General features: G+C 42.4%; 2 protein-coding genes and 1 pseudogene across 3 annotated transcripts; 2 read left to right on the top strand and 1 right to left on the bottom strand.

The window, feature by feature from the left end:
* Positions 1 to 20,429: 20,429 nt before the first annotated feature.
* Mrpl15 (mitochondrial ribosomal protein L15) lies at positions 20,430 to 29,218 on the bottom strand. Its single transcript, XM_041657792.1, has 5 exons — positions 29,044 to 29,218; positions 27,601 to 27,755; positions 26,857 to 27,022; positions 22,348 to 22,471; positions 20,430 to 21,801 (listed from the first exon to the last, which is right to left on the bottom strand). Exons 1-5 carry the CDS (start codon positions 29,146 to 29,148, stop codon positions 21,464 to 21,466), a joined length of 888 nt encoding a protein of 295 aa, XP_041513726.1. The 5' UTR covers positions 29,149 to 29,218; the 3' UTR covers positions 20,430 to 21,463.
* Positions 29,219 to 34,867: 5,649 nt separating this feature from the next.
* LOC121451291 lies at positions 34,868 to 35,746 on the top strand (annotated as a pseudogene).
* Positions 35,747 to 36,853: 1,107 nt separating this feature from the next.
* Positions 36,854 to 64,604, top strand: LOC121451912 (acyl-protein thioesterase 1). 2 transcript variants are annotated; one of them, XM_041657722.1, is made up of 9 exons: positions 36,854 to 37,072; positions 37,575 to 37,606; positions 52,359 to 52,424; positions 53,688 to 53,735; positions 54,358 to 54,428; positions 56,884 to 56,957; positions 60,315 to 60,416; positions 61,637 to 61,771; positions 62,954 to 64,604. In XM_041657722.1, the coding sequence occupies exons 1-9, from the start codon at positions 37,004 to 37,006 to the stop codon at positions 63,005 to 63,007; spliced, it is 651 nt and encodes a 216-aa protein (XP_041513656.1). In that variant the 5' UTR covers positions 36,854 to 37,003; the 3' UTR covers positions 63,008 to 64,604. The 2 variants fall into 2 exon arrangements, with proteins under 2 accessions (XP_041513656.1, XP_041513655.1); XM_041657721.1 differs by having other exon boundaries at positions 36,857 to 37,072; positions 61,595 to 61,771.
* Positions 64,605 to 71,653: the final 7,049 nt, after the last annotated feature.

The following is a 71,653-nucleotide window of genomic DNA, read 5'->3' as shown; positions in this document are numbered from 1 at the left end:
GGAAATGTCTGCTGGATACCATGGGCCTGAAGGCTGAAGATGGATGCCCCAACGGTACAGAGGAACTTTGGGTGACTGTCCAGGCAGCGAGATGTCTTTGTCATTTCTAGAGTTTGAAGTTTCTTAGTTCTTGTTTACTTAGGTAATATTATATCTTTCTGGAGTCTTTGATGGAGTTAAGAATAGTTAGTTATAGTTATAGTTTTCCTTAGTCATGATAAAGATTATTGTAACTTTTACTTGATAACTGTTATGTTATATGTAATTTTGCTATGCTAAAGTTAAAGCTTTTTTTTTTTTTGTTTAAACCGAAAAAGGGGAAATGATGGAGGAAGGTCATTGGCTAATAAAGGCACTGCCCTGGCCCATTTTATTGGTTAGAGGATAGGTGGGAGGAGTAAACAGAACAAAATGCTGGGAGGAAGAGGAAGTGAGCTCAGAGACTCCACAGCTCTGCTCTCCGGAGCAGACGCCTGAGAGAGACGCCATGCCCCGCTCCCAGGATGAAGCTCTGACCCAGGATGGACATAGGCTAGAATCTTCCTGGTAAGCGCACCTTGGGGTGCCATACACAGATGATTAGAAATGGGCTAAATTAATATGTGAGAATTAGCCTAGAAGAGAATGGGCCAAGCAGTAATTAAAAGAATACAGTGTCCGTGTAATTATTTCGGGGCATAAGCTAGCCGGGCAGGCAGCCGGGGTGTTGGGGACGCAGCTCCGCCGCCGCCCTTATTACTTCAGCCAGCTATGTGATGCTATGTGGGGGTGGGGGTGCATACCTTGAACCCTAGAACTTGGGAAGAGAAAGCAGGAGATGATAGGTTTGAGGCCAGCCTGGATCCCATATCTGGACCTGTCCTCAACACACACATGGAAAAGCTCAATTAATGCATGCCTTTGGGTTTGAGATATAACAGCTTCTTATGTTAGAGATGCACAATCCAATCAGCATAGTGGCGCACGCCTTTAGGCCCAGCACTCGGGAGGCAGGGGCAGGAGGAGCTCTGTGAGTTCGAGACCAGCCTGGGCTGCATATCCAGGACAGTCAGGAATACACGGAGAAACCCTGTCTCAAAACAAAAACGGAACCATGCAGTCATCGAGAAGCAGGAGGAGACCTTTTCACTGGGCATGAGTGGGCCACAGATGCAGATCCACGGCTGACATGTGCTCCGCAGAACTTGATCAAATAATCTTCAACAAAGGGACAGATCATTCACAGCAGAGGGCAGTTTTTCCCTAGGATCACTAACAAGGAAGGAAGCATATTTCCACCACTTAATGAAAGGGAAGAAAGAGGAGTGTCCAATGGAAGAAATAAAATATTGTTCACAAATAACAAGGTTTTTAATATCAGAAAACCTAAAGATAACACATAGGAAACTGTGGTCCCTGTGAATCAAGCATAGTTGCTGGATACAAAATCAACACACAAAAGTCAATTCTGGTCTTGTGTGCTAGGAATGAACAATCTGAAATTAAAATTAAGATTTCATTATAGAATGTTATGAAGAATAAGAGCTGTAGGAATAGAACTATCCAAGAGGTAGTACTTGTTTTTTTTTTAAACTAAAAAAAGTGACTGGAAAAAAATTTAAAGCTATAAATAAACAGAAATACATTTTCATTTTGTCTTAATAGCATTAAGAGAGCAAAGTCATAAAAAGCGATGTATAGATTCAGTTAAGTTTTTATTCAAAATATTAGCAGTGTGCTTTTGCAGAAACAGAAAAACCCAGTGTAAAATTTATGGGGAATTTCAAGGGTTCACAGGTGGGAGCAGTTTTGTTCAAGATGGGATCAGGTATGCAGAAACAGTGGTGGTGACCCAAGATAAGATGATCTGAGCACAGTCGGTCTTTAAACAGGGGACCTCAGCTCAAGGAGCTGAGCTTTTAGCTCTTACTCAACACTCAAGCACTGGGGAAAAGACAAGGCTATCACCATGTACACTGACAGTCAACATGCTTTTGCCACAGCCCTTGCCCATGGGGCTCTAGAAAGGTAGAGGACTGACTGCTATCCTCAGCAGGAAAAGAAATCAAAAAATAGAAAAGACATTAGCTCCATTGGAAGCTATCGGTGGTTATCTGTTGCAAAGGATACCAAAAAGGGGATTCCTCAGAAGCCAGAGGCAACAGAGTGGCTGACTTAATCACCAGGGAAGCAGTCTTACAACCAATGGGGCTTCTCCAAGTCTTGGTAGCCCAGCCAGAGTCCAGCTTACTGGACCAGTAAGAAAACAGCCCAGGCGAGAATGACTGAGCAAAGCAAGAACTAGCCACACAGATAAACAGGGATGGTGGATGCTGCCAATGGCAGATCATCCTTCCTACAAGTCTGGAAGGTGACGACAGATCTCCACCAAGATGCCAACCTACATTCAAACATACACATGCACACATACACACTCATAGACAGACAGACAGACATGGTCACACATCATCAGTCCTTAGAAAAACACAATATACTTCCTGTCCTTGGAGATTTTCCTCTTTTGGACAGCGCAGGTGAAGAGAATTGTAGGCATGGCTGCAGGTCTGGCTGTATTCACCAGTGGGGTGTTCTCATTGAAGAATTCAATAGTGTTGTAGCACATACTGCCTCATCCCTTTCTGTTACTTAGGAGCCCCCCACTGCACAGTAGACATACTACTCTCTTCGTTTATCATCTGTTGGGCATATGACCACTTCTACTTCTTGGCTATTAAGACTAATATTTCTGGAGCTGGAGAGATAGACTCAGTATTGAGTATTTCTTGTTCTTGCAAAGGACTGGGGTTCAGTTCCCAGGGTTTAGTTCCCAGCATCCACATGGTGGCTCCCCACACCTTGTTCTGACTTCTAAGAGGACCAGGACTGCGCATCATACACTTGTGTATATGAGGCACACACTCATACACATAAAGTAAAAATAAATAAACCTTAGAAAGAAGACTGCTAAGGGCATCCCTGTACATGCTAGAGTGAGCGTGTCTACCACCACAAACATTTCCTGTTTCTTTGTGATGAGAATGATTAGAATCTTCTCTAGTTCTTTGAAATTCATGTGTGCTACCTCATACAGCCCCTTGAGGCATGTAAGGAAACCAGCAGTTGATGACGATCTAATTGTGACTTCAACTGGTTACATCATCAACCAATATTTCTGCGTCCTTCCCTTCTGTCTGCTCAGCCCTTTGGCTAAGGTCCAGGGTCCTTAAGTTGTCTTTGGGACAGCTGTCATTCTGGAGGGCTGGAAGTGGAGTTTTGACTCCTACTCCCTAATGGCTATCAAGGAGCATCTTCCATTGCTCATGGGCCATCCTTAGATCTTCTTCCAACATGTGTCTATCCAAGCTTTGTTGTTGTTACTGTTTTCAGTTTTCATTATTATTATTAGCTGATAAGAGTTCTTTACATGTTATGGACACCAGGCGTCTTATAAGATACATGATTTGTAAACGTACTATTCTCTCCCATTCTGTAATCTGCCTTTTACTTTCCTGATTTACACTACAAATGACTTTGATTCTTACATCTGATATTTTATTTACCTACGTCCCTCTGTGCCTGTGCTGTGGTACCATGACTGAGCTATGTTTTACTTGTACATTTTCTATGAAAATCTGAATGGGTTTTGCCCTTACACCTTGGGTTGACTTTATGCACAAGGAGGTTAGATGCCCTTCTTCTGAGTGTGGGTACCCACCTCCTCTAGCAATACAGCTTGTCAAGGCACCAATCTTTCCCACACTGAGCTGTATGCCTGTTTTTGGCAAAAAATAATCCCACTCCTCTGTGGCCATAATCTGAGAGGACAGTCAGGACCGTGAGGACCACAAGCTCAGTCCCCTCCCCTTACACAACCTCTAGGACTTATTCTTTTGTGACACACACATTTGTTAACAAACGCAAGAACGGCCTTAGCCTTGCTGAGCGACTCAAGAACTCAAACTGCTTCTGTTTGCTCCAAATATTCCATGCTGTGAAGATCGCCAGCGGCTCTTGTTGGGAACTGGGGACTGGTCTTCCTGTCTTACCCATGACCTCTCCCAATAAATGGATTTATTAATTTCCATGAATTGTTAGGGGTGGTGGGAGGTGTGTGACTGGAAAATACAGGCTGCCAAAAGAAGGCCACAGAGACAACTGAACTTCTCCTGACTCCAGAATTGCCTTGGCCCCTGTGAAGCTGAGTTACCTCTAGACCTTCCACCTTCATGCCCAGAACACCGAGGACACACCCGTGCCCTTTAAGTCACTCTTATTATGACATTTCTAAGACATCAAAAATGAAATTTTTGACTTAAGGGTGACTCAGAGCAAACTAGAGCTAGAGAAGAGGATAAATAAAAACAGAACTCAGTCGGTACCATAGTAACGGGAAGAAAAAGACCTCAGAGGAGAATTGGGGTCCATTCAGAGCATCTAGGGAAAGGGGACATAATCCAGGGTATGGGGAATTATTAAGTGGAAACACCAGAGTTTGGGAAGTGGGGTCCCGACCAAAATGAAACGACCACAGTCTTGCTGGAGACGAGCCAGAAAGGCCAGACCTTATCTGGGAACGAGGCAGGTGAGCAGACACGGGGTGGGAGGATGCGGCTGTACCAAGCTTTCTGGGTTCAATTGTGGGACACAGAATTGCCACAGAACTCCAAAAGTGGAAGCCCATTGGGGAAGCCCAGAGGAGGCTGACAGAAGGTTGGTGAGGGAGAGGGCTGGTGAGAGCTGCTGCTGCCAAGTCAAGTGAGCCCCTGAACTCACGGCCCACACAAAAGTGCTGGAGGCAGAGGCTTGTAGGTCCCTGCAGCCTAGTGGCCAGCCAATCTGGCCAACTTGATGATTGCCAAAATGGTGAAAAAAAACACCCTGTCTTGAAAAATAAGATGGGCAGTGCCTGCGGAACAATAACCGAGGTTGTCCCCTAACTGCCACACACATGGACATAAGTGTACTTGAGTGTGTGTGCACGCATGTGCACACATTCACACTCAGTGACTTAATACAAATTCTAGTCGTGTAGGCCTCCAGAAAGGACAGCTATCGGTTTTTTCAGAAAGACCAGACACAATCTACTATTACCATAGAGAGCGCAACCTCTACTTCATCCTGAGCCTGGCATTGCTCATTCCCACTCTTATGTTCCAGTCAGAGAGGTAAATACTCCTGGGATCCTGGAAAAGAGCGTGCATACACCATCCACCAGTCTCCAGCATGCCTGAAGACACATCGTAAGGACACATCACGCTGCCCCAGACAGTGTGGCAGGTACGGTCTGCTCCTCCCTAGGCAGGGATATGGGAAGTCATGCAATCCCAGGATCTTGAGTCTGGAGGAGTCTTAGATTCAGGAAAATTCTTTCTCTACAGAAAAGACATCGGGGGCCAGAGAATCCAAAGACTTGGGCGACCAGCTAAGGGGATTGATTCAGAACTATCTGTAAGTATTTGGGGAGGAGGGCTGCCAATGTCTTCAGCTGAAACCACTTGTGTGAATCACTTTTCATTCATTCACAATTCGTTGCATTAGGTGAGGGTTCTACTTCAATTGTAGACTAGTTACCCATTCCCAGCCCTGAAGAGTTAATTAGTTGGTTGGTTGTAGTTACTTGATCTGATAGTTCATGCGTACCACTGCCTTATCCAAACTCTGGAGCTGATGTGTTGATGACAGACGCTGAGCACAAGATGAGACAGTGATGGGTTTATAGAAGCTGTATCCAGGAGCTGGGGAGAAGGCTCAGCAGCGAAGACCCCGACTGCTCTTCCTGAGGACCCATTTCTCAGCTCCACACGGCAGCTCACAACCAGCTGCAACTCCATTTCCATGGCATCTGCCTCTTCTGACCTTCTTGGCACCAGGCACACACATGTTACAAAAAGGTACGCGGTTTGCAGGCAAATGGATGGAAATAGAAAACACTATCCTGAGTGAGGTGTCCCAGACCCAAAAAGATGAACATGGGATGTACTCGCTCATAATTGGTTTCTAGCCATAAATTAGGGCCACGGAGTCTACAATAGGTGAACCTAAAGAAGCTAAGTAAGAAGGTGAACCCAAGGAAAAACATATAGTTATCCTCTTGGCTAAGGGAAGTAGACCCAATTGCCGGGGAGAAAATTAGGATTTTGGGGGTGGGGTGGGATGGGGGTAAGGGGAGATGGGGAGAGAAAAGGTAGAAGGGAAGGAGGGGGGACTTGGGGAATCAGGAGAATTGGGATAAAGGAAAGGTGGATAGGGGAGCACGGAACCACAATTCTTAGATAAGGGAACCACTTTAGGGTGAGCAAGAGATTTGACCCTAGAGGGGCTCCCAAGTGCCCAACATGAGGTTCCCAGTTAGTTCCTTGGGTAGCTGAGGATTGGGAACCTGAAATGACCCTATCCGAGAGCAATACTGACGAATATCTTGCATATCATCATAGAAACTTCATCTGGTGATGGATGGAGACAGAGACAGAGACCCACACTGGAGCACTGGACTGAGCTCCCAAGGTCCCAATGAGGAGCAGAAGGAGGGAGAACATGAGCAAAGAAGTCAGGACCACGAGGCATGCACCCACCCACTGAGACAGTGGAGCTGATCTACTGGGGGCTCACCAAGGCCAGCTGGACTGTGACTGAAAAAGCATGGGATAAAGCCAGACTCTCTGAACATGGCGAACAATGAGGGCTGATGAGACGCCAAGGACAATGGCACGGGGTTTTGATCCTACTTAATGTGCTGGCTTTGTGGGAGCCTAGCCAGTTTGGATGTTCACCTTCCTAGATATGGACGGAGGGGGGAGGACCTAGGACTTGCCACAGGGCAGGGAACCTGGACTGCTCTGTGGACTGGAGAGGGAGGGGGAGAGGAGTGGGGGGAGGGGTAGAAGGGTGGGAGAAGGGGGAGAAGGGTGGGAGGAGGGGGAGGGAGATGGGAGGCTGGGAGGAGGTGGAAACTTGTTTTTTGTTTATGTTTTTTTTTCTTCTTTTCTTAATAAAAAAATTAAAAAAAAAAAAAAAAAAAAAACAAAAAGGTACGCGGGCACATGAAGCACGGGTAGTGGCTACTGCTTCGCTTTTCTGCTCCTCAGGTTGAAGCCCATGTTCTATTCCTGAGTTTTTATTAATCATGCTACAAGAATGCAAGCGGGCAACACACACTTAAATTAAAATAATTTTCATCTTTATTATTTATTAATTTATTTTTGTTTTTTGAGGGATGTGGTTTTATGTAGCAGCCCTAGCTGTCCTTGAACTCACTTTGTGGACCTAACTGGCTTTAAATTCATAGAGATGCACCTGCCTCTGCCTCTCAAGTACTGGGATTTTTTTTTTTTAAAGACAGCATTTATTTTTTTTTGTTTTTTTTTTCTGTTTGTTTGTTTGTTTTTTGTTTTTTTTTTCGAGACAGGGTTTCTCTGTGGTTTTGGAGCCTGTCCTGGAACTAGCTCTTGAAGACCAGGCTGGTCTCGAACTCACAGAGATCCGCCTGTCTCTGCCTCCCGAGTGCTGGGATTAAAGGCGTGCGCCACCACCGCCCGGCAAAAGACAGCATTTATTTTTCATTTCAACCTATGATAAACATCAATTAGTTCCAACATTATAGCAACTGTATTGCTACGAGTAATCACCTACTCTGTAGCTGTTTGTGACCATAAAGAACATATCTTGGAATATTACTATCAAACATTCTTTCGTTTACCACTTAAAATTTACTTTATTTTTATTTCTTGACACCAAATAGTTCCATAGTTTTATACCAAAGAATAAAGTTTGTAACATCAACATTCCCTACTGATCACAGGTTTGTTAGATACCCATTTTTTTTAATTTTTAATTTAAATTTTTTATGGTTTTTATTCCACAATATGTTTTTTCTCTGCTCCTCTCCCTTCCTCCCCCTCCCCTTATACTCCCTCCTGTGACCCCCCATGCTCCCAATTTACTCAGGAGATCTTGTCTTTTTCTCCTTCCTATGTAGATCCATGTATGTCTCTCTTAGGGTCCTCATTGTTGTCTAGGTTCTCTGAGGTTGTGGACTGAAGGTTGGTTTTTCTTTACTTCTTGTCTAAAAGCCGATTATGAGTGAGCACATATTATATTTATCTTTCTGAGTGTGGATAACCTCACTCAATATGGTTTTTTCTAGATCCATATATTTGCCTGCAAATTTCAAGATGTCATTATTTTTTACTGCTAAGTAGTGCTCGATTGTGTAAATGTACCACATTTTTTTTTATCTATTTCTTCAGTTGAGGGGCATCTAGGTTGTTTCCAGGTTCTGGCTGTTATTAATAATGCTGCTATAAACATAGTTGAGCACATGTCCTTGTGGTATGATTGAGCATCCTTTGAGTATATACCCAAAAGTGGTATTGCTGGGTCTTGAGGTAGATTGTTTCCTAATATTCTGAGAAATTGCCATACTGATTTTGAAAGCGGCTGTACCAGTTTGCACTCTCGCCAGCAATGCAGTAGTGTTCCCTTTTCCCCACATCCTCTCCAGCATAAACTGTCATCCGTGCTTTTGATCTTGGCCATTCTGACAGGTCTAAGATGGAATCTCTTGTTTTGATTTGCATTTCTCTGATGACTAAAGATGTTGAGCATTTCCTTAAGTGTCTTTCAGCCATTTGAAATTTCTCTGTTGAGAATTCACTGTTTAGATCTGTCCCCCAGTTTTTTTATTGGATTATTTGTTCTTTCGATGTCAAGTTTCTTGAGTTCTTTGTATAATTTGGAGACTAGTCCTCTATCCAATGTGGGGTTGGTGAAGATCTTTTTCCAATCTGTAGGCTGCTATTTTATCTTGTTGACCTTGTCCTTTAATTTACAGAAGCTTTTCAGTTTCAGAAGGTCCCATTTATTAATTGTTGTTCTCAGTGTCTGTGCTACTGAGGTTATATTTAGGAAGTGGTCTCTTGTGTCAATGCATTTAAGTGTACTTCCCACTTTCTCTTCTATGAGGTTCAGTGTGGTTGGCTTCATATTGAGGACTTTGATCCATTTGAACTTGAGTTTTGTGCATGGCGATAGATATGGATCTATTTTCATTCTTCTACATGTTGATATCCAGTTTATGCCAGCACCAATTGTTGAATATGCTTTCTTTTTTCCATTTTATATTTTTAGCTTCTTTGTCAGAAATCAGGTGTTCGTAGGTGTGTGGATTTATGTCTGGGTATTCGATTCCATTCCATTGGTCCAAGTACTGGGATTAAAGGCATGCACCATTACACCATGCTAGATAATTTTTAAATATGTATCAAAACATAATCTCCCCAAGAAAAATAAAAATCAGCAATTTTCAACGACCTTGTTAGGACACAAGGGACAGCCTATAGGGCCCACTGATGGAATGCTCTACATGAGAATTCTATTGACGTGGTCCCTTGAATCATTTTGACATTGTTCAGAGCCTTCCAGTGTGCATCACCCAGGGCCCAGGTGCTCAGCTACCCTCCTAGGGTCCCTGGACTCTCTCTTTCAGCAATGATTTCTGTCCCTGCAGCTGTGCTCCAGAGACGGCTTTTGTGGACCACCAGGAATTTCCTGCAATAGAATACCAGAAAGCTACTGGTGACTCGGAAGAGGTGACTTCACAGGGCAAAAGTTCCCTCTCTACAATAAACATTCTCAGTACCGTCATGTTGGAGACTTCCCGCAGAGATCCCACACCTACCAGCCCCTTGTCATCTTGACACCAACCAAGTGTCCAAAAAAAGAAATACAACCATTTGTAAAAGACTGTCTTCTTGTTCTAATCAGACCTGCTTTGGGTTCTGGATAGGTGAATCTTATGCAAGCCAATCAGCAAAGCCTGGTGAATCACCTGTAATCCCAGCATTCAAGAGACCGAAGCAAGACAGATTCTATGAGTTCAAGGCTATAAAAAGTGGGGAGATAGAAGAAAGAGAAAAGAAGACAAACCTTAAGATAATTTTTTAAGTTCCAGGACAGGAACCAAAGCTACACAGAAAAACCCTGTCTCAAAATACAATAAATAAATAAAATAAAATAAACAATTAAAAAAAAAGACAAAGGATTTATCTTGGTGCTGCTGGGAATCAAACCCAGAGCCTCAACATGCTGAGCAAAACTTTCAAGATGTAGTTGGGGTCCCATCCACAGGCACTGATTCCCACTTCCCAGGGCAGGATGAAGGCTGGAGTGAGCACGGAGCCCTTGAGTATCCTGAGCATGGAAGCCGACACTTCTGCAGCGTCCCTTCTAAAACCCATGCTCGAAACAGTCAACAGGGCGAGACGCCAGGAGGGAGACTGTAGCTGGTCTGCACCATGACGTTTGTGACCCTGTTTGTATAGAGCTTCAACCCAGCTGGGTCTCCATAGCAATTCCAGGGCAGCTGGGGTTACAGAGTAACCTTGCCCCCCCTACCCAACCAAGAGAATAAGCTACATTTCCCCCTGAGTTTCCTGGAGCCTTAGCAGCCTCCACGGGAGGTATTGCTTGCTTGAATCCACCTGTGATGTCTAGGAGGCGCTTTTACAACACAGCGGCATCCTGCCCAAATGGGGGTCTTCGAGTTTTGCTTTCACCTGAATCAGCAGATATTTGTGGGCGTCCTCTATGCTAACAGGAAGACAGCTGAGTCCTCCCATCCCTGGCAAGTGGCCATCTGCCCACTGGACTCATTACAAGATGCTCCTCAAGGACAAGCCAGGGATGGACAGGAGCTCCAAACAGCCCGAGAAGCCTACAGTAGGACTGAGAGCATTTAAAGCTCCTACAAAGGACTAGGCCTATCATATTGGCAGTCATTAATAGTCAGTAATTTGCTTTTCTTTAGAGAAAAATTGTTTGAGGTAGGGTCTCACTACATAGCTATGGCTGTCCTCGAACTAACTCTGTAGACCATGCTGGCCTGAAAACTCACAGACAAGCACCTATCTCTGCCTCCCTGGTTCTGGATTAAAGCCGTGCACTCTCTCTCCCAGGTTTTTTAGTTTGTGCGTAAATGTGTGTGTGCGTGTATAATCAGTGCCCACTGAGACCAGAAGCGGGTGTCATATTCCCTTGAGAAGGAGTTACAGGCGGCTCTGAGCCGCCAGGTGTGAGTGCTGAAAACTGAACCGAGGTCTTCTGGAAGAGTCGCCAGTGCTCTTAACCTCAGAGCCGTGTCTCCGCTCAGTTCTTTGGTTTCGCCTGTAATAAGCGGAGTATCTTAGAACGTTGAGATTTTGCTGTTTAGTTTTGGAGACGGTGTGGTCTATGAGTTCAATGTGCCAGCACTGTACAAAATCTGTCAAAAGCAACTTAAAACTCAGGAAGGCCAAGATGAGTGGGCAGAGATGCCGGGTGACCTTTCTTCAGCTCTACCCAAGAGCCCTACGATCTGCTCTTTTCTTGACAGTGAAATCTCCTCTTGGTGGCTAACCATGTCCAGAGACACAGAGCCGAGCCCCAGCCCTGCTCAATGAGTTACCACACACAGGCCGCATTCCTTATGGTTCAGTGAGACTGGCTAAGTAACTTTCTCCAGCTCTAACAAGTTAGTGTAGCTATTACACCGTCCTGAGGAGCCAGAAGTAGCCCCATTGGTTTTCCTTTGTGTTGTGACAGGACTTGGAACACTGTGTTCTAGTTCTCATCTTGATACCGCTACACTTTTCACACCCTGGAGAGCCAGGCAGCTGGTGGAAAAAGACTCCCCAGAATAGGAAGTCGAACAAAGAGCAGGGCATGCTCTCCCTGTTCTACCAGAGTCATCAGAAAGCACCCGAAGTGTGGTTCGGCCCGGCTCTGCCGAGTGTGGGTGTTGCAGATGGAAATCTTTATGTCACTGTCTTTGTTGAATACCTTGTTGAATAAGATTTTTTAAACCCAAACATCGTGTCTCCCTTCACCTTCTGTCCACATTTGATGAAGTCTGATATTGCTCCCATTTTTTTCTTCTCGTTTTTGAAAGCCGAACATTTGTTTAAAGCGGATCGATGAAGTCTTCAGGAAGAGTTGGTGCTGCCCAGACAGCAGGACCCTCTCGGCGCTGGTGTTGTTCCTTCCAGCAATCTGCATCTGAGTTGTCATAGGCAGGCTCTGTGCGCCTCTTTAGCCCAGTCCTGGCAGTCCTGCTTGAGCCTGGCAGGGTGACCACGCTTACCACGGGTTCACGACTTCTGAAAATGGAAAGCCTTAGAGGCAGAGCAGTGAGGCAGAGCAGTCTTGCGTGTTCGTGTCATTTCAATGCTTCCCAAACACTGGCATCCCCTCTAGCATCCTGCGTCTGCAGATGAGACCGAAACAACCCGAAGGAACTGGGAATTTCTAAAGGCGTGATCTAAAGACTGCTTTGAAATCTCTGCATGGCAAGGGCCGGGCTGCAGAGACAGCGTGACAGAGGCGCCGTTCCCGTGTGCTCCAGGAGGCAGGTGTGCAGAAGCCAAGGCATTGATGTCAGATTCCAGGGTTGCAACCTCACATAGAGCTTAGGACCTGGCTTTAAGCCAAAGGATGGAAGGGTATGGAATTGTTGAAAACACTGTCAAATAGTACGGAGAGGCTGTGCAAAACACAGTCCCGGAAGCCTCGCCGGAGAGCGGCTCCATCCTCACCAACACCTGGAGCTTTGATGCCAGGCTTAACATGGACGTGCCTCTTCCTGCTGAGCGGCCCCTCTCTGGATTTCTCATTTCTCCCCCTAAGTGTTCCATCCATCCACAATCCTCGGGAACTTGAAACAGGAACCCCAAGTTCCTCCCCGAGGACGGAGGGAGGCCCACGGGCTGGTAGAAATAAGGACATTTGGCCTGACACAGTTCAGAAAACTGCCACTAAAACCTGGCGGCGAGAGCGCTTGGCATCTTACTTCTGGGCAGGGACCAGGACAACAGTGATTAGCCCGAGGCACAGGAGGAAGGCTTGAGGAGCTTGTCACAGTACTTCCGGTTGTGACTCTTGGCTTGGCGCTCCTTGGAGCTGTTAGGCCCGACGTCTCAATTTATAGATTTCTTTGTTTATTCTAAAGGAAAGAAGCAGGAAGTTCACTTTGGCCGGTGACCTTGACTGGACGTCTTTGATGGTGATGTTTAATAGGCTGAAGGTTCAGCAGTTTATTTATATGGTTATAAAGTGACGCCATCCTTGTATTTTTCACATCTCTTTAGCGAGTGCTTCCTGAAATCAGTCACACACACACACAAGCTAAAGCAAGTGCTTCTCGGTTTGTCTTACTTATTTCTTTTGTTGCAGCTTCATCCCCATCTATAATAAAAATTGTGCGATATTATTTTCAAATGTTTACCTGGACTTGTAAAACAATCTGTTGTTTCAGGGCTTTGGTGTGGTTGGTTTTGTGTTTTTTTTTTTTAATGATTTTTATTTTAATGGAGAAATTTTTGAACCTTTTTCTCTGTATTGTATTAGGAAAAATTTGCTTACTATATGTCACATTCTTTAGATCTTTTTTTTCTCTTTCTTTAAAAAGCAAAATGTTTTGTCAACTTGAAAAGGTTAATTATAAAAACAACTACAATCGGGCCTGGTGGTGCACACCTTCTTTAATCCCAGCACTCAGGAGGTAGAAGCAGTCTGAGTTAGCCTGGTCTACAGAGTGAGTTCCAGGACAGTCGGAGCTACACAGAGAAATCCTGTCTCTAAAAATAAACAAACAAATAAAACAAAGAAACAAAGCACAAAAACACAGCAGAGGCAAAACAGCCTAAGTATATGAAATTTTAGGAACTATTGCCACCTAGTGGTCATATGCAATACTGCAGTAGGGTTAGCATGTTGCTTTGTTTTGTTTTGTTTTTGTTTTCATAGACTTTAGTTAAAGGCATGGTGTCCGTTAACAGAGCTTTTCAATCTTTAATTAAAGATTGTGTGTGGAAATCATTATAAGATCTTGTTAAAGTAAGATTATTATTCAGGAGTTTGAGTGTCTCCCAGTCTTGGCCCTCTAGTTAGGCTTTCTGCTTGGCAGGGTAGTCATGTTTACCACAGGTCCATTTGAACACGATGTGCGTTTTATTTCAATGTTTTCCAACGTCCAAGGCTGTGGAGTCCACAGTTCAGCACAGGTGCAATTCCCACGTGCCCAACAAACTGTATCAACGAGATCCCAGGGGAGGCCATTGCTGCTGTTCCACGACTACCCTGAGTTAAGAGGGTTTAATCTAATATGCATAGGGCAAAATTCAATGAGTCTAGCCTATAGAGTCAGGAAATTTTATCAATATTTAATTTTAGACATTACGGTTCTTTGACAATATGTTTCAGGGGTAGAGCTTTTCCCTAACATGTGTGAGGCTGTGAGCTGTGAATTGAGTCCCAGCACCACACATTTTAAAAAGCAATTCTACAGTTGGGTGGTGGTGCACGCATTTAATCCCAGCGACTGGGAGGCAGAAGCAAGAGCGTCTCTGTGAGTTCGAAGCCAGCCTGGTCTACAGCACTGTTCCTGGACAGCCAAGGCTACACAGTAAAATCGTGTCGAGCGGGGGGGGGGGGGGGGGGAGGTTGGAGGAAGAAAAAAGGAAGAGAAAGAAAGAAAAAGTAATTCAAATTCATTTTCTGCCTTTCTCCATGAGATTGATCTAAATGAATCAGGAATGTTGAATTAACTATTAGGAAAGCCCAGCCACCCTTCTGTGAGTGTTTAACCTCTAATCTTTCAATCACAGAGTCTAAGAACTTACTCACTTACTCTTTCGTTTCCTGCCTTATTTTTTTATCTATTTGTTTGTTTTTGAGACAGGATCTCCCTACCTAACTCTAGCTGTCCTGGAACTCACTCTGTAGACCAGGCTGACCTTGAACCCGCAGAGAGCCACTTGCCTCTGCCTTCCAAATGCTGGGATTAAGATGTGTGTAACCTACCATTCCCAGATTCCTCCCTCACTTTTGAAACAGGCCCTAAAGTCCGGATTCTGTTTTGTCTCTTAGTGGTGGAACAGATCAAATCACAAAGAATGTCCAGCCTGTTGGTCTGGGGAGGTGACTGAGCTCTCCAGGAATGATACCAGAGGCAAGTGGGTACCGAGTCCCGCCTCCAGCTGTGTCGGTTCCCAGGGAGACTCCAGCAGCCAGAGACTTGGTATCCCCTCGGCAACTGTTCATCATTCTCCCGAGTAAGTCCTTTGAACTCTTTTTAATCGATTATTGTGTCTGCATGGTGTGGGAGAAGTGCCTTGACACACACGGGGTTGGCCTCTGCTTCCACCTTTTGCATGGGTTCCAGGAATTGAACTCAGATCAATAGACTTCACTGAAAACACCTGAGCCCTCTCACTTGCCCTGTCTGGTTTGCTGGTGGATGTCAGCCAGGCTTGGTGTTTGTAATCCTAGCCCTCCAGAGGCTGAGACAGGATCGAGTTCATGTCCAGTTTAGGCTATGAAAAAAAGACCTTTTCCTTAAGCTGAGCAAGCTAAACAGTCTCCATATTTGACGGACATCCCTTCCAATAGCACGGCGGTTCACATGTCTCTCCTTGCATGCTCAGCACCAGCCCTGAGAAAGAAGCGCCTCTGCTCATGCCATTCTGCTGGCAAGCTTGCTGGAAGTCAGCAGTCCTGCTAACCTGGCTTGTGTACCAAGGACCAACACCTTCAAAACTCTCCCTCAATAAAACGACTTTGCTCCCATGTCCAACACTGGCTTGCCCACTCTCTGAGACTTCATCCTGTATGCACAGTAGACCAAGAAGGAAGAGCCTGTCAGCTGTGTGTCCTTCCTTAACTTGCTGGTGGCTACTAGAATATCCGCCCAGGAAACTTGAGAACATCAACTCCTAAATTAGAGATGACGGGATCGATAGTTTCTGGGGGATCAGGGAAAGTCAGTGTGAAACCAGGGAGATATGGCTACCTTTCCCTCCTGCTTTTGTGGTCACCATCTGTTACTAATACAGACTTGGGTTTGTTCCACGAGACCCAGGAATACCTTTGAACATAAAGGCATAGGGCCGATTACTTCGGATTCTGCATATTGTGTTTTAGTGATTTGGTTCTCCGAGCGTCTGTGCCTCTGTTGTAACTGCTTTTCTAATTTCAGTGTCTCTGGCACTGTGTCCTGTGTGTGCACTTGAGGACTATTGCATGTAGGAACTCACGAATTTAAATGTAATATCATTCATCGAACCTGGAAACTCCCTGAAGCATACTCACATTTGGCCACCAGGGGGCAGTCTTTGCCTACTTTGAAACGGTGTCATCTTGTGAGAATACGTCTTCCCGAGAAAACTGAGTTGGAAAGCGTCTCAAAAGTTACTTCTTTTTGAAGTAACTTACTCCTGCTGTCCTCTTGCCAGAGTTTGTCTAAGCAGAAGGTAAGGTAACATTTCATTCTCAATTGCTAATCCAGGCCGGTAGCCACAAGCCTACCAATCAAAGGAGAAATGTGGAACTGACCAGTCAGGCTCGGCAGGATTTGCACAGTGAGATAGGGTCCCCGCCCAAAGAGTTTAGAATGCAACCGAAGGGTCCCGCGTTGGCTCACAGGCCGCAGTGGCAGGATTAAAGGTGTGCACCACCACAGCCTGGTGTCTCGTGCCTTAGCTCTGCAGGCTCATCTTCAGGCAAGCTGTATTTGTTAAAACATTGACAAAATATCACTACCCTTCTCACCAGTGAGATTCAAGCAAGACTTAGAAAAGGCTAAACACAGGCTCTATGTACATCTTAAGAGGAAAGGAAGCAGCATCCCTAGGGTAGCAGCTGTATAAGCACCAGAAGACACTGATTCACCAGTGTGTAGATTTTCACCCCATTCAGTGGCCGCCCCTTCTGCAACTGCAGCTCCACTGACACCAGCAGCGGCTCAGCCACAAGGGCCACAACCAGCTGGGAATTCTGTTCCCTCACGCACCCACCGGCTCTCTCAAAGTCACCAAGGGAAACTTTAGATCTCTGTCCCTCTGTAGAGCTCAGGATTCAAGGTTGAGGTGAAATCCTGCCCGCTCAGAGAGGCTGAACCGTAAGCAGCTAACTTTCCTTGCTCGTGTCTGGCGAAAGCCCACCCGGCCTCTGACCTGCCGCCACTTAAGAACCCTGGCTATACCTGGTTCCTCCCTACCACTTCCTGTCAGCTAGTTGCTGACGCAGCTTCCCGACCACAGGTGAATTTTATTTAATCAAACAAGTGGAACATGATTTTGCATTGTAAACAAAAGCAGTAGGAAATGTAACACACCTTAAAATAATGTTCCACAACCCACCAACACTTGAGAAGACCTTACGAGGCAGGTCACGTGTTCCATGCTTTACAAACACTGCTTTCAAGTCTAATAATTGGTCTAATTTTATATCAGCTTGTCTTAAGAGTCATCTGACATGAAGGAATCTCAATTATGAAAATGCCTCCATAAGATCCAGCCTGTGGGGTATTTTCTTAGTGATTGATGGGGGAGGTCCCAGTATATTGTCATGGGGCCTCCCCAGGGCTGGTGGTCCTGGGTTCTATAAGAAAACAGATTGGCTGGACAGTGGTGGCACATGTCTTTAATCCCAGCACTTTGCACTTGGGAGGCAGAGACAGGCTGATCCCTGTGAGTTCGAGGCCAGCCTGGTCTACAGAATGAGGTCCATAACAGGCTCCAAAACTACAGAGAAATTCTGTGTATTTGGGGGAGGAGGGGCAGCCTGAGCAAGCCATGAGGAGCGAGCCAGTTAGCAGCTCCCCTCCATGGCCTCTACATCAACTCTCGTCTCCAGACTGCAGCCCTGTTTGAGTTCCTGTCCTGACTGCCTTCTGTGATGAACAGCGCTGTGGAAGAGTGAGAGTCCCTCCTTCCCAACACCATTTTGGGCATGGTGTTTATTATAGCAGTAGAAACCCTAAGATAATTTGGATTTTATATAAACCTAATTTGTATTTTACCTTCCATTTCTCAGACGGTGAAATGAGGCAGAGAATAAACCACATGCTAGATCCCATATCCAGCCCTGCTTTAAGCCCTAGTCACATTCCATCCAGACGGCTCTGCAGGTCCAGACATGAGAGGAGAGCTATACTGTGACACGGTCTGCCTGCAGCAAGGTCTCCAGAAGACCCTATGGGACTTACATTAACATCAGAGCCTGCTCTCTCCTCAAGGGGAAGCAAGCAGCACCGTTTTCATTTGACACTTTCCATCCTATGAGGGGCCCTCTTCTTTCCAAATAGTTGACTTAAATTTTTAAAAAAGACCAAGATCTCAGACATCATAGCAATTTTCCCCCTCTAAGTTTAGAAATGGGGTAGGGGTAGGGGGCAGATGCAGGCACACAGACCAGATGCTGCTCCCATGTCTTCTCTCAATGGCTTTTTTATTATGTGAGTCTTGCTTACGTGTATGTGTGCCTGGTGCCCAGAGAAGGCAGAAAGACATTGTATCCCCTGGAATTGGAGATAGAGGTGGTTGTCACCATGTGGGGGCTGGGAATTGCACTTGGGTCCTCGACATTGGCAAGAGCTCCTAACTGCTGTGCCCACTAAACTCTAGCCCACTGTCCCCACTTTTTACACAAGGTCGCTTATTACTGAACCTGAAACTCTCCACTTGGCTAATCTGGTTGCCAGGGAGCCTGCAGGGTCTACTCACCCTCTGATGCCCATGCACGCTGTTCATACGGCTCACATGGCTAGAGTCGAATGCACAGTACCCACCCCTAGAAATGGTTTTGGGGTATTTTCATTTGGTTTTTGTTTGTTTTGGCTTCTGGAGACAGCCTCACTTTGTAGACCAGGCTGGCCTTGAACTCAGAGATCCACCTATCCCTGCCTTTTGGGTGCTGGGATTAACGGCAGGCAAAATTACGCCTAGTCCTAAAAATCATTTTAAGGTACAAATTAACTCGAGGATTTTTGGGCTTCGCCACCAAAACGCATGTGAGAAGAGATGAAGCTACATTCCAGGACAGCTCTAAATTGAAACCTACTGCTTTTAAAGGCAGATTCTCACGGGATATCAACGCTTACAGCTACCTCTTTCTATTGGCTCTCTCCTGGGTACCCTTTAAACGGCACAGGGGCCAGAGCATTCCGGCCGAATCTTATGAAACGGAACGTGCTGCTTTGGCAGAGAAAGAGCTGTGGGGTTACAGTATCACAACCCGGATACAGCTGTTTGTGACAAAGTCCCCATCACCAAATAAACACTCTGCATCACCAGACATCTGTTTCCTGTTTTTATTCTTCCCTTTATCACCCTATCCCGATTTCCTTCCACCTGTAGGCCACAAAGACAACCAAAACGAAGAAAGCCCAAGTGAGCTGTCGGTTCTCCGATGAATGTCGAGAGGGAGGTTAGTCATTCTGCTTGCAGGGATGGGGGAAGAGTCCAAGGACCCTCGCAGGACATCTGGGATGGAAGGCAGCAGTGTTCTCCCGTGAGGTGACTAACATCCTCTCCCACTTCCTGCGAAGAACTTTTCCTGTGGACGCAATGGCTGAGGCCCTCAACTGTAAACGGCATCACCAAAGAAAAGCCGTGGACAATATGGCCGAGGCAGTAACTTACCTAGGGCCCAGCACAGCAAGCGGGATCCTTTACTCCACACACAGCTACAACACGGGAGGTCCTTACCTCTCAGGCAATTTATTTCTATGCAGATCGGCTGAGGTCAAAATTCTCCTCAGGTCAAGGAAGCATCTGTGTCACTGAGCTGCTGCAGCTGGAGGCAGCGGGAGGGTGGTGTCACCCGGCGTGTGAAGAGCTGGTGCACAGGAGGGTGGGAAAGAGACTGCGGTGTGGTTGTTACACACTCCTCGCTGCTTTACAGGCTGGCCCTGCGCTTTGGTTTAAGGAGGTGAAGCAGGGATGCAGCAGCAGAATGTGGACTTTTGGTCCTGTTGAACCTCAACAGCGGGTGTGGAGGCAGACATTCTGTAACCCCAGCACTAAAGAGGGAGAGGCAGGAGTTCCACGCTGCCCTCCACTACATGTCAAGTTTGAAGCTATGTTGAGCTACAAAACTAAAATACCTCAATACTACCTCATGTTCAAAACAAGAACTTTTGTTCTGATATGACATTTTAAGAATTTTTTTCCAGACGTAAAAATAAAATGTACTCAATTCTTAAAGTTTTGGTTGTGAACAGCTGATATCCAGCCCAAAATGAACCCACTCTTAACCCATAGGGACTCACTGCTGACAATTAAAGCACATATTCTTTGTACCTGTATTCTTCCCAGTCTCCAGTGTGTCCTATTATTTCTTTCCCCTTAAACTAGCCACATGTATCTTTTTCTAAGGTGTATTAATGTATAGTGTTCTGCCTGTATGTATGTCTGTAGGCCAGAAGAGGGCACCAGATCTCACTTTAGATGGTTGTGAGCCACCATGTGGTGGCTGGGAACTGAACTCAGGACCTCTGGAAGAGCAACCAGTGCTCTTAACCCCTGAGCCATCTCTCCAGGCCCTCAAATGTATATTTTAAGATACCTGATACGGGAAGCATAAAATAAACTAGCTTTACGGAAAAATGTTTCTAAAAGCAGACACATATTGTCAGGCAGTAGTGGCACACACATTTAATCCCAGCACTTGGAAGGCAGAGGCAGGCGGAACTCAGTTTGAGGCCAGTTTGGTTTACATACAGAGTTTTAGGCTAGCCACGGACTTAGTGAGGACCCCAAATCCAAAAGAGATTGAAGAACTAATCAATTTAGTAATAGTTATGTAAAGCACTGAACTCAATACTGTCCCTATTTTCATTTGCTTACGTGGCTTATATAATCTTTGAGTAATTTTCTAAACTTAACTGAAATGTCCTGAAGTCTGAGATAAATAAATTTTTATCAACTGGAACACACTGTCTTCAAGAATAATGCTAATGGCTTGACCACTATCTCTATTCACCAATGCTGTGAAAATTAATTCATTTGTGATCTTCCTTCCTCTGCCTCCACTGCTGATATGCACCTTTGTAGTAACTCACCAGCTGTAGCCTCATTCTGAGCATCTCCATCCCTGCTGGGGACTCACAATCCTAAGGGGTGGTAGCCAAGCTTCCCTGGGGCTACTGCCTTAGCTCCGCAGCACCTGCTCCCAGGCCTACTAATCAATCCTATACACTTGCTCTTCATTCTGACAAAACAGGTAAGAAAGACCATGAAAAGATGGACAGGAAGATGTTTTAGAGTAGTTAAAATTAGGCTGAACAATGGTGGTACACACCTTTAATCCCAGCTCTCAGGAGGCAGAGACAGGCAGGCGGATCTCTGCAAGTTCGAGGCCAGCCTCTTCTACAGAGCGAGTTCCAGGACAGTTAGGGCTACTCGGAGAAACCCTGCCTCAAAACAAACAAAAAGGGTGGTAAAGAGGTGATTTTAAGTAATTTTTTTAATGACCTTTTTCTAAGGACCGTCACCTTTTGAATTTTGAGACATACACCCATAAAGGATCAGTTCTGTGCAGCTTCTGCTGCCTGTGATTTAGTTTCGGATCTGAACACACCAACAGCTACTAACAACCCCGAGGATTTGAGACCCATAAGAGCCTCTTCTCAGCCTGTCTGGTTCTCATCACGTCTGCTTTGCTGGAAGAGAGTTCAGGAGCTGTAATACTTGAGGAGATTCTCATCTGTAGGCTTCAGAACTTTCTTATCTGCCATATTCACCACCCAACCAGGAGCAAGGCCAAAGAAAATTTGCCTTGGATCTTTCCGAGCGCTGAGCATTCTGAAGAGTTCATCTTTCGTGATATCAGGAAGAACGTAGCCATACTTCATGGCGAGTTCAAGTCTTGCTTCAGGAAACTTGGCAGGGTCGGCCAGGTACCCCCGGTTCTTCGCATCCGTGTAATACGGCACCAGGGCCTCAGGAGGGAGCATTCGCTTTGGAATGGGCTGTCCCCGCAGAAAGAACGGAACAGGCTTGCACAGAATTTCTAAAGAGAATTTTTAAAAAGAGCTATAAATACTGTTAAATAATTTTAAATTAATTTTTACATTTACTGAGATGAGAACTGAACTCCAAGAACTTCTTAGTTAGACAGGTTAAGTAGAAAAATGGAAACAACTCCATAAATTTCCGTCTTCTTCTTAGTCTCCCAGGTGCTGTGCTGCACGGGGAGAGCTGATGAGGAGATGACTTCAGGAGCTGGCTCTCTCCTTCCACCATGGAACCAAACTTAGGTCAGACTTACAGAGCAGGTGGTCTTGCTACTGAGCTATCTAAGTTAGGCTGAAAAAAAATCACATTTAATAGTATACTTTGAAAAAGAAAGGAAAAGGGTAGAGGGAGGGAGGAAGGGAAGGCTTGTAAACACTTCAGATGAGCTAACACCCCTCTGAACAGTGGAGTTCATGACCGCAGCGCTCAAGGCGGTCTAAAGAGGGCAGCTGTGAGCAGGACAGACCACTAAAAACAATACTGGCAAACAAACAGCAGACAATATGAGATAAAGAAGAAACAGACCACAGAACAGACTTACCCAGACTTCTTGGGTCATAGAAGGCTGTAGTAACGACACCGCCATTTTTTTCAATTGCAGCAATGGCTAATTCTGAAGCCAACTGCACCTCAATATTCACTTTTGCTTGAAAAGTATCAGCACCCTGTCATGAGTAATAACAGGGCCTGTTAGTAAAGAGCTTAGCGGAAGGCCAATCAGCACTGGGTGTTTTCAGCTGTGCTCCCCGCTCCAAAGTGCCTACAATTCCATCTCTAAGGACCTCTGTACCTATGCCTCACCAATTCTCAAGCCCTACAATAGGAATGACTATCTTATTTCCATTTTCTGCCTTTAGCAGGTATCGAGGGAAGTAGCTGTTCCCCAGGCTCCATTAGCAGTACAGGATTTAATCCTAGCCAGGAATATTACTGTACCAAATTCAGATGGGAACAACGAGGCATACAGGCTGCTGAGTAACTCAAGACATGAAGTTAGGATACCAACTCTGAGTCTAGTCAGAACCTTTGAGTTGGAACGTTTCTTTTCCCATGCCAAGGATGGAACTCTTAAGGTCTCTTCTTCTATCAGTCAGTTACATTCCCAGCACCATCTGTGGGGGGGGGGGGGGGGTAATGTGTGAGACCACAGCATGCAGCATGCATGTGGAGGCTGGAGAACAATTTTATGGCCCTGTTTCCACCTATACATGGACTCAGGGCTTACACACATCTCCAGATCTGAGTGGCCTCTACCCATGGAGCCATTTTACCAGCTCATCTCTCTTCTCAACCACAACTTCATGCTCCACTATACAGACTGAAAACAAACCTTCACGGAGTGAGGGCTCAGCAGTTAAGAGTACGAGCTGCTCTTCCAGAGGACCTCAGTTTGATTTCCACCCACGTGGTGCCTCAGAACCATCTATAACTAAAGTTCCAGGGGATCCAATGCCAATGTCCTCTTCTGGCCTTTCCAGGCACTAGACACATATGGGGTGTAGACAATACACATAAAACATTTTTATTTTATGTGCATTGATGTCTTGCCCGCATGTATGTCTATGTAAGGTTGTCAGGTCGCCAAGAACTGAAGTTACAGACAGTTGTGAGCAGCCATGTGGGGTCCAGGAATTGGAATTGAACCCAGTTACTCTGGAAGAGCTATCAGTACTCTTAACCACTGAGCCATCTATCTCCAACCCATAAAAGATTTTTAAATTTCTTCTTCTTCTTCTTTTTTTTTTTTTTTTTTTGAGACAGGGTTTCTCTGTAGCTTTGGAGCCTGTATTGGAACTTGCTCTGTAAACCAGGCAGGCCTGGAACTCACAGAGATCCGCCTGCCTCAGCCTCCCGAGTGCTGGGATTAAAGGTGTGCGCCACCACCGCCATTTTTTAAATTTTAATAATAAAATAAAAATAAGTCTTCCTTATCCTTAAGTAAGCAATAGGAGGTTATAGAAAATCCAAAGGTCTGGAACAGCCTGGAAAACAAAATATCTGACAATACTGACGAGATTGGCTATCTTTAGAAAAAAAAAGGGGGGGGGTTCATTTTGTATTCAGCACCAACTTTGTTATACTCTCCAAAATGGAGGGGTCATCTATTTTTCCCTATAGTGTTTAATACTAGACGATGAAGTAATGAACTTCTTAAACTTATGTTATTCAGGATATGCTAAGTTTTCTCTTAACTTTAAAACATACTGTGTTTGCCATTTTAGTATGGCTGAAACTAGTTCTCAGTCTGATTCCTTTTGTCATGATTTTGAAATTCATATATTTCAAAATATTCTATTAACTATCAACTACAGGATGTAGTTTCTCTATATAGTTGATAATGGCATGCATTTTTATAATCAACACACTGATTATAGAACCAGGGACTTGATGTATTAATTTGTGATTCGTTTTTTAAATCATTGCTCTGAGGCTGGGTAGTGGTGACTCCTAGCACTCAGGAGACAGAAGCAGGTGGATTTCTCTCTCTCTCTCTCTCTCTCTCTCTCTCTCTCTCTCTCTCTCTCTGTGTGTGTGTGTGTGTGTGTGTGTGTGTGTGTGTGTGTGTTTTTTCAAGGTCACCCTGTTCTACAAAGTGAGTTCAAGGGCAGCCATGAGGCTCAATTGTGTCTTTGGTACTGCTTTTCCAAATGAACTCACCTGTTTGTTTTTATTACGGTTTGTTATTTTGTTTTTGTTGTTGTTGTTTTCCTTTAAGACAGAGTTTTATAGTGCAGTCAAGGCTCACCTAAAATTCACTATGTAGCTCAAAGTAGCCTCAAACTTCCAGCAATCCTCCAGTCTCAACCTTTCAAGTGCTGGGAGCACAGGAGTGATCTACCACATCGGATAATGAGAGAGACTGGAAAGCTCTCATCCTTAGGGCCACATTCTCAAAGGACTTTGAAAGGTTCTTCCACGGACATCTACTTCCCTCTAGTGGACACGAAGTTACTGCTCAGCTCTTTATTTAATCGGCTTATGAATTGTCGGTCAACTGGTGTAACAGCAATATTTACTGAAGTTGAAGTGAGATTTAATTCATTCCCTTTTTCCATAAATATTAAGCAACACTCAGAGCTAAGATCATCAATACTGAAGCCATAACAAAGTGCCTACCTTTACAAGGCTTAGGTGACAGTAAGAGAAATAATGAAATGGAAGGGCAGTGGCACCAGAGATTAAGAAAAATGAGTTGGGAGGTTGGAGAGATGGCTTAGCAGCTAAGGGAACTAACTAGCTGCTGCTCCAGGGGGCCAGGATTCTATTACCAGAATCCATACGGTAGCTCCTAGTACCTGGAACTCCAGTTCTAGTGAATCCAAAGCTTCAGCTGGCAGCAGGCACACATATGGTAGGTACATGCCGGCAAAACACTCACACACATAAAAACAACAGAAAGAAGAATGCTATGGGCAGAAAAAGGCAGGGATAAAGTGTGCTTCTAAGTGGGAATAGGGCCACAGGCTACACTTCAACTACTGACAGGCTCTTGTCACCTCGCAATACACTTAAACTATGTTTTAGAAAGTGTGGGGTAGATGGACAGATGTAGTGGCACATGCCTGTCATCTCAGCACTCAAGAGACAAAGGCCAGCCTGGTCTACACAGTGAGTTCCAGGGCAGCCTGACAGAGCTACCTTGCCTCAAACAACAAAAATAATTCCAGAAAGATCTTTCTGGGGCTGGAGAGAGGGCTGAGAGATTAAGAGCACTTGCTGCTCTTCTGGGTTTGGGGTTTGGTTTCCGGCACCCACATGGTGGCTCACAACCATCTGTTAAGTCCAGTTCCAGGGTATCTAATGTCCTCTTCTTAACTCTGGAGGCACCAGAGACACTACGGTGCACATACATAAAGCAAAACACCCATATACCTAAAACAAAGAAATCTAGCCTTTTTCTGCCCAAAGCATTCTTTCTGTTGTTTTTATCCCAGCACTCAGGAGGCAGAGGCTGGCAGATTTGTGATTTCAAGGCCAGTCTGGTCTACTGAGTGAGTCCCAGTCAGAGCTACACAGCGAAACCTGTCTTGAAAAACAAAACATTTGAAAAATTCTTTTAAGGATTTTCCTAATGACTTTCTATGTTGACAGGTGAACAACTCAGAAATAAGGGAGACAGCTGTACTGATCCAAAGAAGCAGAAGACAGAAATGTGCCCTGAACGTACGTCAGCTTCCTATAACCACAGCTAGTATGAACTATGTTGTTTGCTTGTTTGTATTTATTCTATGTGTATGTGTGTTTTGTCTACATTAATATCTTTGTACCATGTGCATGCAGTTCCCAACAAGGCCAGCAAAGGGTGTTGGATCTCCTGGGACTGAAGGTACAGATGTTGTGAGCAATCATGCGGATGCTGGGACTCGAACCCAGGTCCACTAGATGAACAGTAAATGTTCTTTACCACTGGTCTATTTCTCCAGCCCCCAAGAAGGGGTAAGAGTTAAGCAGTCCCTCAGCTTTACCTTCAGTTTTTGTTCCTGGTTCTGCAGAGCGAGGAATCAAGCCAAGACCCTGTGCAAGCTGGAAAGCACATCTCCCCTACATTTAGGTTTTAAACTGTTGGAGCATTGGGAGGTCTCATGCTGCTTCGCCCCAACCCTCCCAGACATGAATTACACCTTTCTAAACCATATTCACATTCTATCTGCTACCCACCCACCAGCCTGCCATCGTATCACAATGCTGCACGGTTACCCCTTATCTTAATTAATGGTGACCCCAGCATACAAAAACAACGATGCAGACAATTCGGGTATAACAAAGAGGAGCTATGAAGTGTGAACCTGAAGTGGAGAGATCGAAGCTCTCCATTTAATAGAGTCACAGTTAATGTTACTAACAACTGTAGCAGATTATTACTAACTTCCCACTATGCCTAACTTATGAATGAATCTTTACCAGATATCTATAGGAAAAGAAGGAAACGGTTTACACAGTGTGGTGACGCCCACAGTGAAGTATCCGCGTGAGCAGAGTGGAGCACCAGGGACTAGTAGGGCAGAGTGTCTACAGAATACCCAAAGCCAACAACAACAAATGGAGTTACCTCTTCAACCAGCTGGACCCCATAATCCCTCTTAAGCGGCTGGATGGTCACGCCTCTGCCGTTGACAAGCTGGGTTAAGTCGATAGGCTGAGTTGGATCAACTCGCCCTAAATCAATGAGATACTGCAGTCTCCTGAGACTCAAAGGCTGATACTGATGCCTGAAACTGCAAACAGAAACAGAACAGTCAGATAACACCAAGTCATCTTCCTGAAACCTCTTCAAATCAACAAGCTTTGCTCTGTGTTTGCCTTCCTAATTTCTGATGGTTTAACATAAACTTATGAGGACAATACAAACGCATAAAACGCCAGTGCTTCCTTTGTTTCACTAAAAACAATTTACCTCTCTAAACATTTACTCCATCCACGCACACAAGGAAATTGTTCACAAAAGTTTAACCCAAAATGACAGATCATAGAATAGTCACTACAATATGCCATATACATATTATGTATGTCCATATATATATAGATATGATACACAAGCCCTTTAAATTGCCAGTCAGCTAAGGAGTCATGACAGCAAGCATTAGCCCCATTTTGTTGATCCAGCAGAACAACTGGGCTTGTATGCTTGCCTAAGAGCACGCATGCACGTGTGTGCACACATATATACAAAATCTAGATTAAATTATTCAGAGGAACAGTATCACAAATGTAAGTAAGTATCTACCAAACTATTTATTTATGCAATTCTTGATGGAAATTAGGGATCTGTACTTCCAAAGCAAAACATCCTTACCTATGTCCTTCATTAAATCCGTATTTTGGGATCCGGATGTAAAATGGAGTCTGCCCTCCCTCGAAACCCAGCCGGGGCCGAGTTCCTCTCTGCCTTTCTCCTTTGTGGCCTCTGCCACATTTCCTCCCTCTCCTCCGGTCTCTTGGACGTCTTTCCTATAAGGAAAAGTGAGTGACAAGACCTTCAGATACATTTCTGACAACTGTTTCCCCTCACACATATTCCTTTCTGACTCCCGATATGCAGCCAAGCAGTCCTAGTTCAGGCACCGTGTGCCCAGCACCGCTCAGGCTACTCAGTCACCTACTACACCACTCACTGAACGTAGCTAATTCTAATAACCAAAACGCAGAGCCAAGTTCTAAGGATGGGAGAAACAAGCTCTACAACGAGCTAGCTCCCTGGCTAGTCAGCTTGTGCTGGCCTGCAGTGACAGCTACTTGGAACGCTGAGGCAGGATTCAAAGTTCAAGGCCTGCCTGAGCGACACAAATTTAAGGGCAGCACTCCCAATTTACTAAGACTGTGTCTCTGAATAAATGATTTAAAAAGCAGGAAAGGGGTTGGGGGTAGTGCGCTTGATTAGGCATGCCCAGGGCCTAAATTTAGTCCTCAGTAGAAAAGCGGCAGGATTGAAAAATATCCTAGAACTAAGCAGCCAAGACTTGAGCGATATTGTTTTATGTTTAATTAATCATAAATGTGTAACTGTATGGCTAAGGAAAACTCCATTTTGTGCTAGACACCCATTTTAAATTCCTAAAAGATAAACTCTTGGCAACTTGGACTCCTCGTCTCCCTCCCCAGAATTGTAAAACTGTTGTAAAATTAACCGCTTGCTTTGGTTTCTGTAAACTCCCTACTTAGCGAGGAGGGAGGCAGTATCTCACGAAGGCGTGAGTCCCACGGAAATGCTCCCATAGAAACGCAGAAAAGCTCTTAAAGGGGGGCTTTAAACCCCACCTCCCTCTAAGTTGGGTCTCAGTTCGAAATCTGACCACGGGAACTGATAGCTGCAGCTTAAAATAAAAACTGTGGCTGAGAACTGGATAGCGTCGGGTGGTCTTTCGATGTTTTCTAACTCCGTAACAATGTCGTCCCTTTAATTTACTTTGTCACCTCCCCAAAACAACAAACTGAGTGACAATAAAAGGCGACAGACAACAGCTTTTCTAGTCGTGCCGCGGGCTGCACGCGAACTGCTGAAGTGACAGGCACTTTTTACTAAAGGACTTCTTCGGTTTAGATGCAATCTGGGGCGAATCGTTCTGGAGCTCCGAGAGTGTGCCGCTATGCACACTTAGCATCTTTGTGCATTTAAGTGCGAGCCTTGGTAATTCGGGGCGCACGCGGGAATGGTCGGAGCCCGGGAAACCCACACGCGTCCTTCACACCGGGTCGCGACGCAGTCCCACGATTCCCTGTACCACCGCCATCCGTTTACCTGTTTTCTGGAGTCGGGGTTGGGCTTCAGGTTGGCCAGGCTCACTCGCGGCAGGGACCGGAGCAGGTCCAGGCTGGCCCCGCAGCCCCGCGCCCCGACAGCCATGACCCACGCTCTTCCCAAGGGCGCCCCGGGAGGCAGCGCGGCTCGGCGTGGCTTTACGGCCCCACCCCGCCCATGTCGCGCGGCAGCGCGCCGGCGTCCGCGGAATCCGGAATCTCGCTTCCGGCTTCCGGCTTCCGGGTTTAGTGGGAAACTGGGCTGGTTTGAGTGTTTGGAGTGTCCTCAATTCTTAGGCTTCGGTACCACGTTCTGAACGAAATACGTTCGCTTACACGCTGAAAGGACTAGGGACGCTGTGTATTAGAAGGTCTTTTGAGTTGAAATTTGTCTTTGGGCTTTTTAAAGTGGCGTCTCATAGAGCGAAGAGTAATCCAATATAATGTTAGCAGTTTCTAGCTTTGGGGCTTTGGCAAAACAACTATTACAACGTCTGCCTCATCTTTCTTTCCTGACTGTTACTGAATTGCTAACTTGAGCGATATATCACAGTTAATGACGGAGGCCATACTGAGTGCCTTTGTACCAGAAACCGCGTTGAGTTAGCTTTCCGGGATTCAAGCCAATCAGATTGACTCGTTCTCACAACAAGCAGCAAAGCCAGGATTCAAAGTTAATGATCTTACATTGCCAAACATATTTGACTCCAAAACTAAGTGATTTTAAATGTTTGTCTTAATACAAGTAATATAGAAAAGAATGTGTTCCTTTTGGTATTATTTTGCCGTTTCACTATCTTGCAGAAGATTTGCTCCTGCTAGCTCTTACTAACAAGCATATTGCTAAAGTGTAATGGGCAGTTGTTTATAAATCTAATCACCTTTTTGAAGTTACTGTAAAAGGCTTGGGGGGGGGGGGTATTTGTTTTTGTTTTCATGTGTATGTGTAACTTTGAGAACTGGCAGAGGCCAGAACAGGACTTCCAGTCTTCTGGAATTGGAGTATAGGTGGTTGCCCCAAACCAAATGCAGGTCCTCTGAAAAAGTAGTAAATGCTACACAGCTAAGCCCTCTTCCCAACCTCCAAATCAACTGTAAAACAGCTACATAAACAAGTTACTTTCATGCCTTTAAACAATGAGCAAGGCCCTAGCTGAGGAAGTCTAATCTAAATATTGCTCCCAGGTTGATTGTTAAAGACCCCTGGAGTTGGGAGACTCTCACTCAAATCTCAGGATAACTCGACCCCCCAAGAACTCACAAGAGACCGTCCTTGCTGTAATCACATGAGGTTTATTGACAGAAACCAGCTCACTTGGGCTGAGATTCATACCCCACATAGGGGTAGAGGAGTTCGACCCCAAGTAGCTGGGAGAAGGGGTATTTAAGGGAAGAAACCACAATCCAAAGGGGGTAGGAAGGGCGTCATTGGAAGATTCGGAAAATATCAGTGATAATCTCAAGGGGGTAACTCCCCATTGTTATTCTTTTTTTAAAAAATGCTGCAAGATCCCCGCAGCAGTAGGCAGCAGAAATGCTGTAGGTCCCAAATGGTGGCAGCGGGCCATGTGGTGGCAGACAGCGGGCCCTGGGAGCAGCCAGTCCCAGGCAGAGACAGCTGCTGGTCCCAGAGCAGTGGTGGCGGGCAATGGCTGGTTCCATCAGGGTGAGGTTGAATGTTTATTCAGGGGGTTATGGAGGAGGAAGGGTGAAGGAGGGGGGGGGAGAGAGAGAGAGAGAGGAGAAAGAGACAGAGAAGGGGGGAAGCAGAGAAGTGGGGGAGAGGCAGAAGCGAAGCTGCCTCTCCAAGAGGAAGATGGAAAAGAGAAGAGAGCTCAGGCCAGAAGCTGAAGATCTGCCTGCCTCAGCAGATGGGGGAGGGAGTGGGCGTGGCTTGTCTCTTAAAGGGACCAAAACCATAACACCCATTTCTCAAGATTGTTCTCAAGATTATAATCTAACTTTGTGGTCAGCCAGCTCCTGGAACAGTCATGGAACCAGCTAACCTAGATTTTTGGCTCTACTCTTCCTGCTAGGGGGTCTGGATTTATCCTGGTCTTTCACAAGTAGCACAGAATATAAACCTAAGAATTAACAAAAAAAATTATACAAAATTAAACAGAGGAAACTGAAAGGTTTCTGATGATTCAGAAAGTCCAGATCAGACCAGATTAAAAACAGATAAATGCAGGTTTATTGAGCATTGCCCCAGGAAAGGTTCACCAGTCCCAAAGAACAGAGCCAAGGAAGTCACACTGGAGCTAAGGCAGGGCAGTTTTATAGACCTTAGACAAGGAGTGATAGCCAGGTGTTGGAAATGCCCCAGTAAGGTTAAAAGCCAAGCCCCTGGCAGGCACTTGGGTGGGCTGGTCCTGTCAGGAAGGCTGGTTGTATCATCAGATGCCAGAAATATGGAACTGGGCTCTTGGTGCCATTCCTCAGTTGAGAGTTTTCTCAGAATGGGCCAAATTGGAGAAAGTGGGGCAAATGGGGTTTCCCATCTTGTGCAGGGATGAGCAGGGTTTCCAGCCAAGCAGAAGTTATCATCAAAGTGAAAAGGCAGCCTATGGAGTAGGAGAAAAATCTTTGCCATTTAGACTACAAACAACTACAACTATTAAACGCAAGGAAGCCTGCCAAGCAATGAATGGGTTAATAAACTGAACAGATAATTCTTAAATGAAGGCTCACAAATGACCGATATGTATTTTTATTTTTTTAGAACAGGGCCCTACTGGGTAGCTTTGGCTTGCTTGGGACTTTATATGTAGACCAGGCTGGCTTTGACCTCGCAGAGATACCCCTTGTCACTGCTTCCAGAATTCTGGGATCAAAGTTGTATGCCACCACGCCCACCTTCTGCAGCATTTTTATAGTGTATATTTAACCTTCTAGCTTTGTCCTCATTTGCCTATTTCCGTTAGAGAATAACCTGTTACTTTAGAACAGAAGTAATTTATACTTTTCATCTAAAAAAAAAGCATTTTTAACCTACTTTAGAAAAAATACTTTATTAACTTTAACTTTACTATCTCAGCTTCCCTCTCTTACTTGATGGATACTGTGGGTTTTTTTTCACAAAATATAGAAAATACTTATTTTTAACAAAATAAAGTAGCTTCCTCTGAAAACAAAGGAAGCTGAATGTGAGACAGTGAACGCATACATTCTACCTTAACTATCCAATTATAAATCAAACATTTTAACAGTCCTGAAAACAATAAGCTTCAATAAACCAACTAGGTTTTAAGTTTTATTATAGCAGGCATTTAGAAGTAACTATTAACCGTTTACATTCAGATGCAAGTTTGACATCATATATTTCCTTTACTTCTAACTAGATTGTTTATACATATTAGTCATTTAAAAAGAATTTTCCCTATATTATTTTGTTGTTCTTTAAACATGAAAGTGTAGGAGGAGGGCCTGCTTGTTTGTCCTGGCCACCCAGAACCAAAATAACCACACAGAAGCTGTATTAAATCACTGCTTGGCCCATTAGCTCTAACTTCTTATTGGCTAATTCTTACATCTTAATTTAACCCATCTCTGTTAATCTGTGCATCACCTCGAGGTCGTGGCCTATCAGCCAAGTTCCAGCACATCTATCTCCAGCGTCAGATCCATGGCATCTCCTCATCTGCCCTTCTTTACATTTTTAAATGAACTACACAATCACAATACCCCAATCAAGAGCAGAAATATATATATATGTATATATATACACATATAACAAAACTAACCTTAAATTTTTATCAATAAACCAAGATCCATATCAATGTAAATCTCTATAGCATATCTATATCAAATACATTGTAAATGAAAAGTACATTTTGTGACAGGCCATGCCTACCAGATCAGAAGACCAGGCAGGCTGCCCTTGCACCTTCCCCACTCTCTCTGTCCCCCAGATGCAATCCCCAGAGTTGCCCTAAGCTCTGTAACAGACCATCCTCCTTGGCCTCCCCTCCCCTGAGCCTTTAATACCAGCAGGCATTCCCCATAAAAACACCATCTATGCAGACCAGCAGAACAGGCAGCACACAGCAAACACACTCTCTGAAAATACAGAGTAAAAACAGAAACCAAGGAACAAACACCCAGCCAGCAAAGACAAACCCAGAAATCAGCACCTGGACCCAAACTCAGATGCCTAGAAACCTGTCATTAAGAGTCTGCAATCAATTTCTCCTAATTTGCACCTTTTGGGGTCTAATTTTTTGAAAACCTATTTTATAGCCTAAATATTTAATAAAATCTCCTTTTTGTATTTTTTTCAGGAGCAATTTGTAATCCCCAACAAGGCAAATTTTTCTTTACTTCTTCAAATATTCTTTCTAAAGTATACACATTTGAATCAGATAGTAAAATTGCATCCAATTGTTCTTTGCTAACTGGTATGTCCATAATGGTTTCTGTTTTCTTTACAATACCCCCTGAATCATTCCCAAATACAAAAACAATAGTGTCTGTTTCTAAGTTCAGAGAGGCCCTTTAAGTCTAAAGAAAAAGCTCTAACATTTCTTTTGCTTGAACAACTTCAGTCCTTTGTATCTGGCAATATCACATCAACACTTAAAACGCACTTAGCATCTTTGAGGTCAACAGTGGTATCAACTCTGAGAATATGTTTTCTAAGACCACAAGACATCTCAACAGTGCCAGGGTTTTGAAGATGAGTGTTGGAGGCACGTAGGCACTTTGCAGCAACAAAGAAAGATCTCAACATATTTTTGAAACACCTTAGACGTGAAGAAAAGACACAGGAAGCTGCTGCCATGGAAACGGTACAGACAACACTTTTACAGTTGCTTCTTGAGTGGCCACTCTGAAGCTGCTGTTTCTAGATTCTCTATTTCTTCTTCAAGACCCTTGAGGATCTTCTCATGATTATTTTACCATCTTTGTGACTTTCATAATTATAAAATTTAAAAGTCATATAACCAAAATTTTAAATAAAATTGTTATTAAAATAAAATATATAGGTATTTTAGTGGGGATTACATGGTAGATTAAGTCTGAGAAAACTGGTAATCTAATAATATTGGATGTTCCTATTCAGTTGTCTTTTCTTTACCTAGGTAACTTGATACTTTCCTTAATATGGGTTTAATACATTAAAATTTTGCTTATGCAAAGTAAAATTCCTCTGCAGATGTCACTATGAGAAAACTTTAGAGTCTCCATTAAAAACTGTTAGAGCCATGTAACGAATTCAGAAAATCTGCAAAATATAAAGTTAATATACAAAAACTAGTTGTATTGATATATGTTAACAGAAAAATACCAGAAAGAATTTAGGAAAACAATCCTATTTTTAATCGCATGAAATAGGGCCAGCAGGATGGCTCAGTGGGAAATGCTCTTGCTGCCAAAACTAACAACCTGAGTTCAATCCCAGAACCCATATAGTGAAAGGAAAGAATTAAGTCCCACAATTTGTCTTTTGACAGTCACATGTGTGCCATGGCACAAGCATGCACACATACAACAAACACACACATGTCAAGGAATTAAAAAAAAAAGAAGTAAATCTAGCCTGAGATTAAATATCTGTAAGCTGATAACATTAATGAAAGCAGACACAAATGAATAAATGGAAAGATATCTATGCTCATGGATTAGAAAATTAATATTGTTAAAGTGCTTACATTATGTGAAAAGACCTACAGGATCAATACACTCCCTATCAAAATTCCAAAGGAATTTTCTTTATGGAATGAAGACAAACACATAGACCAAAAGTAAACCAATGTATGCAAAGTCAACTGACTTGACAAGAGCACCAAGAATATATTTAAAATTACTAAGAAGGGTGTGTAGACATGTCGGCCTCCTTGGCGGAAGGCTGTATGGTGTCCCTGAACCTGGCTCGGAGCTTCTGAACGGCCAGGCCCGTGGCTTGCTACACTCGCATCTGATGTCTTCTGTGTCAGCACAGAACCCAGCTGGCTTCAGAGCACCGGACCTTCCGAGCCCAGTGGGTTCAAGTCACCTCCGAAACCTGTCATGGTGGACTGGCGCCAAACCCTGGAGGAACAGAGAAGGTTCCTGAGTACTGAATTCATTCCTCCAAGGGGCAGAACAAACCCTCTGAAATTTCAGCTAGAAAGAAAAGATATGCTCGACAGGAGAAAGGTCCTTCACATCCCAGAGTACTACATCAGAAGCATACTGCGTGTCAACACAGCTGACCCGTATGGCAGTGGAAAAACCAGCCAGTTCCTGGGGATTTGCATCCAGTGGTCTGGAAAAGGGCTTGGGGCTCCTTTCACCCTTGGAAACACGATTGAAGGACAAGGTATGCAGATTTGTTTTGAATTGTATAATCCTCGAATTCACAAGATCCAGGTGGTGAAGTTGGAGAAGCGGCTGGACAACAGCCTGCTGTATTTACGAGACACCTTCCTGGAGCTCAGCACCTTTGATGTTAACATGAAGCAGGTCCCACACAAGTCCTGACAGGAAGTGCCTGTTAACAAGCTCAAAGTTAAAATGAAGCCAAAGCCATGATCCAAATGCTGGGAACGTCCGAACTTCAACATTAAAGGGATCAGATTTGCTCTTGCTTTAACTGAGGAGCAAATGAAAGAAGCCCAGAGTGGAGCCAGCCACGGCTTGAGTTTGATATGATGAGAGACTAGGACACTTCAAAAATCGAAGCTGCATTATGGGAAGAAATAGAAGCATCAAAGACGTCTTGATCTTGGGAATGGTGAGACAGCTCAGCAGGTTTTGTAAACATGCTTGCTGCTCTAGCCTGATGACCCCAGTTCAGTTCTGGAGCCCTGGTTGGAAGGAGAGAACTGATTTCAGAAAGCTGCCCTTTGCCTTCTACATGCACACCCTAGCATGTATGGACCCTCAATTGTACACACTATATTTCTTTAAAAACTTACTAGGAAGCTACATTTTATGTAGCATTCTAAATAAAATAAAAACAAAACACACAGCAATAATGGAAAGGGTGGGAGGAGACTTTTGGGGGTAATTGTTGTGGCATACTAGTTCAACTATGTAGAGATCTGTTGTATTTGTTTATGTTGTAGAATATTAGTGTAACTATGTAGAGATCTGTTGTATTTATGTGTGAGCAGGCAGCGGGTAGGAGGCACATGGGCAGACACATCGTACAGAATAGAACTGGATATTTATTACTTAGAGGAGAGGGGGGGAGAAGGAGAAGAGAACAGAGAGAAAAAAAGGGGGAAGTGGAGAAGTGGGGAGAGAGACAGAAGCGAAGCTGCCTCTCTGAGAGGAAGATGGAAAGGAGAGCAAGCTCAGGCCAGAAGCTCAAGATCAGCATGCTTCAGTGGATGGGGGAGGGAGTGGGGGTAGCTTGTATGAACCATCTAACAAAGTGGACTGTCTTTTAAGTGTTTGGTTCATCAATCCCTTCCCAGTCTTAAAGAATGTTTCCTAAAAAACTGGTGTTTTTGGTTTCCTCACTCAATTGTAGGCTTCTGAAGGTCAAGGCATTTTGGCCTCAGAAGTCTGTCTTTGAACCTTCTCAACTCAATCAAGTATGCACTAAACTAAATATGCAACTCGTGCAAAAACATGGCTCAGGCTTACACCGGCTGGTACCGCAGTAAATCTCCGTCCTCTAGTTAATGACGCTGACCTGTCTGGGGATAGGGGATTCGCTCACAGCGCGAGCTCTCCCGGCCTGGCCTCGAACCGGCCACCCGCGGCTAGCCGAGACCCTGTGTATAGAAACCTGGGCGGCAGCTGCATTGTGACGCGCACGCGCAGCCGAGTCAGGGCGGGAGAGGTGGGGGGGGGGGCTCGGGGCCGAGGCGGGTTCGGTCGCGCGGAGCAAGGGTGGGGGCGGCGCGTGGGCGCGCACGCGCCCGAGCGCGCGCCCGGAGGGGCGGGCAGGGATTCGGCTCGCACGCCCTTGGGCCGCCCGGGCGCCCGAACTCCCTTCCGCTTCCGACGCGCTGTCCGCCAGCCGGTGGATGTGCGGTAACAACATGTCGGCCCCGCTGCCCGTCGTCGTGCCCGCTGCCCGGAAGGCCACCGCCGCGGTGAGTGGCGGGGGCTGGGGGCCCAGGGGCGCCGCGGGGAGCCAGGCCGCCGCGCGTGGGTGCGCCCGCGCAGCCCCGCGGGCTCTCCCGGATCGGGGCTGGGAACCCCAGCCTGCCTGCCTGCCGCTCACTCCTCACCCCAGAAGCAGTGCCGAGGGCTGGTGCTGAAACAGCCGCCCGGCGTGTGTGTCTCTGCCGCTGGAGCTCAGATTAACTTTTGCTCCCGGAAACTTTCGTGATGGAAGAATTCGGCTGTGTGTGTCAGGCTTTCGTGACTTGACTTTAGGGAGACGACTATCTTGATCAGACTGTGATTTGCCTCTCAGCGCTAAAATGCCACATTATTTTAGGAATGAAAAGGAAGGCGTATAGAAATTAATTAGCTCGCGGAACAGTGTTCCGTTGTTAAGTTTTTAGGCCCTTCATTCGCTTTTGTAACTAAGCCAAAGCTACAGTGTGTTAACAGTTCAGTGTGGGCTTATTTTGTCTTTTTCTCTTTTAGGTTATTTTCCTGCACGGATTGGGAGATACTGGGTAGGTACCGTTATTAGTAACAAGAATGAGATGGGGTCATGCAGCTGTTTACAGGTCAAAGGTTGCATGCTGACTAAGACTGAAAATTGCCAGTCGCATTTCCCATAGCCCGGCGAGGAGACCCCCCAGACTCCCTCCCTCGAGTCTTTGAGCTTGTCTCTGGAACATGTTAAAATGAACTGCTCTTTGGATGGGTATTGGATGGCAGAGAGGACTGGAGTGTGCAGAGAGGCAGAGTGCAATCGAGAGCTTTCCAGGGGAATTAAAGTTTCAAAGCAGGTTGAGGAGGACTAATTGAGTCTGTTAAGAGAAGTAACAGTCACACGAAGCATATGGAGGCCCAGATCAGAGAGTGGATGATCCCTTAAAAAAGAAAATCAAAAAAGAAAAGGCAGAAGCAGCAATTCCAAAATTAATTTGGAGGCTTATCAAACAGATTTTGCTTTGTTCTTGTGGTTCTGGAGACCACACCCAGGGCGTTGTATGTGCCGCACAGAAGCTTTACCTCGGTCACTTATCATCGGTCCATGCTGCAGTAACTTTAGGTTATGATTTTCTGTTGGTCATTCTTTTTTTCTGCTGAGAGGTTTTCTCGTGTTTAATTCAGCGATGATTTGACTGGAACTTGGGTTACATGGGACTGTTGTCAAAAATTAAAGTTGAAACTAGGGAGGTGTCTAAGAGCTCAGGTTGCTCTTCCAAAGGAACTGGGTTTAATTTGAACACCCACATGGTGGCTTACAACCATTTGTAACTCCAGTTCCAAGAGAGCTGATTGCTCTTCTGGCCTCCACAGAGGCTGCACACATGTGGCGCACAGACATGCAGGCAAAACACCTGTGTGCATAAAAAAAAAAGATTAATTTTTTTTTAACTGGTTAAAAATAGCTCCAAAGATAAAATATTAATTCCAGCACTCGGGAGGCAGAGGCAGGCGGATCTCTGTGAGTTCGAGACCAGCCTGGTCTACAGAGCTAGTTCCAGGACAGGCTCCAAAGCCTGCCTCGAAAAAAAAAAAAAAAGATAAAATATTATTAAATGTTTTTTGCGAGGATTTATTAGGCCCATTGTTCCAAATACTCAGGAGGTTGAGATAGGCAGTTTGCTTGAACCCTGGAGTTTGAGATCAACCTGGGCAACATAGTGAGACCTTGTCTCTGAATGAATGAATGAATGAATGAATGAATGAGGGAGGCATTGAGCTAGACTAGTTGTCCCTTTAAGGTACTAATTGTGTCTCACCCTCATAACTTTAGAGATTAGATGTATTAGCTAGATTTTTATTTTGTTTTTTGAGACTGGATTTTTCTGTGTAACCCTGGCTATTCTGGAATTCACTCTATAGACCAGGCTGACCTCAAACTCAGAGATCCACCTGCCCCTGCCTCCTGACTGCTGGGATTAAAGGTGTGCTAACACCTCCCAGCAAGGGTTAGATTTTTAAAATTTTTAAATTACAGTGTGTGTGTGTGTGTGTGTGAACATGTATGTGGAGGCTGGACAGCACAGCCTTGAATGTTTTAAGTACGTAGGTGCACTGTGTGTGTGTGTGTGTGTGTTTCTGGTGTTCTCAGATGGCCTGTAACTGGAATTGTGGATGTGGTCAGCCTTGGTGTGGGTGCTGAAAACCTACCCCAGGTCCTCTGCAGGAACAAGAGCAGCAAGTGCTCTTAACCACTCAACTATCACTCTCACCCCTGCGTTTTCTTTTTTCTTTTTCTTTTCTTTTAAATATTTTTCTTTTTTGCATAGTTTTTTGGGTTGAACTAACGTCCTCATGCTTACAAGGAAGACAAACATTTTACTATCTCTCCAGTCCCATTCCTAGTTCTTAAAAGTGATTTATTTTTCATGTTCTGCTATTTGTACTAGTCTAATATGAGGTTACTGAAAATGTTATATGACTCTGATAAAAATGACAAACTTGTGGACCAGGCCTCTAACTCCAGCATTTGGGAAGCAAAGGCAGGGGCAGCTCTGTAAGCTTGAGGACAGTCCTGGTTTATATAGTGAGCTCAAGGCCAACCAAGACTATGTAGTGAGACTGCTTTAAACACATACGTGCACACACACACACAGACACACACACACCTACCCACCACTCTTGCTTTACTAAATAGATTTTTAGGGTTTTTTTTGTTTTGTTTGTGTTTTTGTTTTGTTTTGCTTTTGGAGACAGGGTTTCTCTATGTGGCTCTTGCTGTCCTGGAACTCCCTGTGTAGACCAGGTGGGCCTGGCTTCAGTCTCAAAAGATTTGCCTCATGGAGTGCTAGGATTAGAGGTTTGTTCCGCCATGCCTCTCAACTAAAAGGATTTTAAATGGCCAAACTTCTGCAGTGGTGTTTTTGTTTTGTTTTGTCTTGTTCTTTTATTTTGTTCACAGTTTGGTCTTGGGGACCAAGTGTGACAAAACAAGAACAAAACTTTAGTGTAAGCAGGTGCTCAGCAGATCCAGTGTGGCCAGATCCCTCGAGCTGAGGAGTGGAAGTGTGAAGGAACAAAATCAGGTTAGAAGTACCAGAAGCCAGCCAGTCGGTGGTGGCGCATGCCTTTGATCCCAGCACTTGGGAGGCAGAGGCAGGCAGATCTTTGAGGCCGAGGCTAGCCTAGTCTACAAGAGCTAGCTCCAGGACAGTCTCCAAAGCTACAGAGAAACCCTGTCTCTCAGAAACCAAAAAAACAAAAAAGAAATACCAGAAGCTTCTGTGGCAGGGAGTGAGTAGTTTCTTCTTACAGTTTCTTATATAAAAGTAAAAAACATCGAACTATGGAAATACCTTATGAACTATCACTAAGGAACTGTTAACTGAATTAATTCCGTGAATATATGGTGAAACTCAGAACCAGCCAGTCTAGAAGCAGCAATTGGTGTTGAGACCTGTAACAGAAGTCATTTGATATGCTTACATGTATAAAGTGTAATAACTTAAAATGAATGTTGAGGGAATCCTGTTCTGTATTGCATGCAATCAGTTTTCTATAAAAATAAAAATAGCTTTTGTAATTTGAAAGTGCTACAATTGTATGGCAAAAGAATCAGAACATTAATATGTTTAAGGAGGGAATGGAATGCATTGAAATTCTACAGCCCAGATAGTCTTTTTATTTTCATAGCCTTTAAAAACTTTAGTTTTGAAATATTTCCAATCTTACAGAAGTTTCAAGAATAACATAGATCTGTTATCCGCTTTATCTAGGTTTACTAATCTCTTCCTTACTGACATACATATGCTTGCTATACTGGTGTGCGGGTAAATCGCAGATGCGATTGTTGTGTGCCCTATATGCCACGTAACTCTTAAAAGCTATATATAAACTGAATGCTTTCTTTATATAAGGACAATATCTTATATAACCACAGAACAGTTATCAAATTCAGGGCATTTAACATCATCTAATGCAGCATATGTGGAGTCATTGCTGCTCTTACACAATAGGGAACATAATGGACAAGGTGCTTTACTTTGCAGTCTCTTCTCAAAGATAAGCAGATTGGAGTGGATGTATAGGATTTATTCAGTCCCCTGGACTCTTGAGTGTTAGCTGGTTGTGATGTACACGATAGGGCCTCTAGTACGTGCAGGCTGGAGCAAGAGGTTTGGAAGCTCCACACCAGCCTGGACTACATAGCAAGACTCTCTCTATATTTTTTTTTTAATTTTTAGGTTAATTTTTATTTTGTGTGTATGAGTGTTTTGCCTGCATATATGTGTGTGTACCTTGTGTGTGTCTATTGGATTTCTTGGAACTGGGATTACAGGTGGCTCTCAGCCACCATATTGGTGCTGAGCATCTAGCGCTGGTCCTCTGCAAGAGCACAAGAGAGTTTAACCACTGTGCCATCTCTCAAGCCCAGCAAGACCATTTCAAACAAACAAACAAAAATTCTAAACCAGACAAACTGCCACACACTTGGATTATACACATTTATTATTAGGTTTTGTGCTCTGTCTCTCTCAGACACACACACATACATTTATTCATGTGTGCACGTGTGCATGGAGGTTGTAGAACAGCTCTGATTAGGTTTTGAATATTGGTTAAATTCTTGTATCCATAAAAAAATCAGAAAGGACTGAATACAGATTGACCAAGACAAAGCTGACATTGAAACTCACAGATATACCCCTGCCCCAGCCTCTGAAGCGCTGTATTTAAAGGCATGGCCACTATACCCACTTCTTTTGTTTTTCTTATGTAAGAATTTTTATCATTTTGTGTCTGGGACACAGTTGTTATTGTTTATTGAGATGTAATTTACATACCATAAAATTCACACCTTCCTCACTGCCTTAACTGCTGAATATTTCCAATGTCCCACAAAAGACAGTTTACTCTTCTCTCAGGCATGACTCAGTTGTTTATTTTTCCATAGTGTTGATTATTCTGGATATTTCGTATACAAGGAACTCAGACTCCTTGGGCTTCTTTGGACTTTATTCACATGGCATAATGCTTTTCAGGGTTGAAGCACGGTCCTAATTAGTCTTAATAATAAAACCCAGAGTGAGAGATAGGTGTAAAAGCTGAAAAATCAAGCCGGGCGATGGTGGCGCACGCCTTTAATCCCAGCACTCAGGAGGCAGAGGCAGGTGGATCTCTGTGAGTTCGAGACCAGCCTGGTCTACAGAGCTAGTTCCAGGACAGGCCCCAAAGCCACAGAGAAACCCTGTCTCGAAGAACAAACAAACAAACATAAAAAAAAAAAGCTGAAAAATCAGAGAAGTAAAGGACCAGCCATGGTCACCTCTTGCCTCACTGCTTAGACCAAAAAGGGCAGAGCTCTTGTCTACACCCCACTTTATCACTTCCTCTCTCCACCCAAGGGTATCACTTCCTCTCCCTTGTCTTACAGACCTCCAGACCTCTATAATTAGCCAGTGGCTAGCTCCACCCTCTGACCTTCAGGCAAGCTTTATTTGTCAGAACACAAGCAAACTGTCACAGCATTTCCCCTTTTTGTCTAAAATAAAAAGAGGCGGTTATAGCTAACATAGAAAAACTATGTACAATAAATACAATAACTATATACAATAGTTACAGTCAAGAATTACATTAACAATGTTCAGTCCATTAGCATTTGATAAATTCAGAGAAAATACTCCTTTATCCTATCCTGGTGAGTTCAAAGTGTTCCTAATTCACTTTCTATCCTGACTTGTATCACCAACTCAAACCTATCTTTTGATGTCTCTCAACCTTATACACTTTACATTTCTTTTGTGAGATCCTATTACACAGTTGTGACTTAGAAAATCCTACATTTTCCATTGGGTGGTGGTGGTAAGTGCATGTGAATATTCAGATACTCTTGCCCATGTGCACACATGTAGGGGCCTCTTTGGCACTCTGCCTTACTGACTTCAAAAAGGTTCTCTCACTGTATTAGAAAGGCATTGTTTGGATTAGGCTGGCTGGCAAGCTCTTGGATACCGACTCCGTCTGCCAGGGTTGGGACTCTAGATATGAGCAGCCGTGCAAGGCTTCTTCATGGGTGCTTTCGTACTTGCAGAACAAGTGTGTTACCTCCTGAGCTGTCTCTGCTGCCATGAATATTGCACTTTTTTATTACCAAATAATCCATTGCATGACTATACAGTTCTAGAATTAATGAAAATTTGGGTCATTTCCACCTTTGGTCCACTAAGAATGATGCAACTCCGAACACTCATATACAATTAGTTGCACGTCCTTTGGTATTTAGTTCTCTGTGCCAGAGGAGAAATGGTGGGTCAGCATTCCACCCGAGGTATTTTCATGGTGGTGGTGCCACTTTACATTTCTTTTGTGCAGGCAGGGAAGTGCACGTGTGAGCACAGAGACCAGAGGACAGCCGTGTGTCATTCTTAGAAGCCGTCAGACTTTATTATTTCTTACTGGCCCAGTACTTACCCAGTAGGTTAGATTAGCTAGTCAGTGAGTCCCAGGACCCTGCCTTTCTCTACTCCCTCCCTGTTGTTTTTGTTTAAATGTGTATTTGGGGGTTTGGCTCAGCATGCTTGGAAGGCAGGCACTTTACTGCCACAACTGCCTCCCCAGACCCAGATTTACGTTCAGCCATCAGTGTTGGGTCTGGTTTCTCTTCATTCTCAGCCGTACTTGTTCTCCCCTACTCTTCCCTCTCCATCCTTCTCCTTCTTTCTGAGACAGGTCTTGTGTAGCCCAGGCTGGCCTAGCTTGCTGTGCAGAGGGTGACCTTGAAAGTTTGATCTTCCTGAGGGTGTGCGGGATTGAACTTACTCCACATCCAAGTTTAATGTTCTGGGCTCAAACAAATGCTGTGCAAGCGTTCTTAACAACTGGGCTTCTGTTTTTATTCTAGCCATTCAGTGGTTTCTAATTGTGGGTTTTAATTTGCATTTCTTAATGGCTGATGGTGTGCAGGACTTCGTGTGGCTTGTTGCCATCTGCATTTTCTCTGGAGAAATACTATTCAAATTGTTGGCCTATTTCTTAAAGTTTTTTGTTTGTAGTAGATTTTAAAATAGTCCTTTCTATATTTTGGACACTGGACTCTTGTTAGATAATGTGATTTATAAACTTTGTTTCCCATTCTGATGATTGTCTTTTTGTTTAACTTAAAGCATACTGACTGTTTAATCCTGGTGAATTCTAGAATGCATATTTTTATTTATTCGGTTGCTTGTGCTTTTGATGTTCTATCTAGAAATCATCCCCTAATCCAAAGTCGTAGAATTTTACTCCCTCTTTTTTTTCTTCCTTACAAATTTACTTCTTAGAGTTAGGTTTCAGGTTCATTTTTAATTAAATTTGTATGTATTGTATCAAGTGAGATACTGCTCTGCATTGTCTTGTGTGTGAACATGCAGTTATCTGAGCTGATTCCTCCAGTGCTGGGCTTCAGTTCAGGCCGTCATGAATGCTAGATAACCTCTTTTCCACTTGTCTGAGGACATTTGTCAAAAATCATTTGATCATAAGTGCTGTAAACCCCACTACTGTGTATGAGTGAGCAAGCATATTTCATGGGGAGGACGTGATTCTTTGTATTTCTTTTGTGTGTGGGTGATTATACGTCTTAGAGCTTGAACCATGCATGCCAAGAAGGTGTTCTGTTACTGATCTTTAGACTGTGTTGTCTTCTTTTTTTCAGGTTTATTTATTTTTATGTGTGCTGGTGTTTTGCTTGCATGCCTGTGTAAGGGTGTACATTCTCTGGAACTGGCGTTGCAGGAATGAGCTGCCATGTGGGTGCTGGGAATTCTAGGTCCTCTGGAAAAACAGACAGTATTCTTAACTGCTGAGCCATCTCTTCAGCTCCTTGACATTCTTTATAGCTTCTTTCTAGTACTTACATTTGGATTTTTGTGGTGGTATATTTATATCTGTTTTCTTAAACTACATTGTAGATCTGGAAACACTGTCTAAATTCTAATCCTTTCATTATATACAGAGTTTTTGAAATTCTGTCCTAGATATTTTTTAAACATTTATTATAAAAATTATTTTTAGGGGTTGTTCTATTGGGCTAGAGATGTTGGGAAACACAGTGGCTAAAACACCAATTAATAATAGTAACATATCTTAGAAGAAAAAAGCCTGAAATAGCAATTAGTAAGTAGCATTAAAATTGTTGGATTATAATTTGGATAATAGAGGTAAAATCTTTAATAGTTAAGATTTTCATGAATTAATTTTTTTTTTTTTTTTTTGGTTTTTCAAGACAGGGTTTCTCTGTGGTTTTGGAGCCTGTCCTGGAACTAGCTCTTGTAGACCAGCTGGTCTCAAACTCACAGAGATCTGCCTGCCTCTGCCTCCCGAGTGCTGGGATTAAAGGCGTGCGCCACCACCGCCCGGCCATTCATGAATTAATATTGCAATTAATTATTGTCATTGATTAATTGAAAGATAACTCTTCAACAGGCTCTTTTACCCCAGACTTGAGAGTTAGAGAGAAAATCAAAAGGTCTTTGAAGTGCAGTTTCTTTATTCTCTGGCTCTAGTGCTTTGCTTTTCTAAATACAATTGACCCCAGCTTTTCCAGAATATTTACTAATTCATTAAGAATCTGATACCATGTATTTTTATCATATTTATCCCCCTCCCCCAGTTACTCCTAGGTATGGGTTTCATCTTGTGCCTTTTATCTGATTGTCTTAAATACAATCAGAAAGTGGCTGGTTACTCCCATAACTCATGCCACTATTGTGCCAGTGGACATATCTTGCCAAGCAGGTCATTATTGCAGCTTGCAGTGTTCACGGCTGGGTGAGATTGAATACACAGTACCTTCTAACACTGAAATCTAACCAGAGAGGTAAAGCTTCCAAGTTTGTGACTCAAGTGTGTGATGTCTTCAGCATTAGGTTCTTCCTGTCAGGCTCTGCTCACCAAGAACAGTGGTAATAGCCAGTAATGTTTGAGGGGCTATGAGACCCCACTGGCTAGCAACTCAAAAAGAGGTACATTCTAGTGCTGGGTTCTTTGTTTTGTTTTATTTTGGTTTTTTGAGATAGGGTTTCAGTGTAGTCCAGGCTGCCTTTTTTTCTTTATAATTTTTTTATTGATATTTATTGAGCTCTACATTTTTCTCTGCTCCCCTCCCTGTCTCTTCCCTCCCCCTTCAGTCCTACCCCAAGGTCCCCATGCTCTCAATTTACTCAGGAGATCTTGTCTTTTTATACTTTCTACTTCCCATGTAGATTAGATCTATGTAAGTCTCTCTTAGTGTCCTCATTATTGTCTAAATTCTCTGAGATTGTGGTTTGTAGGCTGGTTTTCTTTGTTTTATGTTTAAAAACCACCTATGAGTGAGTACATGTGATAATTGTCTTTCTGTGTCTGGGTTACCTCACTCAAAATAATGTTTTCTAGCTCCATCCATTTTCCTGCAAAATTCAATCTGTCATTTTTTTCTGCTGTGTAGTACTCCATTGTGTAAATGTACCACATTTTTCTTATCCATTCTTGGATCGAGGGGCATTTAGGTTGTTTCCAGGTTCTGGCTATGACAAACAATGCTGCTATGAACATAGTTGAGCACATGTCCTTGTGGCACGATTGAGCATCCTTTGGATATATACCCAACAGTGGTATTACTGGGTCTTGAAGAAGGTTGTTTCCTAATTTTCTGAGAAATCGCCACACTGACATACAAAGGGGTTGTACCTGCTTGCATTCCTACCAGCAATGCAGAAGTGTTCCCTTTTCCCCACAACCTCTCCAGCATAAGTTGTCATCAGTGTTTTTGATCTTGGCCATTCTTACAGGTGTAAGATGGAATCTCAGGGTTGTTTTGATTTGCATTTTTCTGATGACTAAGGATGTTAAACATTTCCTTAAATGTCTTTCAGCCATTTTAGATTCCTCTGTTGAGAGTTCTCTGTTTAGGTCTGTACTCCATTTTTTATTGGATTATGTGATCGTTTGGTGTCTAATTTCTTGAGTTCTTTGTATATTTTGGAGATCAGACCTCTGTCTGATGTGGTAAGGTTAGTGAAGATCTTTTCCCATTCTGTAGGCTGTCGTTTTGTCTTGTTGACCATGTCCTTTGCTTTACAGAAGCTTTTCAGTTTCAGGAGGTCCCATTTATTAATTGCTTCTCTTAGTGTCTGTGCTACTGGGGTTATATTTAGGAAGTAGTCTCCTGTGCCAATGCGTTCAAGTGTACTTCCCACTTTCTCTTCTATAAGGTTCAGTGTGGCTGGCTTTATGTTGAGGTCTTTGATCCATTTTTTTGGGGGGGGCGGGGTTTCGAGACAGGGTTTCTCTGTGGTTTTGGAGCCTGTCCTGGAACTAGCTCTTGTAGACCAGCTGGTCTCGAACTCACAGAGATCCGCCTGCCCCTGCCTCCCAAGTGCTGGGATTAAAGGTGTGTGCCACCACCGCCCGGCTCTTTGATCCATTTGGACTTGAGTTTTGTACATGGTGATAGATAGGGATCTATTTTCATTTTTCTATATGTTCATATCCAGTTATCAGGCTGCCTTTTTATAGCCCAGGAATGACCTTGAACCAACCCTCTCCCTCTAGTCTCCACCTCTCCAGTGCCGGGATTACAAGTACACACGGTCCTGCCTGGTCTGTGTAGTGCTTGCAATTGAACATAGGCGTGTTCTCTAAAGTAGGTGAGCACTCTGCTAACTGTGCTGTATTCCCAGCCCCATGATTCCAGCTTGTTTATTCCTCATCATTGAATTTGAATAAATATACAAGCCACAAAAAGTCAAAAGGTTAAAGCCTGCAGTGTAGACCATGGGAAAAATAGCCAAGATATTATATATTAAAAAGCATTGTGAAATTAAAGTTAATTTTTTGTCTGAATGCTGTTTTCCTAGTTGCCATACATTTAAGTCACTACTTCTAAATGAAACGATTACAGGGAGCTGAGCCTGTCAAGCGTTCTAGATAGTCATATTAAATTAAGCTTTGCTATATGTGGTGATTTTTCCCCTTAAGAGACTGTCTTACTATCTATTCTGGGGTGGACTTCATTCCCTGTGTAGTTCTGTTGGCGTCAAGCTTCTTAGCCATTCAATAATCATTACCTGTGGATGCTCCCCAGGTAAGCTTGCAGGAATACTCTGAGGAAGATAACTGAACCTGTGTTCCATTTGGACTCTTAATAATTAGTGGACAATTGTTTTATAAACATGGCTTTTGGTGACTGTCCATTCCCAGAACACTGATTAACTGAAATCATATCATGGTATTTATGGCAAATAGTTATCCCTGGGGTCATTAGAACAAATCCCCAAATAATACACTAATGATATGCTTAGAAATTGAAAATGAAACTGAAGCAGAGTTGGCAGTGAGCTGGACTGTTACCTTTTACAGGGGTAACAGAGTTTGTGTGTAATTTAGGTTTTATGTACTTAACTCCAATAATTTCTTTTTTTTTTGAAACAAGGTAACCCAGGTTGGCTATAAAGTCATAGTCTCTCTTGACTTAGTTGAGTGCTGAGGTGACTCAGAAGGTTTTGTATTTTATTTTGTTTCAGATTTATTTTATGTATATGAGAGTTTTATCAGTTTACATGTGCATGTCTGGTACCTGTGGAGGTCAGAAGAGGGTGATCCATTCCCCTGGAAGTAGAGTTAAGAACTGTTTTGAGCCATCATGTGGGTTCTGGGAACCAAACCCAGTCCCCTGGAGAAGCAGATTAGTGCCATCTCTCTAGTTCTACATGATGTGTTTTTATGTGCAAGTTTTAGTTTATTGTTTTCATAGAGCTATATATTTTTCTCTACTTATCTCCCTTTTCTTTCCCTCCCCTTCTACTCTCTCCTGTGACCTCCATGCTCCCTTTCAATTTACTCAGGAGATCTTGTCTTTTTCTCCTTCCTATGTAGATCCATGTATGTCTCTCTTAGCATCCTCTTTGTTGTCTAGGCTGTCTGGGGTTATGGACTGTAGGTTGGTTTTTCTTTGCTTTATGTTTAGAAACCACTTATGAGTGAATACATATTATATTTGTCTTTCTGCGTCTGGGATACCTCACTCAAACATAGAAGAATATACCTTCTTCGCAGCACCCCATGGAACCTTCTCAAAAATTGACCACATACTTGGTAACAAAGCAAACCTCAACAGATACAAAAGAATTGGAATAACTCATGTATCTTATCAGATCACCATGGCTTAAAATTGGAATTCAACGCCAACACTAATTTCAGAAAGCACACAAACACATGGAAGTTGAACAGTGCTTACTTGAACTACCATTGGGTCAAGTAAGAAATAAAGAAATTAAAGTCTTTTCATTTTCATTTTCAATGAAAATGACCGCACAACATACCCAAACTTATGGGACACAATGAAAGCAATGTTAAGAGGAAAGTTCATAGCAATAAATGCCTACATAAAGAAGCTGGGAAAATCTACATTATGTATTTTAAATATTTGGTCAGATGGCTTGAAAGACCTCCTCTTTGGGGCTGGAGAGATGGCTCCGTGCCTGTTCTTCCAAAGGTTCTGAGTTCAATTACCAGCAACCACATGGTGGCTCACAACCATCTGTAATGAGATCTGGTGCCCTCTTCTGGCCTGAAGGAAGAATACTGAGAATACTGTATACATAATAAATCTTAAAAAATTTTTTTTTTTTTTTTTTTTTAAAAAGAAGAAAGACCTCCGCTTAACGCTTAGAGGCAAGGATTGACTTGATTACTAGATAATGTCTGCTTGGTCAGGTAATCTGGAAGTGCAGGTACATATCAACATTGCAGAAAGGTTCCTACTGTGTACTTGTTTCACATGCCCCTGTAAACCCAGTACTCAGAGACTGAGGCAGGAAGATGGCCATGAGTCTGAGGACAGCTTGGGCTACTTAATGAATACCAAACCATCCAGTTACAGAGTGTGACACTGTCTCAACAAATAGCACCCCCGGGTTTATAGCCATCTTAGTGGGATGAATCTCACTGAGTGCTTGCTGCATATGTGTGGGTTTCATGACAGGATCTAACTGCAGCACAGGCTACCTTTGAACTCCCATGTTCTTCCTGCCTCAGCCTCCTGGGATGACAGGCCTGTGTACTCTGTCAGGCCTGAGTGTGGTTTTGACTTGTATTTCTTTCCTTAATGACTAATGACGGCGAGTGTGTGTCCTTGTATTTATTGACTATTTTAATACTTACTTTGCAGAATGTCCTTTGCCCATTTGTAAATTGAGTGGTCACTTGGCTATAACTGTTCTCTATATATTGTGGATGGGTATTATTAGACAATGTGCACATAATTTTTAGTTCTGTAGATTGTCTTTACTTTCTTGAAGCACAATAGCCATCTTTATTCAGAGCATCAGACAATTTATACTGAGGGTTAAGAAGAGCCATGTGACTAGAGTATTCAGTCACAAGGACAAGCCACACGTGGCAGGTAAGCCACATGTAGCAAAATCCCGTCCTGCCATAGAGGCTTATTAACAAATGACAAAATCCCGTCCTGCCATAGAGGCTTATTAACAAATGACAAAATCCCGTCCTGCCTTAGAGGCTTATTAACAAATGACAAAATCCCGTCCTGCCTTAGAGGCTTATTAACAAATGACAAAATCCCGTCCTGCCTTAGAGAGGCTTATTAACAAATGACAAAATCCCGTCCTGCCTTAGAGGCTTATTAACAAATGACAAAATCCCGTCCTGCCTTAGAGGCTTATTAACAAATGACAACAGTGATGAGTGACCTGAAGTAAACGCTCTCCTGTCCTCACCTGGGGGCAGGAGAACACTGAAGAAACTCTTGTTTACTTGGAGTTTTCTCACGGTCACCACTATTGACATCAGTCAGTGCGGATGAAGCTTCCATGTTGTAGAATACAATATTTAGTTATGTAAAGATGTGTTGTATTTGTTTGTATTGCAGAATAATTGTTTCCCTCTGTAAAGATGTGTTGCTTTTGTTTTTGTGGCATTTGTTTAAATAGGTAAAGATGTATTTTACCTTGCCTGCCTTAGCCACCTGATTGCTCTTATAAAAAGCTGAATGGCTAATAAGTAGGCAGAGGAGGGATAGGTGGGTTAAGGGGAGCCAGCCAGCTGGGGACCAGCCATGGAGGAAGCAGGAAAGCAGGATGGACAGTATGCAGATGAGGTAGCACATAGAACAGAAATGGAGTAATAAGTCTCTATCTCATTATTTGGGGACTGGCGGTCCAAGAAAGTTGGCTACACTTTCAGTTGGGCACCTGCTTGATTTCTCCACGTTTAGTGAATTATACAATAAGGTCTTACCATCAAGTTGTAGAGGAAATCCAGTAGCATTGGCAAGAGGGCAGTCTCTAGGACCCTTTTGGCCAACAATTCAAAAAGATGTAACCATTCATGTTGTTGGAGGTTTTATTTGGTAGCATATTGTGACTAGTTGGGGTATTGTCCCCCCCCCATTATAATGCACATCAATTTAAATTCCTTTTCTATATGTACATGTTTTAGGAAGGACTCCATATGGGTTTTCAGAGCTGTACCCTCACCATATTCCCTCTACCCTGCATTGCCATCCCACACCTCACTTGAGCCTCCTGCTCTAATTTCCCCTTCATAACTCAATATTCTATTTTCCTTTCCTTGGAAGAACCCTCCCCCCCCCAATTCCCTAACTTCTGGGTATTCTAAACGGTGTGTGTGTGTGTGTGTGTGTGTGTGTGTGTGTGTGTGTGTTGGGATTTTGATGGGAATTGCATTTAATTTGTAGATTGCTTTTGATAGGATGACCATTTCACAGTGTTACTTCTACAAACTTATGGGTATGGGAGGTTATTCCATCTTCTGGTGTCTTCTTTAGTTTCCTTCTTTGGCGTCTTAAAATTGTTATTATACAGGTTGGTCTTTCATTTCTTTCGGTTTTAAAACATATGTCGATATATTAAAATAACTATTTTGAATATTTAGAATATATATAATTTGAGGCAGTTGTGAAAGGTACTGTTTTTCTGGTTTCTTTCTGAGTATGTTAATCATTTGTACATAGGAAGGCTATGAATTTTAGTGTTAATTTTGTATAAAGCTACTTTCCTGGAGTTTTTAAAAGTTTTTTTATGTATCAAATTGTATAATCTAACAGCAACATCTGTTGATAGTCAGAACTCACGAGAGCATCTTTCTCGGTGTAAGCAAACGGGATGGCCATTGTTCCCAGGTCAGCAGTGATGCTAAATAGCACAATCCCCTCACTCTTACAATACTTTAAGAAGCTAACCTTTGACCTGTTTTTAAGTACTGTTCTGTATTAGTTTACTAGAATTTAAAACAGTTATTAATAGGATGATTTTAATAATTTTCTACCAGGCACGGATGGGCAGAAGCCTTTGCAGGTATCAGAAGTTCCCACATCAAATACATCTGTCCACATGCGTGAGTATTTCTAATATTTAGGGTTTCTTTTTTCTTCACAAATTGGAACAAATTGTAATAGCTTTGCTTTTCCAGAAAAAAATATTCGAATATAATTGTTTCTTTCTTAGGTAAAAAGGACAAGTAACACTCCTTAAAACTAGAATATTCTCTTGGTTAAGTTGAAATAAAAATCCTTTTTTTGAAATTTGAGATAATTCTTCTAGAGGTCAGATGAACTTAAAGCCACAAAATTCTTTTAGATATGTAAGTACCTGCAGAGTTCCAAAGGGACCATATATCATCTATAAACAGGTTATCTGCTATATTTGTGAGAAATTTTCATTCAATTGAAAACACTCAGATTTTATTAATCAGAGGCAATGTGATAGACTGTCATGGACAAGGTCTCTATCTGCTCTGAAAGTGTTTCCTGCTGTTAGAGACCTAGCAAATTTTGAACAAACTCAGAAAATCAATAAGCTTGGCTAATTTGAGGTAAAAGGTTACTAAGAACAGCGGGGGGGGGGGGGGGCTAAAAGCGTTGGGCCATGCCAGTAGGTTAGTGCTTACTCCTCAGAAATGACAACTGAGATGACCATGGAAAGGAGAGTACGGTCTGAGAGTTCCTTGTCTGGCAGCAGAGTCTGAATGCTTGGGCTAGTGTGGCCGGCTCAAGCAAGGGACAGAATTTTGATTATTTGCATTTCCAATATATTTGTCCCTAACTTGAATTGCTCTAAGGCTGTATACTAATCTTGGGAAGTTTATATTTTCCTAAAATGTTGGTTTGATTTATGAATCAGGAGGAGGTTGGCATTGGTAATTAAGAGTATATTCATGTTTCTTTCCTCTAGTACCAGATTTTTTTGACTGCTCATTCCAGATTTGAGTTGGACATTATGAACACTAGGGTAGAACTTACATTTATTTATAAGTCTCTTAATCAAGCAAGCATGTAACTAATAAGCAAAATGTAATCTGGGTATATGGAGAGTAAGTAGCTAGCAATAAGTTGCTCTTTCAAGAGTCTCATGTATATATTTCCCATTGTTTCATTTTCTAGAAGTTACAGTTATTAAGTAAGACCATTGAGACAAAAAGTACTTGTTTAGTCCTGAACCAAGTTAGTCCTCTGCAACAGCTGCTCTGTCTTCAGAGAGCGGCTGTGGGACAAAGGGAACAGAGCTGTGTGGGTGGAAATGCAAGACACACTGCATGTTAAAGCCATGTGTGCCCCTTGAATCTGGTATCCTGAATGTGCTGTGTTTCTTTCCCACACAGACCCATCATGCCTGTTACATTAAATATGAATATGGCAATGCCTTCCTGGTAAGTAAGAGTTTCCTTACTCATAAGAACCTGTTAGTCACCAGGCAGTGCTGGGGCATCCCTTCAGTCCTAGCACTTAAGAGGCAGAGGCAGGCAAATCTCTATGAGTTAGAAGCCAGTCTGGTCTACAGAGTGAGTTCCAGTACAGCCAGGGCTACATGGGGAAACCCTATCTCAACAAACAAACAAACAAACAAACTTTTACTCTTTTCAGAAGAGCATTGCAAGAGAACATCTAAGCTTAACTTTTATTCCAGTATCAATACTTTTACTTTTTAACTTAAGAAGCTATAAAAAAGGTAGAAAAACGAGAGTGAATAATAAAGAGAAATCTGTCCTGCTGCGTGGTGTTTGTTGGGTACATTAATCATACATTTCAATCATGAGACATGCACATTGATTACACCACAGCGTCTTAGTTCTGCCCACTCCTTGCCTTCCTGACTGGCAGGTTGGATGCCATTTCCCTTGCAGCCCTCTCAAGATGCCTGCCATACCCTTCCCAACCAGAAAGAAGAGTTAGTGAGGCCCATTTCTCCACAGACTAACTTGAAGTTAATGTATCTGCCAGCTATGGGCATTTAGAATTTAATAGTTCTTTTCTTTTGGCCTTATTTTGTAGGTTTGATATTATTGGACTTTCACCAGATTCTCAGGAGGATGAATCTGGAATTAAACAGGCAGCAGAAAATGGTGAGTACCAAATGTGTTTATAAAGGCAAACACATTCATGAGTGTTTTTAGTAGATTTAGTAGTTGAAGTTTGATGAAATGTTGTTTTTAGTAGATTCAGTACTTAAATTTTGACTCAATGTAACGTAATTATGTGTTTTCAGGAACTAATCTCTTTGTCCCTTTTCCTTGCTTCCCACCTTCCTCTTCCTCTCCCTTCTTCCCTTTGCCATGCTAGGGACTAGCGTAGGGCCTCACAAATACTAGACAACATACTGTCTAGTATCATACATTCTGATAACTCTTCTTTGCCACCACACCTTCATATGCTCTCTTATCTGTAGTCAGTGGCAGCCATGCAAATGGAAAGGAGCAGCATTTGTTTGAAAGGTTGTTTTGATTGGCATGAGCAAAACTGAGCACTGTGGTGCCCATCTATAATCCCAGCTTTGGAAGGCTGAGGTAAGAGGATTTCTGTGAGAAACAGCCCGCCTGGATTGCACAGCAAACCCTGTCACAAAACAAATATACTTAGGCAATGCAGAAAATAGTACTTTAATAGCTGTATATAGTTATTAAAGAGACTTGAAGTAAGGATAATGACATAAAGATACCTAACAGTAAAAGTGATAGGAGTGGTTAATATTAGTGAAATATTGATAGAGACCACTGATTTATCACTTAGCTTCTTACCAGCTGGTCATTTTTTTTTTTTTTTTTTTTTTTTTTTTGGTTTTTTCGAGACAGGGTTTTTCTGTATCTTTGGTGCCTGTCCCAGAACTAGTTCTTGTAGACCAGGCTGGCCTCGAACTCCCAGAGATCCGCCTGCCTCTGCTTCCCGAGTGCTGGGATTAAAGGCGTGCGCCACCACTGCCCGGCCAGCTGGTCATTTCTTATAGGCTGGCTCACTTAACAAATGGTTCTGTGAAGTTAGTATTCCATTCTCCTTTATAAGCACTGTTTTGTGAGTGAAAGCAGATTAACTTACTGAGAGATGTAGTTTTTAAGAAACCTTTCTTTTATGTGCATGTTGGAGTTAGAGTATCTTTGGTTTTCATGTAATGCAGTGACTGACTGACAATGACTTTAGACTAGTCAGTGTGGTGACTTCTGTTTGTAGGCTACATGAGAAGGAACCAGCCCAGCTGAGAATTGGTGATTGCAGTCTTGGAGCAGTATATATGGGCTGCTCTTTCTATCTGTATATTTGAAGTTTTCCAAAATATTAAAAAAAAAACCCAAAAACCCAGAGAAATATTTTTATTCTTTATAAAAATAACTTGAAATCTTTGAGATAAAATATATCTGAAACACAGTAACTATCGGGAGATGAAATCCTGACCAGTGACTTTTTAGATTATCAGAATGTATTAATGCCAGAATCCTAGAGCTAAGGTTTTATCTCAAGATTAAATGAGAAAAATATTTATTTGGGTATAAGTGTGTTATTTGGGTAAGTGTCCTGGTTACCCTGCCCCTGAGTAAAAGATTCTCTTTTAACAATAGAGATGGCTATTTCTTTCCCCCCAAATGAATGCTAAATGGAATGAAGGTGAGAGCTGGCTAGGAAGACAAGAGTTGAGAAAACAGACAGGCTGCTGATACCATCAGATTGCCTTTTGGGAGGGCATCTTGCTCTTAGGTAGAATGTGAGTGAGTTTGAAACCCACTGCCCTAAAAGTGGCTGTTTTCCCTGTGGTTTGTTAAAACATTTTTGTTTTATTATATCATGTGGATTATATTTCAGTTGGTGAAATCCAGAAATTAAAGCTAAATAATCTCAGGGTCCTGGTCTGGATGAAGTTAAAATTCCCACAGCTGCCACCTCCTTGCTGACAGCGGACTGTCTCTGTCCCCCAATCATTTGTCTCTATAATAGTTTTTCACTTCGTGGTGTAAAACCCGCTGTCTTATACTGTTCACACTGGTTGGACTGCCTTTTCTTTTTTACCAGATACACACAGGTACACACAGAATGTCAAATGACTCCTCCATCGTTTACTGTTTCTATGTAAATAGAATTGTAGTCATTTGAATTACAGGAAAAAGTAATACAGCCCTTTTTAAAACCATGACTAATGGTGTTAGACACTGTAAACTACAAATTACATAATCTTTAAATGTATTCTGTTTCAAAATGACAAGTTGTACCTCATTTCCGTTTAGTTTGTTGGACAAAAATATAAAATGTACACTAGAAGTAACCATACACAAAAGGACATAGAGCTCTCTGTATGGAGAAAGTCTGTAACAGGAGTCACAGAAATGTTGAGCTCTGCAGCTCCAGAGAGCCTAAGGAGTCAGTCAGGCTTGAAACAACGCCACTGTGTAAAAAAGGATGCTTCAAGGTTTCATTCCTTTCTGTCTTTAATACACACTGCGTCTGCTATTTTTCTTGGATCTTTAGTTACCTCAGTAGACTGAGGTGTATATATATATATATATATATTGTTGATGATATTTTTCTTGTTTTTAGTAAAAGCTTTGATAGAGCAAGAGGTGAAGAATGGCATTCCCTCTAACAGAATTATTTTGGGAGGATTTTCTCAGGTAAGTGTGGGCGCGTCCATACTATCAGCATATTGATCTACAAGTCCACCTTCAGCTGTGTTTCTTTGGAAGAGCCCCTTGTTTAGAGCTGTTAAGGGAATCTTAGGTGATACAGTGCTGAGTAACAGTTGGATTGGACTGGACAGAACTTCTGCCTCGCGCACTTTTCATTTATTTGTTTATTTTCTAGCTTCTTATCACAGTCATGTTTCTTTTGTTTTGTTTTGTTTTGTTTTGTTTTTACATTGCCTTTGAACAGCCTGCTGTGGTGCCTGCCTTTAATCCCAGCACTCAAGGACATAGAGGCAGGTGGATCTCTCTAAATTCTAGGCCAGCCTTGTTTACAGAGCAAGTTCCAGGACAGGATTCAAAGATTCAAAGCTACAGAGAAACCCTGTCGTGGCGAGGGTTGGAACCTAGAATGTACTATTATTATTATTTGTTTTGTGTTTTTTAGACAGGATTTCTCTGTGTAGCCCTGGCTGTCCTAGAACTTACTCTGTAGATCAGGCTAGCCTCAAACTCAGAGATTTGCCTGCATCTGCTGGACAGCCATCCGCTGGGATCAAAGGTGTACATCATCACTGCCCAGCTAGAATATATTTTCTTTTTTTTTTTTTTTTTTTTTTTTGGTTTTTCGAGACAGGGTTTCTCTGTGGCTTTGGAGCCTGTCCTGGAACTAGCTCTCTAGACCAGGCTGGTCTCGAACTCACAGAGATCCGCCCACCTCTGCCTCCCGAGTGCTGGGATTAAAGGCGTGCGCCACCATCGCCCGGCTAGAATATATTTTCTTAAAGTAAACACATATACTAATTAGGCTTCTTTTAGTGAAACAGGACTGTAAGGGAACAGGGTAAGTGCCTAGGTTTCTCAGATATGAGTATGGTATTACTTGGGGTTTGTTCTTCAGCCTGATATTTTCTCCATGCCCAGCTTCTTTATGTTGACCTTACATCCATCTGGGTTTGTTTCGTGGTACTAGTGATTGCCCTAGGTCCTAGCACAAGCTGAATAAGCTCTTTATCACTGAGCTACATCCCCACCTTGAACTTAGGTTTCTACCTAACCAGCTTCCAAGTAACCTGTTCCCAGAATGCTCTAGCTTCTAGTTTCCTCACTCAGTAACTGTGAGTATTGTCAGAATTCTGGAATCAGTTGAGACAATAAAACTCAATCGAATGTACTATATATGGCAATGTGGTTAATGTAGTACATGAAAGGGTGTTATTGATGGGAGCTGAAGAGTTGGCACAGCAGTTAAGAGCACATGCTCTTCTAGAGGACTCAGCACCCATATGGCAGTTCACAACTGCCTGCAGTTCTACCTCCAGGAATCTGACACCTTCACACAGACATACATGCAGACAAAACAGCAATGCATGCCTTTAATCTCAGCACTTGGAAGGCAGAGGCAGCTGATCTCTGAGTTCTCTAGTCTACAGAGCAAGTTCCAGCATGGCCAGAGGTACACAGACAAACTATTTTAAAAACCAAAACAAAAAACGTTTAAAAAGGATTATTGATATGTGGTCTTTGTTTAGATAATACAAAACACACATACACAAGCATAAGGCCAACAATTAATGCTTAATTAAAGTATAATGTGCACATAGTTGTTATGTGATACTGATTACAGCCTGTAGAAATGCATTCCTAGGGCTGGGGAGATGGCTCAGGTAGTGTAGTACCTGTCACACAGACATGAGGTGCCAAGTTTGGATCCCCAGACCCTGTGTGAAAAGCTGAGTGTGATGATCGGGACTTTCTCTCCATCCTCATTTCTTTCTCTCACCTTTCCACCATTAGCCATGTTAACTTTACAGCTCTGGGGTTTACATGTTGCATTTCTGACCATATGGAGATCGCCTGAAAGTAACTTAATTTCAGTCCCACGGTCCTGAGAGAACATCTCTACCTGGGACTAGAAAGTCTTTCATGTCCCCATGTGGTACAGGCCTGAGCAGGGTGGTGGCATTTAGATGGATGACAGAATTATTGTTCCTAGCACATGGCATGTTCTGCGTTAGGTGGGCAAATCTCTAAAGATATCTGGTATTCTATCTGTATTATCTTAATTTCCTGTTTTGGAAAAATAGTTTAAATCTCACTTGGAGTTTATATCTAACACTATTCAGAGAGGAAAATGAGAACATTAAATTCAGACTGTTCTTCAGCCATGCTACAAGTGGAGATCTTGCATTAGTGGGTTTTCTTGGAGGTAGAGATTCATCCATTATGAGTATATAGCATGGATTCCAGTTGGTATTAATAATAAAAAGAGTCAGATATAGGAGTTAATGCTGAAGATCCGAGAAGCAAAGTGGCCAGCCACTAGAGCATTCTTTTACTTCTGCCAATGCTCAGACCAAAGAAGCAATTCTGTTCTCAGATTGTCTTCTCAGACTGCACCTGAGTAGCCATATCACTCCTGTCTCCACCTCCTTACTACTGGGATTAAAGTGTGTAATCCCAAATGCTGGGATTAAAAGCATGTGATCCCAAGTGCTGGGATCACCATTGTGTGAGTGGTTTCTTTTAGACAGATTCAATCTTATGTAGCCCAGGGAGGCCTTGAACTAACAGATATCCTCCTCTGCCTGTTTCCCAAGACCTGGGATTAAAGGTGTGTGCCACCACTCCCTGACCTCTAGTGGATTGAAGGTGTGTGCCACCACTCCCTGACCTCTAGTGGATTGAAGGTGTGTGCCACCACTCCCTGACCTTTAGTGGATTAAAGGTGTGTGCCACCACTCCCTGACCTCTAGTGGATTGAAGGTGTGTGCCACCACTCCCTGACCTCTAGTGGATTGAAGGTGTGTGCCTCCACTCCCTGACCTCTAGTGGATTGAAGGTGTGTGCCTCCACTCCCTGACCTCTAGTGGATTGAAGGTGTGTGCCTCCACTCCCTGACCTCTAGTGGATTAAAAGTTTGTGCCACCACTCCCTGACCTCTAGTGGATTAAAGGCCTGTGCCACCACTCCCTGACCTCTAGTGGATTAAAGATGTGTGCCACCACTCCCTGGCCTGAGTTTTATTACTCAGCTCTGCACTCTGATCTTCAGGCAAGCTTTATTTGTTAAAATATCACTACATGATTTTATATTTTCATTCTTTACTTGATTTGATTTTCTTTTCCCCTTAGGTTTTTCAAGACAAGGTTTCTCTGTGTAGCCCTGACTGTCCTGGAACTCTCTCTATATAAACCAGGATGGCCTCAAACTTAGAGATCCACCTGCCTCTGCCTCCCAAGTGTGCCACCATGCCCATCTTAACCTGGTTTGATTTCACACAGTATATATTCTTATAAACATTAGTTTAATTCATATGCTCCATTTAACTCCCTGCTTCTGTTCCAGGGAGGCGCATTATCTTTGTACACTGCTCTTACTACACAGCAGAAACTGGCCGGCGTCACTGCGCTCAGTTGCTGGCTTCCACTTCGGGCTTCATTTCCACAGGTAGCTTGTGTGGGGCGAATAAACGAGATTATAGATCTTAGGAGATAGCAGACAATGTTTAGGAGCAAGTCATCTTTTCTTTTAATTAATCAGCTTTTTATCTTTTTTAGAGTTTTAGGTTTATAGAAAATTGGGTGGGAAATGAGTTCTTTTATTCCTCCTTTCTGCTCTACACACAGCCTCCCCTACGGTAGACATCCCACACTATAGCGGTACCTTTGCTCCAGTTGGTGAGCCTACACTGAAACACATTACTACCCAAAGTTCACGGCTTACAACAGTAACTTATTTTTAAAGTATTTCTTTAGTCCTTTGTGGTGTAGTACTTCACTTGACCTGTATATCCTTCCTGTGGTTTACATACACAGACTAAGAAGCTTGTTGTCTGTCTTACATTTAGTTATTTGGTACATTTTAAGATACATATTCACATACACATTTTTAACTAAAATGTTTAGTATAGTCATTTGCAGAATTTTACTATAAAATTGTAAATTATTTTAACAGTGGCATAATATGTTATGTACTATCAGAGATGTGATTATTTTCAGATTCTTTATTTTACTTTACGTTTTGTTTTCGGTACTGGGAATTAATCACTGAGCCTTGAACATTTTCAAGTTCATTACTGCTGTGTTCAAGTAGCTCTTATGTTTTTTCTTGAGACGGTATATAGACCAGGCTGACCATAAATCTCTGATCCTCTTATCTCAGCCTCCCAAGTGCTGGGATTGCAGGTGTACTAATTTGCCAAACTCCTTTTCTATTCTAGAGTTCAGTCTTTTTGTGATGTAGTAACTTTTGAGTGTGCTATATATAATAGATTGCTAATTCTTAACTTAATTCAGTTAATAAAGTTGAGGAGAACATGACTTAACCTAATGTTATTGATTACCTCTCATGTAAACATACTGACAATAAAAGATGAATCAATATGTAATTGGCTTAAAGAAACTGATTCATTGGAAACGTGTATTACAATACATGACAAAATAATCATGTATCTCCTGAAAGCTTAAAGATGTTGGGAGAATATAAGGATAGAGGGTTTACTTGACTAAAATCCTTGACTGCCTTATGAGTAAATAGCATATGCATGTATATCTGTACTTTTTAGGAATCTGGGACAGTGCTTTATATATCTGATAAATAACATTCCTTTTATATTTGTTTTGCAGGGTCCTATCAATAGTGCTAATAGAGACATTTCTATTCTACAGTGCCATGGAGATTGTGACCCTTTAGTTCCCCTAATGTTTGGTTCTCTTACTGTTGAGAAACTAAAGGCATTGGTAAATCCATCCAATGTAACCTTCAAAATCTATGAAGGCATGATGCACAGCTCATGTCAGCAGGTAGGTGTCTGGAAGCAGTGACGATAGCCACTACTTCCATATCTTCCATGTTGTATTTTCAATACAAATAAATAACACTTGGATTTTGGTGATTTAAAATGGATTCATAATTGAATCAATTTAACACAATTTTCAATGATAGCTTATTCAACTGAATTTTAAAAACCTATTACCTTTTACAAATGAGCATTGTATATAATCCAAAGGCCAATTTATAAATATACCTTTTTATTTAGTAAAATTTAAGTTATAAAAAGTGAGAGCCTTCTTTAATGAAATGGGAAGAAAGACATCTATGAGTAGGTAAAGATATTTGATGAAGGGATAACAGATCATGTGATCATCTGGGGCCATAGTTGGATTGTGTTACCTTAACAGAGGAAACCATTTGAGTCAAGATGGAACAGGATTAGGTGAGTGTTAATAGGAGATGAGAGAGAGAGAGAGAGAGCAGGGCTCTTGGGAACTTAAATGCCCTTTGTCTTCTTGATGAAGTAGGAGATATAGTTACTTAGAGAAAGACCTGGATGGGTTTGGTGGTGCTTGTAATGGCCTAGAATAAAATTTGAATAGCCAATCGCTGGGGTAGTCCAAGCTAACACTGTTATATAACCATTGAGCACAGTTAAATATTATAGGAAATTATGAGGTAGGGGTTTAGAGTGCTCAAAATAGACCTCTCTCATGCCCTACCTCTCCTCAGTGATGCAAATACAAGGTTGGAAGTTCACTACATAGCTAAACTGGTTGACCAGTGAGGGCCAGGGACTTGAGAAAACAAAGAAAATGGGTTTAGACCTAGGTGGTTTCCATACATACATTCTTTCAAATGAGTAGCTGTATGTAATTCTTTATGAAAGGGACACACAAAAGAGTTATCTCTGTGTCATTTCATTCCAACAAGGAAACTCCCTGATGTTCCGCTGTTAGTAAGTAGACAGTACTAAACTTCTCTGTATAGGTATTGTCATTCTGAACTTCCTGACTCCCCAGTGTTTTATTTGCGTGTATAATAGTAATCCTAAGAAATATTCCCAGATTTCATTTGGAGCCTCATTTTTCTTACATGCCCTTTTACTGTAATACTAAAACATCCTCACCTACATGGGTTTTATTACTGGCATCTTGGAATTGTAATTTTGACTTATGTAGCTGTTTATTAAATCATTTTTTTCCAAATAGGAAATGATGGATGTCAAGCAGTTCATTGATAAACTCCTACCTCCAGTTGATTGACGTCACTAAGAGGCCTTGTGTAGACGCTCACCAGCAGCACCGTAGTAGAGTATGAACCCTTCCCTTGCCTGATCGTAAAGCTTCTAATGTTTGCAGTATTAAAATGTTTTTCAAATATATACCAATGATGCGGACTAAATGATGTCTCCCTCATGGGAAATGATCCTTTTCAGTTTCTATACATACATCTGTTTTATACAATCCAGAATATACTGGGAGTAAAGTAGATGAAGAGATACAGCTAGCTTCTTTTTCTCAAGTTAATTCAGCAAAATAAAATACCACAAACAGAGTTTTATTACGTCATTTGAAAGTGACTAGTGTGCTCCTGAGAATCTGTTGAGGTCTAACAAGCTGCTGAGATATCTGTGTGTGACTTGTTATGCTGTGAGTGAATACGGCTCCACTCCACACTGTTTAGTCACCGCGCAGGGTCTGTATTTTATAGGTGTATTCACGTATATGTGACTGTAACACACAAGAATTAGATTGTATTACATTCTCCCTGATACCAGGGACAATGCTAGCAAGTGTCAGAAAAGTAATACTGCTCTTCTCGATTAATGGCTTTTTTATTGGGGAACCAGGCTGTTCTTTTCCTTCTACTTAATTTTTCTCCTCTTAAGAAACAAAAAAGTTTTTGTTCCTTGATTTTTTTTTATAGAAGACCAATATTGCCTCTGCTATAAAAACCTGTCGATATATACTATAATTTGACACTCTGCATCACAGGCATACAGTATTTCAAATCTAAGTAATCTGGAAAAAAAAAATCAAACATTACTTAGACTTACATACTCAAATAACTGCACCTTAGTCCATCTTTAGACTGTAGAGTTGCCAGAATCTTCAGTCCTAATAATTTTGTGGTTTTATCTTTCTGTAAAAAACTTAAAGGGTAAATAATATCTTGGCATGTTCAGAAATAAATATTTAAGACCAATTTTGAAGTCTAATTTCTAAAACAGTTACGTGTTATAGCAAAGTTTAAAGTTTACATTTTCTGTACATATGTTATGCTTGAAACCAAATACTGTTCAAGATGAGCAATCAGAAACTTATTTTTATCCTGTAACAAACTAATTTGAATTTTCATCTTAGTTTTTGAGAGTTAGTCTCTTGTACAAACATTAAAATAGCAATCATTTGGTTTTAAATCATCAACATGTCCAGAATACTGGTGAAAATTAAATTAATTTATGGGTAATAAAGACATTAGAATCTATATATATCTATATAAACAGTTGAATATGTTGCAAAAATTATGGTCATTTCTGAACTGTTACTTTTCCTGCTGTTTCCAACTGCCCACGACCATGCTAAGAAGCATCATTATAAACAGGTGCTAACTACTATGGAGATCATTTGGTGTGGACTAGATAGGATGTTAATAATGAAGCCATACACTTATGTCTAGATTTAAAACAATTTCAATCATTTACTATTTTGCTTTAAGAACATAAACTTGCTTCAGCTGTACCATCAGTAAAATTTTATTTGTGGTAAGAAATATTTCATTGAATTCTTGTGCTGTAATGTGGGAAAATGTCATGTTTTTCATAGTTTCTATCAATGTGAAATAAAACTTAATTCTGGATTTCTTGGATTGTTTTATGGAGCATTGTTTCATGTTTTAAGACAGAGTCTTACTACAAAGCCCAGGCTCTTAGGAACTTGCCTAAATCAACTCTCTTTCTCAGTTGCTTTTGGTCATGGTGTTGTATCACAGTAACTGCAAAGTAACTAATCATGCTGATCTGGAAGTCATGGACTCACCTGCCTTTGCCTCCCAAGTGCTGATATTATAGGATGGACGCTCATGACCTGCTTGTTTTCCCAAGCTTTTGTATTGTTTTTTAAGGTAAGATCTCCCTTATAGCCAGCCCAGTGTAGCCTCAAAGTTATCAATCCTCCTGCCTCTGTCTCCTGAGTGCTAGAATTACAGGTGTCAGAATGGCCATCAGTGTTGAAAGGAAGGATACAAAAATGTATTCATGAGAAAAAACATTGGGATAAAAATTTTTGATGTAATATTAGCTTGAAATGGAACCAACCATGAGGGAAATTTTTACTTAATTTTAATCTGCTAAAAATTTCATTTTCAGTGTCTTAACCTATTTAAGAGACTTTATTGGGTGTTTTCATCTTTTTAAGATTTATTATGTATACAGTGTTCTGCCTCCATGTATGCCTGCACACCAGAATGGGGCACCAGATCTCATTATAGATAGTTATGAGCCACTGTGTGGTTGCTGGAAATTGAACTCAGGACCTCTGGAAGAGCAGCCAGTGCTCTTGAGCCATCTCTTGTAGTTATCACTAGGAATTTTTAATAAGTATCTTATGTGAGTTATCCAAGTATTTTTTTCCAGGTATTTTATTATTGAGTTCTAACTTTTGCTAGTACAGAGGTCTATCCTTTTGTGTTAGTCTTTCTGTTTCTGCTTTTTTTTTATTTCTTGGTTTTTCGAGACAGGGTTTCTCTGTGGTTTTGGAGCCTGTCCTGGAACTAGCTCTTGTAGACCAGGCTGGTCTCGAACTCACAAAGATCCGCCTGCCTCTGCCTCCCAAGTGCTGGGATTAAAGGCGTGCGCCACCACCGCCCGGCTTCTGTTTCTGCTTTTGAATACTTAAAGTTGACCAGCTGAACTTTTGTGATTTAGCTTGAGTTTGGCATAATCCTAGTGGCAAGAGATTTTGTGATGGTTTGAATAAGAAACGTTCCCCCATAGGCACTGTCTCCAGTTGATGGTGCTGTCTGGAGAGGTTATGTGGAGGGGCAGGCTTGCTGGAAGAAGGCATCACTGTGGTCAGTGTAAGCACTGCAGCTCAGATGGAGAGAAAGGTATACTATTAGCAAGGAACCAAGGAGTACCACGAAGTCAATTAGCACAAGAAACCTCACACAAGAGATTTATTGGGAGGGAAAAACCAGGAGGGTGGCTACCTCTGCTTGGGGGAAAACAACAGCAAACTGACCCAGAATACAGGACTTACAGTTTCTTGGGAACAGCGTGAAGCTTTTCAGGATGTAGACTGGTGTGATTTCACATCCAGATATTAAGCTTTTTACTCTGTAGGTGGGGACAGGGTCCAGCAGTTAAGGCAGATAAAATATTCTGTGGGTGGAACCTAGCAGTTGGGGGAGGGGCTTACAGTCAGGCTTTGAGAGTTTAAAACCTTGTTCCACTTCCAGTTTGCTTTCTCTGCTTCAAGCTTATGGCTGAGATGTGACCTCTCAGCTTCCAACTCTTGCCACCAGGCCCACTGATGCTGCCATGTTTTCCTACTAAGATGGACTGTTTAAAGGTGTGTAATAAAAACAGGTATTTCTAACATCTACTCTTTTTTGTTTTGTTTTGTTTTTCGAGACAGGGTTTCTCTGTGGCTCTGGAGCCTGTCCTGGAACTAGCTCTGTAGACCAGGCTGGTCTCGAACTCACAAAGATCCGCCTGCCTCTGTAGTAATAAGGGGCGGTGGCGGGGCTGCGTCCCCAACACCCCAGCCTCCTGCCCGGCTAGCTTATGCCCCGAAATAATTACACGGACACTGTATTCTTTTAATCACTGCTTGGCCCATTCTCTTCTAGGCTAATTCTCACATATTAATTTAGCCCATTTCTAATCATCTGTGTATGGCACCCCAAGGTGCGCTTACCAGGAAGATTCTAGCCTATGTCCATCCTGGGTCGGAGCTTCATCCCGGGAGCGGGGCATGGCATCTCTCTCAGGCGTCTGCTCCCGAGAGGAGAGACTGTGGAGTCTCTGAGCTCACTTCCTCTTCCTCCCAGTATCCTGTTCTGTTTACTCCACCCACAGTGCCAAGCAGTTTCTTTATTGGCCAATGACCTTCCTCCATCATGCCTCTGCCTCCCGAGTGCTGGGATTAAAGGCGTGTGCTACTATCGCCCGGCTCTAACATCTACTCTTGCAGATTTAACCTGCAAAGCAGAACCACCTCCCTGTTTTCATTTGTCAGTCAGGGTAGGATCTTGTAATATAGACCTGGCTGTCCTGGAACTCACAGCAGTCCTCCTGCCTCAGTTTCCAAAATACAAGACTTGTAGGTGTGGGACACTGTCCCCAGTTCATGCGATGTTTAAGATCACACCCAGGTTCTTGTCTGTACTAGACAGTGTGCTGAATAGTAACCCTAGCTTCAGGTGTTGATGTCTATTTCATCAGTTTTGTTTTAAAAAATCCAGTGCATGCATAATTAATTGTAGTCATAAATAACAGAATTTTGCCTGTTGTTGCAGTAGGTAGAACTTGCTATAGATAAATGCAATCCTTGCCATACGCACAAGAACATTTTATTCTTGTACAAGTTCCTAAAACTGAACGAGGAAACAGAGCAGAGGTAAACTGTGTCTAGGACTAGAGTTGTGAGTTGTTGGAATTCCACGGTCATTACCATTTCACTCTGTGCCCCTGCAGAGCAATTACGTTTTAAACAAAAATATATTTCCTATACTACAAAGCACCTTAAAAACGCTGAGTCAGATTATGATGCAAATCAATGCACCATGAAGAAACTGGAATCTCCAGAGCCGGGGAGAATTAATGAGACAACTCGAGTGGCACATTTAACTTTAGGCTCAGATGAGGAAAGATGTGGAAATAATTTACCACTATAAAAATATAATCCTTCTGGGGGTGCACACAGATGAACTAGAAAAATGGCCTGGCTTTCAACACCAAAAATAAACAGAGCCGGTACACTGAATTTTTTTTTTAATTTATTTATTTAGTATACAATATATGCCTTCAGGCCAGAAGAGGGCACCTGACCTCATTATAGATGGTTGTGAGCCATCATGTGGTTGCTGGGAATTGAACTCAGGACTTTTGGAATAGCAGGCAATGCTCTTAACCACTGAGCCATCTCTCCAGCCCCTGTACACTGAATTTTAAAAGGGAAGAAACTTGTCTTTTGTCCTTTCTGAAATTCAGAAACTTGCTTTCACATGAATGTTGGTCTTAAATTTATAACATATGACATATTATATATGATATAAATATATAAAATATATACAATACATCCACATGTGGATTAGCAATGTATAGGCATAAATTAATATCAAGAACGTCCCTGAGTCAGCCCAGCCACTAGGGCATGTGGAAGTAGACATTTAAAAATGATTTGTGTTAGGCCAGGCTGTGGTGGCGCACACCTTTAATCCCAGCACTAGGGAGGCAGAGGCAGGTGGATCTCTGTGAGTTCGAGGCCAGCCTGGTCTACAGAGCTAGTTCCGGGACAGGCACCAAAGCTACAGAGAAACCCTGTTTTGAAAAACCAAAAAAAAAAAAAAAAAAAAAGATTTGTGTTGAGTTCCATCCGTATGTTTAGCCCTAGGAGAAGTGAGCATCCCAAACCAATAACCTGCCAGAGTGAGCACAGTGATGAAGAGTAGAGGATGGTTACACCCAGGACCTTGAAGAAAGAGTCTGGGGACAGCGTTATGAGAATGTTAGAAACAGCATTAGAATTCAGATTTGGGAGAGGAGGGGTGAAAAACAGCCACTCAAATCAAAGTAGAGAAGTAGCAAAAATACCTGAAACAACTCAAATGTCAAAAGTGAACCAGGTAAATAACCCACACGATAGAATGAACTGAGGTACAAACAGTGATTTTCAAAAAAGAATGAACATGGAATGTGTTAGTTTGGAACTGACTCGGGGTATACTCAAACAATGAATATTTAAAATTCACACAATATTGGGGGTAGAGATGGTTCAGTTGCAAGTGCTTGCTATTCTAGAGGACCCAAATTCAATTCCCAGCACCCCAATTGGCACTGGCAGCTGACAATTCCATATAAATCCAACTCCAGGAAAGGTGGCATCCTCTACTGGCCTCAAATGCTTGCACACACATTCAGTCCCACATACAGATATATCTGTGGAGCATGTGTAAAGAAATGAGCATAGAAATGAATGGAAATAGGAAAAAGGATACCTGCACTTATATACACCAATTATTAAACCAGATATTTCTAGTGTGTTAAGAGGTAATGTTTACCATTTTAGAGATTATACTCTATATCAGTGTGATTGTGGGGGAAAATTAAATCGCTATTTACTGTTGATTACAAATAAATAAAATTACAGGACTTGAAGGAAAAAGGAATTCTACAAGGTAATAGCAGAAGATACAAATATCTAAGTAAATGGTGTTTATAGATCAGGCTATGGATACTACGTGGTTTGATATATGCCCTGAGGCATATATCCAACTTTAACTCGTTTTGAAATTAAGATAACTCCCGTTGCTGTGATAGACTGATCTGACTGCTTCAGTTCACAGTTCTAGGTTGCAGTCCACTTTAGTAGGGAAGACAAAATGGGAGATGTTTAGGGGAGCTGGGTTGCACTGCATTCAGTCCGCAGCAATTTACTCCACTTTATGTAAATCAGAATCTCTACCTAGGGGGTGGTGCTGGGCTTTTGCCCAGATGCTAGTCTGGCAGGTGATTCTAACTTCTGTCAGGTTAACAACAATCACAAGAGCATAAACATGGCCAGGTGTAGATATTAGGGCGGAAACCCTGTGATGCAGTCTTGGTGGCTTTATAAGGGTATAAAATACACAAATCCGGGCGGTGGTGGTGCACACCTTTAATCCCAGCAGAGGCACGCGGATCTCGAATTTGAGGCCATCCTGGTCTACAGAGTGAGTTCCAGGACAGCCAGGTCTGTTTCTCAGAGAAACTCTTGTCTTAAAAAACCAAGAGAGAGAGAGGAAGGGAGGGAGAGAAGGAAGAAAGAAAAATAGTCACATGAAGCCCCTACCTCTTGATATACAATGTCCTGAACCTCTTGGAACTCCCAACCAAGGAAACTGTTACCACATTGATCTCTTGTGTTATCCTGTATTTTATTCTATCAAAAAAAAAATGGACTAAAAGAAATTGGAAGATTTAGTAAAGTATATGCATTCATTCTATCCAAATCAAAGCAAAAGTTTAATGCAATTCCTATTACAATCCCAGTGAGACCATTATACACAGGTATTCTATAATTTATGTGGAAAAACAAGAGAACTTTCAATGAAATGCTTTAAAAGGAAAGAGCAATGTTTCAGAAATTACTAAATAGTGCCAGAAATTCATATTCGCAGCGATACGCATACAAATGAATGGAACAAAATAATGCTAAAAGACCTCACAGAATCCCAGGGGGTGCGCAACTGGATGACTGTAGACAGAGCAATTCCATCTAAATCTTACACTTCATGCAAAAATTAAAAACTTGGTTCTTCTAAAGAGCCTACCCAGAAAACGAGCAAGGGTAGGTGTGGTGGCACACATTTAATCCCAGAGAGGTGGATGGATTTCTGAGAATTCAAGGCCAGGCTGGTCTACATACCAAGTTCCAGACCAGAGCTACATAGTAAGACCCAGTGTCAAAACAAAAACAAAGAAAATATTTGCAAACTCTTGATACGTAATTATATAAATTACATAAATGGTTTTTTAAACAGTAAAAAAAAATCTAATTTTAAAAACGAGGTATTTCATGTAGGGAGCTATATGAATAATGATTGATATCACAAATCTTAATTGGAAGTTAGAACAACTGTAAGACTATTACATACCATTAGATCATCTAAAACAGTGATGGGGCCAGTGAGATGGCTCAGTAGGTAAAGGCACTTGTTGCCAAGTCTGACCTGAATTCAGCTCCCGGGTCCCACATGTTGGAAGAACAGAACCAGCTCTCAGAAGCTGTCTGTTGTACATGTGCCATTGCATTCAAGAACTACATGTAGAGAAAATGGACTCCAATACATTGCTGGTGAGAATATAAAATGGTACAGTCATTTCAAAAAAGTTTGGATATTTCTTAAACTGTGAGAAGGAAATCTTTCTTTTATTTGCAAATAATATTTATTAATCAATTTTCCTGTTTTACTCTATGCTTTAATGAAAATGTTTACAGTCTGAAAAGAAGACAATATTTTACCTTATTTGAGAACTAGTGAGACAAATCAGGAGGAAACGTCTATCGTGTGCAAAGTTGGTAATCTTATCTTGATCACCATATGCATATGAAATAAAGTATACTCCACAAAGTTGTCTTCTGGTCTTCACTTATATGCTATGTCCTAAAAACCCACAATCACATCACACACACCAGACAGAAATTAAAATGAAAAATTCTTATTGTCAGTGCCTTATAGGTATCTCTGGATTATTCCCTGAGAAGGCAATACTTCAAGATAAAGTGTCAAATGTCCCATTAGGGACACAAAGATGCATGGAACATATACTACCTATAAGTAACATATATAACCTATAGACTGCTAAGCTATACTGTAATATGTATATAGTTGATAGATGACTAACCTTTTGATGTCTCTATCAGTGAAATGAAAATGCTGCTTTGGATACATACATGAGTGTAGTGATATGAGCAGCGGGGCTGCATCCCAGGCACCCCGGCCGCCTGGCTAGCTTATACCCCGAAATAATTACACAGACACTGTATTCTTTTAAACACCGCTTGGCCCATTTCTATCTAGCCTCTTCTAGGCTAATTCTTACATATTAATTTAGCCCATTTTTCTTTCTTTTTTTTTTTTTTTGAGACAGGGTTTCTCTGTGGTTTTGGAGCCTGTCCTGGAACTAGCTCTTGTAGACCAGG

Source organism: Microtus oregoni, unplaced genomic scaffold, assembly GCF_018167655.1.
Source record: "Microtus oregoni isolate MIOR12 unplaced genomic scaffold, Mior012 000008F_ref0000371, whole genome shotgun sequence".
NCBI lineage: Eukaryota > Metazoa > Chordata > Mammalia > Rodentia > Cricetidae > Microtus > Microtus oregoni.
This window is presented reverse-complemented; position numbering and strand designations above follow the sequence as displayed.

Coding starts and splice junctions, on each gene's coding strand:
- LOC121451912 (XM_041657721.1), top strand. CDS start 37,004: ATGTGCGGTAACAACATGTCGGCCCCGCTGCCCGTCGTCGTGCCCGCT. Junction 37,607..52,358: donor CACGGATTGGGAGATACTGG/GTAGGTACCGTT, acceptor ATTTTCTACCAG/GCACGGATGGGCAGAAGCCT. Junction 54,429..56,883: donor TAAACAGGCAGCAGAAAATG/GTGAGTACCAAA, acceptor TCTTGTTTTTAG/TAAAAGCTTTGATAGAGCAA.
- Mrpl15 (XM_041657792.1), bottom strand. CDS start 29,148: ATGGCTGTCGGGGCGCGGGGCTGCGGGGCCAGCCTGGACCTGCTCCGG. Junction 27,023..27,600: donor GGATTTAATGAAGGACATAG/GTAAGGATGTTT, acceptor TTCTGTTTGCAG/TTTCAGGCATCAGTATCAGC. Junction 21,802..22,347: donor CTATGACCCAAGAAGTCTGG/GTAAGTCTGTTC, acceptor AATTCTCTTTAG/AAATTCTGTGCAAGCCTGTT.